At 37.2% G+C, this 72,089-nt stretch overlaps 2 protein-coding genes and 1 non-coding gene across 4 annotated transcripts; 1 reads left to right on the top strand and 2 right to left on the bottom strand.

Annotated features, from left to right (window-relative positions):
- Nucleotides 1–8,674: 8,674 nt before the first annotated feature.
- Nucleotides 8,675–22,069, top strand: LOC104110890 (MADS-box protein SOC1-like). The gene is made up of 8 exons (XM_009620450.4): nucleotides 8,675–8,804; nucleotides 8,973–9,171; nucleotides 19,846–19,930; nucleotides 20,024–20,085; nucleotides 20,499–20,598; nucleotides 20,762–20,803; nucleotides 21,117–21,158; nucleotides 21,693–22,069. The coding sequence occupies exons 2-8, from the start codon at nucleotides 8,990–8,992 to the stop codon at nucleotides 21,837–21,839; spliced, it is 660 nt and encodes a 219-aa protein (XP_009618745.1). The 5' UTR covers nucleotides 8,675–8,804; nucleotides 8,973–8,989; the 3' UTR covers nucleotides 21,840–22,069.
- A 561-nt stretch (nucleotides 22,070–22,630) lies between these two features.
- LOC104110891 (probable fructokinase-7) lies at nucleotides 22,631–25,752 on the bottom strand. Of its 2 annotated transcripts, XM_009620451.4 has the most exons (7): nucleotides 25,576–25,752; nucleotides 24,659–24,873; nucleotides 23,998–24,210; nucleotides 23,729–23,926; nucleotides 23,375–23,515; nucleotides 23,085–23,201; nucleotides 22,631–22,957 (listed from the first exon to the last, which is right to left on the bottom strand). In XM_009620451.4, the coding sequence occupies exons 1-7, from the start codon at nucleotides 25,709–25,711 to the stop codon at nucleotides 22,820–22,822; spliced, it is 1,158 nt and encodes a 385-aa protein (XP_009618746.1). In that variant the 5' UTR covers nucleotides 25,712–25,752; the 3' UTR covers nucleotides 22,631–22,819. The 2 variants fall into 2 exon arrangements, with proteins under 2 accessions (XP_009618746.1, XP_070038312.1); XM_070182211.1 differs by lacking the exon at nucleotides 23,998–24,210.
- Nucleotides 25,753–27,521: 1,769 nt separating this feature from the next.
- TRNAD-GUC (transfer RNA aspartic acid (anticodon GUC)) lies at nucleotides 27,522–27,593 on the bottom strand. Its single transcript has one exon. It is a non-coding gene; the product is annotated as a tRNA-Asp (tRNA).
- Nucleotides 27,594–72,089: the final 44,496 nt, after the last annotated feature.

A 72,089-nucleotide genomic window follows, 5' to 3' on the forward strand; every position in this document is an offset into this window, starting at 1 on the left:
TATACTCATATCTCACTGTGCCATGATAAATATACCGCACAGAATAAACCAACGTGCCACAACTCAGCTCAAACATATGTCTCACACACACAAGGATACTAACAACATGTGAGATAATATATAATGAATTCACAGAGATAGAGATATAATACGCAAATATAATAGCATGATTGAAAAATATGACTACGGCTAAGGTAAATAGCTCACCATATAAAAAATGGCCCTATCATATTTCAAACAGATGAGCAACAACCTAGACATGATTTCTAGCATGAATAATATCTTATGTAATCAAACAAGTAAAGAGAATACAGTATCAAAGAAGTACGTTAGAAAACAAGGCATATAATAGCCTAAAATCTACCTGGGTCATGAATAATCATGGTGCATGTATATGTGCTTGTCACCTCGCATATGTGTCACCCCAACATATAACAAATATTATAGCCTACATGAAAATACTCTCAAGCCAATCCTAGGCAAGATACTTATTTCAAATGCGTGATAATTAATATTCCAAAAATTCTTTGCATCTCAAATCAGCCTCTGAATGGTCAAATCTAGCCAAAATTAATTCAATAATGTCGAACAAGGCTATAAGAATCAATTCCAACAAATAAAGCTTCGATCTTTATTCAATTTCCAAAAGGTAAACGAAAATCAACTCGGGGTCCACATGATCAAAACCTGAGTCAATGAATAGATCCTAACTACCCATAACCCCATGACTCTAAATACGTGATTCCAAAATCAAGTCCAAATCATAGCTCAATTCCCCAGTTTTTATTTTCTTAAGTTGTAGGAAAATCCCCCAAATTTCCCTCAAAAATTTATATTTTGGGGTGTTAACAATTCATGTAGATTCTTGAAATAATACCAAAAATATGTAAAAATTACTTACCCCGAAGCCTTGTGTGAAAATCTCCAAGCCAAAGTCACCTCTCCCAAGTCTAAGGTTCAAAATATGATATAATAAGTTAACATACCAAAATGGCTCTATAAACCCAGCTTCAGGGGTCGTATTTACAACCAGGGGTTCGAAAATTCGACCCTTGCAAATGCGAATTAGGCCCCTGAGCAGCAGACATCGTAAATGTTACCAAGAACCTCGCAAAAGCAACCGGATGTTGCAAATGCAGAGCACCCTTCGCAAAAGCGGATGTCACAATTACTAAACCAGTTTCATAACTATGAAATTAGCCTTCATATCCATACATCGCAAATTCGATCCAAATTCCTTAAATGCAGACCTCCCAAATGCAAGCAGAACATCGCAAATGTGATGTCTGCTGCACCAGCAAAATTCCGAACCTCCAAAATCAATATGAAACAAATCTGAAACTTACTTGAGCCCCACTCAAAATATCCAAATAAGTATATAAACCTCACACGAACTCACTCCTAAGCTCAGAAAATCAAAATAATATCCACAACCAGGAATCAAGCATCAAAACTCATGTTGCATGCTTTCAAGTTCAAGAACTTCAATATTTACAACCAAGTGTCTGATTCATACCTAACCAATTAGGAATGCAAACAAACTTTGCACACAAGTTACAAATGAAAAAATTAACCTATTTCAAGTTCTAGAACAAAAATCTGAACCCAATACCATCAAAGTCAAGTCCCGGTCAAACTTGACAACTTTCCAAACCATCAAATTGCCAACTTTCGGCAAATAGAACTGAAACATCCTAGAAAACTCTAAATCTAAATCCGAACTTACGCCCAAGTCCAAGATAACTATATTAAACTACTGGAACCATAAAATCACCTATCTGATGTCGTTTTTACTAAAGTCAAACCTTGGTCAACTCTTGCAACTTAAGCTTCCAACAATAGAACAAAGTGTTCCAATTCGCTTAAAAACCTTTCAGGAACCAAACCAAATATCCCCGCAAGTCACAAAATAACAAAAAATTATACGAAAAGCATCGGAAAACGAGGCTAAAATATATAAAATTTACACGTCAGGTCATTACAATCTAAATCTCAAAAGTCAACTAAAATTCAACCCGGGGTCACATAGTCAATCACAAAAAGGGAGTCAATTTCTAGTAATTCTTGATCTCCTGAGTCCAAATATATAATTTATTTTTAAATTCGAATCTAAACTAGTGTTCAAAAATCCAAAATATACTTTCTTATCTTTCAAGTCAAAATCTCTCTTTTCTACCTTTAGATTCCTTGATTCTAAGGCAAACATGAAGATAGATTCATGTAATAATCATGTATCTAAGTTAAAATTATTTACCCTAATGATGTAGATAAAAACTCCCTAAAAATTACCTTAATCGAGTTCCCTAGCTCCCAAAATGGTGAAATAAACTCTAAGTATGAAATGAAGCTATTTATACAAGCTATTTCCATAAAAAATTCTCCGAACATGCCGAAACTTACCCGAGTCCGCTGAGACCCCTCCTAAGAATCCATACAAGTCCAAATAAACTATATGGACTTATCAAAAGGCTTAAAACACAAAGCAAAATACCATAACTAAAAATCAAGATTCAATTTTGTAACCACCCAATAGGTCATTTTTGAGTGTTGGCTTTCCATTTCATATTTTAAGATTTTGCATAGGCTAATTTGATGATTTATGACTTGTGTCCATGGTCCTTTTTGATTTTCGAGGAGTTTAAATGAGATTTTCAAAGAAAACTTGATTTTTAAAACTTAAGAGTTATTGGTAAACGATCTCAGATCGTTATTTTGATAATTTCAGTAGATTCGTATGATAATTTTGGACTTGTACTCATATTTAGTTGGGGTCCCGGGTGACTCGAGGACCTTTCAACACTTATTGTGAAAAGTTAAAAAAAATAAGTTTATGAACTTTCAAATCTTCGAGTTTTGAAACTTGATTCTTGATTGTAAATGTTATTTTGATGTTTTGAGCTTACGAGGATATTTAGGGTGAGACCCGAGGGGCCTAAATGAGTTTTAAGGTAGTTTTCGGCATTCTTACACAAGTTGCGGCAACTGATTTGCATCTTGTGTGGCGTGCATCATGAACGCAGAGCTTGTCTCGTGTTTGTGAAGGATTATTTGGACTGGGGCTAGTGGATCTTACTTCATCGCGACCGCGACAATAGGGTCGCAAACGCGTAGGCTTGGGGGTTGACAGCCTTCACGAACGCGAGAAGGCGAATGCGATTGCCAGTCGATCATTGGCCTTCACGAATGCGATAGGTGCTTTATGAATGCGAAAAACACCTGATGCCCAGATATATAAACGGCTGAAGATCGGAATTTAGCCACTTTTCACCATTTTTGAGACCTACATCACGGATTAAGGATATTTTAAGAGGATTTTCATTCCAATTTTAAAGTATAGTAATTTTTACTTAGTTTTGATTTATTTTCATGAATACCCATAGATTTTCATTCTTAAATTTAGTGTTTTCTAGTTTAGAAATAAGGGTTTTGGGAAAAAACCTATGAGGGCTAATTTTGTAATTTTATACCTCGATTTGAGGTTTAATCTTGATACAAATCAAATATTTGGACTTGGAGGAGGATGGGAGAACATGAATTGATCTTAATATTGGATTTTGACCATGTGGACCCGAATTAACTTTTTTGTTGATTTTTCTAAAGATGTCCAAGATCAAACCTTTTTTATACTAGAGCAGTTTCTAAAGCTTGTTTTGAATTATTTAATTATAATTCGCTAGATTCGAGTATTTTGTAGTCTTGTGCTAAAGAAAATGCGGTGTTGGAGGGTTGATTTATGCCAGAAAGAGGTAAGTTTCTTGGTTAACCTAGATTTGCGGGAATTAGGATATAAATATGTCTAATTGCTACGTGTATTATGGGTTGGGGTCGGCGTATATGCAAGGTGGTGAGTGTATATATGTTTGTTATGGGTTAAGCATGCAGGTAAAACTAGCTTATTTACATCTTGTTGCTTCAGGTATTATATCTTTGATACTTTAACTAGGCTGTGAAACTCTTTGACTGTTCTTATTCATGTTAATAGCCGTGTTGAGCTTGTTGTGATATTGGTTAGTAGGACATTGAAATGTTGATTTGGCTATTGGTGCTAAAGTGATGATTATTTTTCATATGGCGAGTTATATTCAATCACTTTTCTTCATATTGTTTGTGCTTCCCACCTTGTTTAGTACTGCTCTACATGTGTGTACTTGGTGAAGAACAATGAATTACACGAAGGATATTTCCGTTCTTATGAGAAAGAGTGTCATGCACAAAGGGTATTTTTGTATTTCTTTATATTATTATTATTGCACAAAGAATATTTTCATGCTTGTTAGGATGAGAGTAAAATCACGAAGGGTAATGCCATGTTATTTGATTGATATCTCTTATTCCTAGATTTTACTATATAGATTGAGAACTTGTCTGTGTTGTTTTATGATTGTTTTACCCAATTCTTGAACTTGAGTTATTGTTAAAGGCTTGATTAGTGTTATTTTGGAATTATAGTAATCACATTCCTTAGTTGCCTCTTTCTTTATCCCTCGTATTATTACTTCTTGCTATTACACTTGTTATATTTCTTGTTATTTATTTTTCTTTCGTACTTGCTATTTTCCTTCATTACCTTAATTCCTATATCTCTCGATATTTTTCCTCATTATATGCCTGCTAAGGTTTATATGTATGTGTCTTGTCTTAGTTTCATCACTACCTCGTTGGGATTAGGCTTGACATTTATGGAGTACATTAGGTCGGTTGTACTCATACTACACTTTTCCACTTCTTGTGCAGATTTTAGCATCGAACCTAGTGGTACTTAGAGGACGGACTAGCTTGCTTTATTCATGAGACTTGAGGTAGTACTGTACTCTCGTCCGCAGGCCTTGATATCACTCATCTTTGAGACTTTCTACTGTTTATTCATACTAAAAATGTATTTATCATTTCAGATGTCGTATTTAGTAATTATGTAGAAGCTCATGTACTAAATGACACCAGTTCTTGGAGGTTTAAACAATTGTTGGTTTTAGTCTTGTTATTCATTACTAAGCTTTGTCCTTTATTATGATACCATGATGTTTTATGTCTAGTTTTGATCCTTTATTCTCGTTAAGTATTGGCTTGCCTAGCAAGCGGTGTTAGGCGTCATCACAACCCTCTGGTTGGTAATTTGGGTCGTGACAAATTCAAACTTTTGAATTCCTTAAATCCTCAAGTTCCATTTCCTTAAGTACTAGTGCCGAATTGTACCCGAGCCTCTTGAGTCCCAATTTAAACATACGCACAAGTAAACATTTATCATACAAACCTATTGAAACTTTAAACCATGAATCTAAGCTCGTTTACCCATATCATACAAACCTATTCAATAGGAGAGTAGTATTCCAGAGAGTGCCATGAGCAATTCTAATATGAAAAAATTAGCAACCATAGGTAATTCAAATTAATGGCGATAATCAGAATAAACTCAATAGAATTGATAAAATGACCACAACCCTGACATATTCATCTCATCTGAAGCCGGACTCATAAACATTGATTTCTCTTGTTTGATATTTTTATTAGTTGTTTAATTCCTGCAATCGTAGACTTATAACACACTTTAACCTTGGTGAGCTCCAACGAATAAAAAATTCTTAGTAAGCAGTTAATGATATGTTCCCGTGAGTTCGATATCCGACTCTAAGTCATTTTACTACTTGTTGATCATGTATATTCGCGCGTAATAGAGCGATAATTTGCAACTCTATTACGCGCTTCTTTTTCTTACACAATTAAAGGATTTTAATCCAAACTGTGAGATTAATGTTGCTCCTATTTGAGTTTTTCTACCTGGATTGAAACCTTAGCTTATTGGTTCCATATGGCAACCATATTGGATTTTGTCGTATCACATATTGTCAATATATGTCTGAGCGCACCCGCACCCTTCAATTTTGTGCCAATTTGGTTTGGGTTGATTTTCTAAAGGAATTGCCTTAGCATGTTCGGGTTGGTGTAGCCTTGATAATTTGAACAAAAAACATGATAATAAGGTTAAACTCTCATTTAGAGTTTCCTTAGTATCAATTCCCTCTAAGCTAACTCTACTTCCAATCCAATAGTGTTAGGGCTCGTTTGATCCGAGGGGTAAGAGATAATTAATTTTAGGATTAAATTTAAGATGAATTTATCTCATGCTTGGTTGAGATAAAATCACGATATAACTAATCCAAGAATTATAATATATATTTTTATCCCTATGAGGGTGGAATAATTAATCCCGAAATAATTAATCTGGAATAACTTGTTTCCAACAAAATGTCCCCTTATAGTCAGCATAATGCTATTCACGATGAAGTGGGAAAAAAATATTATGATAGTAGAGGCAGACACACTATAGGTTGAGGGATCAACCACATCCAAAAAAATTTGGCAAAACTTCCATGTATACTTATAAGTGTTTTAAAAACATAATATATTAGCACACCCTCGTATCAATTTTTATAAGCAGTGATAAATTTATATTATATATCATAGTGCATCGCGACCGTCAAATTCTGGGTCCGCCTCTGCAATGGTTATGTACATAATAAGTTTTCATATAAAACTTGTTCATGTTTCATGTTGATTCGTGAGCACATCTACTTTTCATACTCACAATGTATACTTCGGAGCCATCTCTTTCTTATTATAGCCGTAGCTTTATTCTATTAGACTTGAAAAACCTTTATTAATTCCCTATATTAGAAGTCTAGAACTAGCATTGATTTCAAGGTCCATTCTGCTGCAATCTCATTTTTCCACTTGTTCACTTCGATCGGGTCCCTGAATAATATAGTTGAAGGAATTATCGATTCCCCAAGTAAGACAACGTAGGAGAAGACTACATAACGTATTTTACATTATATATAAAGAACTTAATGCTTATCTATTTTGAGATAGTCTTCTAGAATTTTAAGTCGATTAATAGTAACAAAAAGTAGTCGAAAATGCCTCTCTTGTTTTAATTTGTCCTTTTGGGGTAGCATTGACAACCAGGGCGGAGCTAGAGTGTCGGGAGCGGGTTCGGCGCCCAAACCCAATAGCTTTGATTCGAATTCTGTATTTGTCTTAAAATACCATTATTTATTTATGTAATAATTTAAATTTTATTATGCTCGTCTATTTGTTTTCCTTGGGGTTCCACTCCATTAATTTCTAGATGTATTAGTGTTTGGCCATAAAATTTTCAATTTTACTTAAAGATGAATTTGAAATTTTTCGAAAATTTTGAAAAATTCCAAAAGGTTGTTTTCAAAATTTCACTCAGATCACTCACAAAAAATAAAAAAGAACCTAAAAATATATTCATTTCCAAACACAACTCTAATTTTTAAATACGATTTTTATTTGAAATAAAATTTCACTTTCTTATGGAATTTTACAATTCTTATGTCCAAACACCCATTTAGACTAGACGGTAGTTTGGCAGAATTCACTGAATTTAGCTTTAAGTATTCAACTTATTTATATTGATCATATAAAAAAGTATTACATTATCAATATCTTTTAACTTGTTGTAACACTTAGATATTCCTTGTTAATTTCAAGCTACTAATTCTATTTTTAATGAACAAAAATCTGTAATTATCTTTTTAATTACCTAATTGTATAAATATTAGGTTACATCATTATATAGAGTAAAAAAGTTAAACTATGTACGTGTGTGTGTTAGAGAGAGAGAAATAGGCAGAATGAGATGTGGGAATGAAGATATTTCTTGGGTTTGATAATTATGGAGACGCCACTTGGCATTGATGAAGAAACAATGGCATAGCTTACGATAAACGAAAAGAGATCAGAAATTTCAGATCACAAAAATAGCTACTCATTAACCAAAAAGCAATTATATGTTTTCGAGTTCTCATTGGGACGTACTCATTGACGTGTATCAAACATTGTACGGTAAATATTATAGTAATAATAATAATTATTATTATTATTATTATTATTCTTGGTGGAGTTACCACACTATCTTTCCTTCTCCACTTAAGTATTCTACAGTACTATTTCGATATTTCCTAGAGTTTATCTATGCTTTGTTTTCCATTTTTATCTCATTTTTCTATTTTAGGTAGTTTTCTAGGTTTGTCAAAACTAGCAACGGATGATGTTTTGGTTCTCCACTGCAATATTATTATACTTTTTAAATTTCTTTCTATATTTTTCCCTTTTTCATGGTGGCCTGTGGGGTCTGGAGCTAGAAGAATAGAACCTAATATAGCTTAATAAGGATATTAGAGAGATAAGAAATTGTACATGAATGAGGAAAAAAAGTGAAGTACTGACCATTGCCCTTTCTTTTTTTTGATGACATATCCCAAAATAATTCTAAGTTATGTATATTGATAGTGCATACATGAATTATTATTTTTATGTTAGATCACTGTATCAAATTAATATAAAGAACTGCCTATTATTGTAGGTAAATTTAATTTGATGGTGTAAAACATGGATTAAAGTTATATAAATTAATAGTATAATATTTTTTTTATATCATCAATATAATTTAATCTATTATAGCACGTCACTTACTATTTATTCTAAGTTATCAATCAATACTCTTAAATTGAATTACTTCAAATGCATATAACTTAAAACTTCAATACAAATTTTATACACCGTGGATTTGAAAGTGCTGACAAATTGAACATGGATCAAAACTTGCACCTAGCTTAGTGACCCTTTTTTGGGTTTTTCTAGGTTATTGCCTTTTTCTCTCTCTCACAAACACACATTTATTCATCAGATTTGTGACTTTTATCTTTTTAGGCAATACTCCTATATTTGCCTAGCTCTCACCAGCAAGCAAAAGATTCTCTGTGGTTTTTGCCAATTTTGTAAGTCCTCATTATTCCTCCACCAACTATGCTAATTATACCCTTGGCCTTAAATTCTTTCTTTCTTGAAAATTTTTATAAGACTTTATCACTTCACATATAAGTTTGAAACTTTACTTGTTTCTTGATCATCTTTTATCTCCTCCATCTTTAATTTGTGATTTCAAGGTTATTGTATAGAGGAGATGGTGAGAGGAAAAACTCAGATGAGGCGAATCGAAAACGCGACAAGCAGGCAAGTCACTTTCTCTAAGAGGAGAAATGGGCTGTTAAAGAAAGCCTTTGAGCTTTCAGTTCTTTGTGATGCTGAAGTTGGATTGATTATTTTCTCTCCTAGAGGCAAGCTCTATGAATTTGCTAGCTCAAGGTTAGATATTTCTTGCATTTCTGTGGTGTTTTTCATATTAAAGAATAATGCATTTTTATGTTAATTCACTCCATGGAATTTATTGTTTTTCTTTAGACTATATATGTTTGGGGGAATGTGATTTTCTTTATGTTTGTAAACGGATCTCATCCTCTTACCTGGAAAATCAAGCCCAAATTAACTATGTAAATGATGTGAGTTTTTATATGTAAGTTTTTAAGTTCTTTTGGTGACTTTAAAAACACTTACAAAATATAATGAACACTAGTATATATGATGACTTGAGTGACATTCTTTCATGTATAACTAAATGAAGATAGTACTATCATTTATGGAGAGTAAGTTTTTTGCACAATAACATGTAAGTTCTTTGATTCTGTCCGTCTAACAATCCTTGTTAAAAGATTGCTCTAGAATGTCATTTTGTCATTCATTGAAGTATCATTTTTCCATATGAATTCTTGGTTATGCTACTTCTAAGTCAAATAAAGTGAATATCACAAGTCCCAAGTTTTCAAGATAGTTCTTACCATAATATAAACCCTAGGGCATAGGCGGAGTTACAATATTAGGTAGCGGTGGAATTTAGAAGCTTTTGTTTAAACTTTATATTTGTTGAAAGAATTTATTAAATATGTATAAATATTTAATTACAAACTCACTAACTAAAATGAGTTAGGAGTTCGAGAGCTAGTTCTGAGCTCATAAACTTTACATTCTGACTCCGCCTTTACGTACTACGGTACAATAATATACATTGTTAACTCATGTCTGGTTTGTTAATTGGATTAGTGACAGTGGAAAAATATGCTTGATGATGAGGCCCTGATCTTATGTACTGTTGTTTAAAGTTTAGACATTTCTCACCTAGGGTTAACAAGTGTGGTCATCAATGTCATTCTTTACATTAAACTTGATAAAATAACCATAAATAACTGACAAATTAAAGTTAATAAAATACAGCGAGAGAAAGTGAAAAGAATACTGTCTCATTAATTGTTTAAAGGGGTAGAGAGGTAGTACTGTCTGTGAACTTCAAAGCTAAGTGTAAGGAGCCAGTTGTCAAGTTAGTACTTGATTTCATGATCACTGTCCTTCCTTCTGAAAGCCATACTCTTTGGCTGTTTCCATTATATAAACACACCTTGAGAATCTTTTGGGCAGAATTATTTGTACTGCGTTCAATCCAGATCCCAAACCACTGCGTGGCTTCTGCATATATGTAGAGTTTAACAATGCAATTAATATTACCTAAAAAAATCTTGCAAACAACTATTCACATTAGGTAGAATTAGTTATATAAAATAAGACAGATAAACTGCTACAAAAGGTAAAGCTACCGTAATAGTGTGTATAAATTAATTTGAGTTTCATTGGAGTGTAAAAAAATCCGATCGCATAAACAAACAGTGGATTATGAAACATAAGATGGATTTATACATGTTAAAACATATTAAAATATAGTGATAATATAAGAATATCAGTACATACTTACATGTATGTAAGTTAAATCTAAATATTATATATTATTAATGTTTGCTGAATCCTCCATGTCCTTTCTTGTCTTCAATGTTCTTTGGGGCGAGTATACCCATGTACACCCCACTTACTGTATCCATTAAAAGTGCGAGAGAATCCAACTTTGACAATGTAAAGATATCCCTCAAAAGTCATGCTTCCATGACTACAGACACGGGAACAAACGAGAAGCCAAAGGTAGTTGATAGTTCCCCCTTTCAAATATCCTTTCTGTTCTTTGATATTTCACAAATAGAGCCAGAAATTTTAATAAACGGATTTTAAAAAATATAAGACTGTCACGCTTGGAATTCAAAATTACAACTTAGCATTTTTTGAGTCACCTTTATTGCTACAATAGAAATTTTACTTATGTTAAGCAGATCAACAATTTATAAGTACACACAGATTTTGCCTCAATTGAATCCCTTTGGACCATATATTCCGCCCTTGCTTCTCAGCCTGTCTTTGTTTTAATCCATCCATGGCTACATGGAAATATCTAACTAAACCTTCTATAAGATTTTATGACTGCGAGGGGCATATGAGAATGTTGTTATAAGTTTGTGTCTTTGCCAAATACGTAAGTATACGGTGGCCAAGTGTGGAAGAGAAATGCTTGCCTTCTTCTATTAATTAAAAAGAATATATACAAGTCAAATAGTAAATTCTAGTCCTAACAAATATGAAAAACTAGTCCTAACAAATACGGAAAAGAAAAATTCTTCTGGTCCCAAACATACAATATATTTACTATCCATATATACACTCTTTATTTACTAACAAATACACACACGCTTTAATACCGCCCTCAAGTGGTGCATGCGGATTACAAATGCCCAACTTGTACAAGAGAGAAACTTACTGAGATTTTTCTAATGTCTTCGTAAAGATATTTTCCAATTGCTCATGTGAAGGCACATAGCTAGTACGAATGCTCCTATGTCAATCTCGTCAAGAATAAAATGACAGTTCACTTAAATATATTTGATTCTTTCATGAAAGACTGAGTTCTTGGCTATGTGCAATGCTGCTTGACTGTCATAATAAAGATGAATAGGGGAGGTGCAAGCACTCCCAAACTAGATAAAATTTCCTATATTCATTTCACCTCACATATTGTCATTACCATAGAAGAATAGTCAGCCTCTGTAGATGATCGAGAGACGATATGTTGCTTTTTAGTCTTCCAAGATATGGATGAGTCACCTAATGAAATAAACCAACCTATGAGCGAGCGTCGAGTCAAGGGACAACCAACCCAATCAGAGTCAAAATAGAGACGTAGATCACATTTTCTTCTCAAAAAAATACCTTATCTCGGATTCCAGTTCAAGTAGCAAACAACCCGTAAAGGTGCATCCCGATGCTCCTCTTTTTGTTGCATGAACTAAGATAAAATATAAACACTGAAGGACAGTTCCGGCCGAGTGAAGCACGGATAAATAAGTCGATTTATCAAACGACAATAGCGCTCAGGGTCATCAAGCGCTCGTCCATCTGCCAATGTCAGCCAATGATTCTGTTCCAACAGTGTTCCCACAGGCTTAACTCCTAATAACCCAACCTCTGAGATAATATCCAAAAAGGCATATTTTCGTTGGATCAAGAACATGCCTTCCGAATTTCTAGAAACTTTCACTCGTAGAGAATATTTCAATCTACCCAAATCCTTCATGCGAAAGCATTTGCGAAGATATGTTTTGAACTCATGGATAGCCTCGGGCTCATTTCCAGAGATAATCAGATCATCAACATACACAAGGACATTTACTCGAACTTCACCATTTTTCAGATTAAAAAGAGAGTTATCAACGTATGAATGCTTGAATCCATAGTCCTCCAAAGCAGCCGACAAATTAGCAAACCAACACCTCGATGCTTGCTTTAACCCATAAGGGAACTTTCGAAGTCTGCACACTTTTCTTGGACTTGCAACTCTAAACCCAAGAGGTAATTTCATGTACACCTCCTAAATATCCCCATGTAGGAAAATATTATGTACATCCATTTGATGTAACTCCCAGTTCTTTGTCGCTGCTATAACAAAAAATGTGCAGACAATCACCATCTTTGCCATTGGGGCAAACATTTCATTAGAGTCAATCCCCTCTACTTGATGATTCCTGAGAATAACTAGCCAGGCCTTGTGTCACTCAATTATTCCATTAGAGTTGCACTTTATCTTGTAAACCCACCTACAACCAAGAGTCTTTTTGTTTGAAGGCATATCCTCTATTACCCACCTTCTATTATTCTCCAGCGCCTGCATTTCTAATCTCATTGCTTCTCTCCACTTGCCATCTTTCACAACCTCAGAGAAATAAGCCGATTCATGTGTTGCAGTGATTGCTGCAAAGAGATCCCTTTGTTGTATAGAGAACATATTGAAATTCATATATTGTGTTAAAGGATAAGGCATACGTGAGTGATGCTGTAAAGTGGATGGAGGACGAAACAGACTTAATTTCTTGACAACATTAATAACGTAATCACGCAATCGGACCGATGTGTATTTTTGGCGGCGTCCGCGTCCCCACTACTCCTCATATATTATTTCATCTTCCTCAGTTCAGGCCCTACCTCCTGGTGAACATTTCCCTCTTTCTCTGTTTCGTGGTGATCCTCCATGTCAAGCTTGTCTACACGAGCTTAGACCGATTCACTACCCCCTTCGCTTCAGACTCCTCATCCTCTCCTAGTTCCTCCACATGCATTTTTTTATTTTCATCCCTGATAGTGTTATATTTTGATAAAGCGAAAGGGAATTCAGTCTCTTAGAATCAACGTCTCGTGAAATAAGATATTCTTTCTTCTCTAAATCATATACTTTCCAACCGTTCTTTCCATAAGGATATCCCATGAAGACATACCTACGACTTCTACTCGAATATCACCCTTTCTCCCTAAGCTTTGAGCCAGGGGAGTCTCAACGGATCTTGTGGCCTAAGGCGAAATCATATTGAAAGGTCCTTAAATTTATTTTATAATTTTTTTACACTAACAACAAAATTTGCTTTATAAATATCAAATTAATCATTTAAGATAAAAATAATAGCGTATTTAAAAAAAAAAAAAAGAAAGAAGAGCACAAAGAATAAAGTGGTGGATTATCGGATGGTGAGGTCTAGAACTCAAAGTGAAAATTTTGATTTTGCTATCATCACAATCAAGAAAAAGAAATAAATGACATAGCGTAATAGCTTAAGTTTTAAGCATTAAAGGTGTCAAAAATATTTACTCCTTCTGATCAATTTAACCGATAATTATAGTCCATTCTATTAATTAGTAGTACTTATTAGTGAATATCTAAAATAAATCGTAAATAACGTAACATAATCTATTGAATTACACTAAAAGAAAATCGGTGCATGAATATTTTTGTGTTCATGCAGTTTCAGTGAAGATTGTAAATACATTTATTATGTTGTTGTTATATATAACTTAATTTATATATAAAAAGGATAAAATTAAAATTGAAGAGTGAAGAAAATATACTAATTAATGAGTGAGAAAATTATCATAATTTATGAACTTATTGGTATAAAATAACCTCAATCAAATAACAAATAAAATTTTTAATAATATTTATTTATATAAATTATATAGTATAAGTAATAATAATGGAGTTTAAAATAAATTTGGGGCCTTTAAATTCTGGGGGCCTAAGGCAATGGCCTCACTGGCCAAGCCTTAGAGCCGCCCTGCTTCGAGCATAACATAGTGAGCCATATTATCGAAGATGTCCATACTCAAGCACTCGACCGTATAATAATTCATAAGGTGTCTTTCCATACAAGATTGAAAATGGAGTTCGATTAATCAAGTGACAAGCCGTCAAAACACATTCCTCAAAAAATCAATCGGCAAGTTACCTTGAAAGCGCAAGGCCCGGGTTACATTCAAGATATGACGATACTTTCTTTCTACTCTCCCATTCTGTTAGGGTGTTCCTGTACACAAAGTATGAAAAATAATCACACATTCAAGAAAATAATTTCTCATACATGTAAAATCTGTTCCATTATTGCTCATGAAGGTTTTAACTTGCTTATTGAATTATCTGTCTATCATAGCAAATAAATTCTTCAGAGTTTGCACTATTTTTTTCATATCAATCAATAAAAAAATTCACACAGCATGCCAGTAATCATCTACAATAGTAAAAAAATATGATACACCACAGGAGGAAGTTATTCGATAAGGTTCCCACAAATCACAATGAATCAACTCAAAAATGCTAGAAGCTCTATTATTACTCAAATGAAATTTGTCTCGTGTTGTTTAGCCCAATGACATACATTGCAACTTTTATTCAAAGTATCACTATTTTTCCTAAAATCTATGACAGGAATTAATTTGGTCACTTGTAAAGAGGGATGACCCAAACGCTTGTGCCAATGATCCTGCAAGTCCACACCACCAACCTTTACAACACATACCCTCTATTTGTTCCATAAATAGTAGAGTCCATCTTTTCGCTCACCCCACTCCAACCAGCATCCTCGAGGTGCGTTCTTGTATAATACGTAAAAGTTTACTAAAAAGGACCAAACAATCTGAGTAATCAATTAATTAAGATACAGAAACCAAGTTGCATATTAAGTTGGGCTCATAAAGAATATTTTTTCGGACCAAATTTCCTTCAAGTTTGGTTGAACCTCACTGGTCGCTACAACATTACTCCCATCAGGAAAACTAATACTCCCTCCGTTTTAATTTATGTGAACCTGTTTGACTGGGCACAAAGTTTAGAAAAAAATGAAGACTTTTGGAATTTGTGGTCCTAAACAATTCAAAAAGGGGCCCAGAGTATTTGTGTGATTATAAAAACTTCTCATTAAGGGTAGAATTGTAAGTTTAAGCAAAATTATTTCCAAATTTAGAAAGGGGTCATTTTTTTTTTGGAACAGACCAAAAAGAAAATAGGTTCACATAAACTGGAACGGAGGTAGTAGGACATTGCTCAAATTTTCGCATATTATACAATAATTTTAAACATCCTATCATATGATTCGTCGCTTCTATATCGATGATCCAAGATACATAATTTTGCTTACCGGTCATCTTTTCATTCAAACTTATTTGTTGGTTATTCAACATAGCAATCAACGTCTGCCACTGCTCATTGCTCAACACCAGCGGCCCAACCTTTTCTGCCCCCATCAGAGCTGCAGAGACGCTATCTCCCGTGGCGTGTGCAGCATTCACATGATACGCAATGCCACGTCTGCGGCTTCCATTGATTCCACCCCTCTGATGTTGTAGTTTTCCTTTACCGCGTTCACCTGATTTACCATCACCACGAGGTCTGTCTCCCCACCATTCTGGATACCCAATAAGCTGGAAGCAACTTTTTGAATCATGTCTAGTTCGCTTGCAGTAGGAGCACATATTTTTATCCTTCACTTTATTCCGACCTCTATAGGGGGATGTCGCTTGTACAACAAAGGCCATAGCATTGCCACATTCATCTATTCCTCGAGCCATCGTCTTCACACGTTCATCTTGAACCAACTTCGAGTAAACTCGATTCAAAGTTGGCAATGGATTTTGAGCGAGCAAGTTTGACCTTACTGTTCCATATAGTGTTTCATCTAATCCCAATAGAAAAAGGTGCATCTTCTCCTCTTCCCTTTTCCTTTCCAATATTGCACAAAGATAGCACGTGCATTTACCACACGTGCAAGTCGGTATTTGATCAAAATTAGCAAGTTCTTCCCAGGGTTTTGTTAATTTTTCAGAGTAATTAACTATGGTCATGCCCTTTTGTTTGCACTCCGCAAGTTCGCCCTTCAACTGTTGTATTCTTGGACCATTAGAGACCGAGAAACGTTCTTTAATATTGGTCCATAAATCTTCAGCAACTTCTACGTGTGGTATAGACGAAGCAAAGTAGGCTCAATAGCATTCCGAATCCAAGAAACCCACAAAGAGTTATGGTCCACCAATCTTCAAAATCTGGAGACTTGTCATCCGGTCTCCTGATTGTTCCGTCAATAAATCGAACTTCTTCCTCGCCCTCAAGGCAGTTCTCATGGACCTTGCTCATTCATCATAATTTTCTCCCTTCTGAGCCACATGTGTTATCAAAATTCCGGGATTGTCATAGATGTTATATCATACGGAGAGATGGTCTTTCACTGTTTGTTTTGTCACCACCACCGCTCCCACCGGCAGCGGCGATGTCTTTACCCTATCCCCTGCCATTGGTACGTCACTCCGAGTTTCTTATGATTTGGCTCGACCTTGGCTCTGATACCATGCCATACACGCAAACACACAGTGGCCAAGTGTGAAAGAGAAATGCTTGCTTTCTTCTATTGATTAACAAGAATATATATAAGTCAAGTAGTACACCCCGGTCCTAACAAATATGGAGAACTAGTCCTAAGAAATATGGAAAAGAAAGAAAAACTCTCCTAGTTCTAAACATACATAACATATACTTACTATCCATATATACTCCCTTTATATGCTAAATAATATATGCACACTTTAATAGTCTTCATATCTTTGTTTGTTAAATCATTGAGGTTCGTTTATCTTGCCTCCTTGATTGAATCGTAATCTCAAACTTTTTATAACAGACGGTTCGCAACACAACTCATTTTGGTCCCAATGTGGCAATAAATAATGTAGGGATAGTTTGAACAAATAGGCTATTTCCACGACACTGTGTAAGTTTTAATCCTGTTTAAATAAGTGTAGCAAATTGTGGGTCAGAACTTGGCCGCAAGTCTTAGCAGATCACAAGAAGTTTTTATGGATGGTCGAAGACTTGGCTTTCCACGAATCGTGGAAGATCGTCAAAACTTTAGTATAGATTGTATAGTAACTTTAGAACAATATTCTAACTTGTGTTTATTATAAGTCCTCAAATAGGGATGATATATACAACCAAAGACCTTGAGAAATTGATAATTAGGAGAAGGAGAAGTATTGTTTTGAGTTGGTGTAGACTCCAATTGATGAGGTATACAGCTGAGAGAAAGGCTTCATCAAAAAATGTAAGGGCAAAGAAACATTGGCTTAAGAGTGTTAGGTCGGTTCCTACATTGTTATGATGCTTTCTTTCAATATTACTGTTTTGTTCATGTTGTGTTTGGAGACAATAAACTTGATGAGTGATATCCATTTCTGAAGTAATTTTGAGCACTTTCTGCATTCACCACCTTAAGCAGGTTGAATTAAATGATATGATCTTCCTTTTAAAAAATGTTTCAATACCTGATTCCTAAACTGAAGAAAGGCATCTATGAATTTGTGTTTGGGCTTAATAGGATAGAGCCAAGTGTATTTTCTAAGATCATTAACAAATGAAGCATACTAATGAAATTTATAGCATGCAAGATAAGGGGCAGGACCTAATGCATCTGAATAAACTAAATCTAGAGGATTTATAGTAATTGAACTAAATCTAGAGAAAGGTAAATTGTGAATTTTTCCATATTGGTAAGAAGAATAGATACTTGAAATTCTAAAGACATGTAGATGATGTTTATTCACTACGTGCCTAATTACAATGTTTATCGAAGGATGTCCTAAACAACTACGCTATAAATCTATGGAAGATTTTGACGTACGAAGACCTTGATGTTGAGGAGAATAGGCTTAGCCGGACTTGCTCATGTCCTTTGCAATAGAACCTTCTGTGTTGCTTGATCCTTCACAAAGCAAACATGAGGATGAAATTCAAAGTAAACATTGTTATCAACAGTAAACTAAGCCACTCTTAACAAATTTCTTTGTATACTTGGGAATATATAAACTATTTATTGTTGAGCGGGGTTGAAAAGAAGTAGGCAAAGTAAAATCACCACTGTGAGCTATTTGTAAAATTGTGCCATTCCCTACATGAAATTTTAGTACTAGAATATCCGCTAATGTTCATATTGTTGAGACCATTTATGAGTTGGTCCTAGCACCTGAATCTGACCAAAAAGGATCAACAAGAGTTATTGCTTGTTTCCGGCTTGAAAGGCATGATAAAACCCTATGGTAACAGTTTGCAGCAATGACCAAACTTATTACATACTTAGCATTGGATTATGGATGTTTGTTGATGTTGTTGACCATCTTTTCCAAGACCTCAGCTCGTTTATTCATCCATTAATAATATATTGATAGAAAACCCTCTTCTTGACTCGTTTTATTTTTATTAGCAATGGTTTATTCTGCGACATTAGCTTACTTAAGTTTGATAGGCTCTGCCTGAGAGATGTCACCGACACAACTAGGGTATATTATTAAGGCCCTAGACTACAAAGTATGTAGAGAATCAAGTCATCTTCTAAACTTACAAGAGATACTCAAGCAGAGATTGAACTCTACAGGGTTTATCTCTAAAAAACTATATCAAAGATACACTATTAGTTGATAAACTAAATAATGAATGAAGTCTAATAATTCAAAGAAGAAACTAGAGGGGTGGGGGAAATTAGTAGAGGGTATCTTGGTGTGTGTGTGTATATAGATATACATGGATTACAACGTGTACAAGCATTCATGTTTATTGATCACTCTTCTTGAAATAACTTTATATGCTACTATGAAGCTTTCAATGTTGGAGCACCGTGACGGGGACTAGTAATTTAATTGAACTTTCCCTTTTTCTCCTCCCCCATCCCATCCCCATCCCCACCAAAAAAAAAAGAAAAAAAAAAAAGAAGAGATGAAAAAATTAGAGGAAAAAGAAAAAGATAATAGTTTGGCATGCACGAGTTTGTGATTGTTTTATGGCCATGGTTATTTTCATTTTGCCTCCCTTCACGTAATACATATACATATATATATATATATATATCCAGTCCTTGCCAACAAGAAGAGTTGCCTCTAGTTATGTTACACGGGTTCGGTTAGGTTAGGGGTATGTATCTGGTACGAGCATGTGCAAGGATATAGGAACGGCCAACGGGTACGTCAAGGTTTTTTGCTAATTTTGAAAACGATTCATTCGAATAATCCACACGTCAAGGCATAGGAATAATCAGTTTGACATAGGCTTCTAGCATTATTGATGTATATCATCCCTTAAAACATATTTTTGAAAGTACTTTTTTGGTCTTCTATTATGTGCTCTAAAAGGAAGCCAAGGAGAAAAAATAAAAGGTAAAAAGAAGCTGATTGCGTTAGTGTTTTTCTGGAGAAATGCAGCATGCAGGAGATTATGGAGCGTTACCGGAAGCATAATGAAGATGTTCAGGGAGAAAAACAACCTGTGGAACAGAAAAATATGCAGGTTTGGTCTTTCTTTAGTGTCTTCTCATGAGCAATTATATTAATGTCTTGCAAAACTTTCTAATGGTTCAGCCTACATTACATAAAAATGCAGAATTTGAAGCATGAAACAACAACCTTGATGAAGAAGATCGAGCTTCTTGAAACATCTAAAAGGTTTCCTCCTACTCTAGTTGTTTTATTTGTGTGTTTGGTATGACGGTTTGAGAAAGTCATTTTCTGATGTTTGATTATTTTAAGGAAAATATTTTTCATCAAAAGAGATAAAATAACTTCCGTCACTTATGGGTGAAAGTTATTTTTTTGAACTACCTTAATTTTTAAGTTCATGTTACTTGTTCAACTAACACTTAGACGTTGTTAATTATTAATCTTTTAGTACTCAAAAGTTTCATCAAAACACTCCTCAATTTGCTAATATTATCACTATTAATCCTTAATAGCATGATTTTAAAATATTATCAAGAATGAGAATATTATCATGAAAAATGACTTTTGTTATATCAAACAAATAAATTCCACTATGTTTGAAGTCCTTCCAACATTAATTAATATTCTATTTCCATTAGGAAGCTCTTGGGAGAAGGTTTAGGATCCTGCAGTTTTGCAGAACTACAACAGATAGAGCATCAGTTGGAACGGAGTCTCAACGTTATCCGTGCAAGAAAGGTTTCTTCATAAAACATCATGCAGTGGTCTATTTTAAGACAAAATGCAAACATACTACAATCACGTAGTATATATGTTAGCAATATATCTGTATCTCTCTCTCTATATATATGTATATATAGCTCAGCAAAACTTGACATATCCTTTTCTTGTTTGTATTCAGATGGAAGTCTTTAGGGAACAGATTGGGAGATTGAAAGAAAACGTAAGGCCACAGTGACTCATGATTTATTTCAAGTTGCAATTCCCATGAACAAGTTCTTGAATACAAAATGGAACCTCATGCATATATAAATTGTAGCGGCGTGAGTTTATGTTATAGCTAGCAGGTTATTTATCTGTTTTTATCAAAATTGATATGATTGTTGTAGTTCAATTAAAACCAAATGGTTTTAAAATTCTATACACTATCTGTGCATAAAATGTAATAGCACATCTTATTTCAAACAATGCTGCGTGAAGAATTTATTAGTACTAATTGTTTGTCTCATGCTTTTCTATCTCTTAAATAAATCCAGGTGAAAGACCTTTCATCTGAAAATGCAATGTTGTTGGAGAAGGTACTTTTTTTCCCTTAGCCTGAATGTTTAGATTACTTAAAGATGGAAACTTTTAAAGGTAAGAAGGAGATCAAGAGAACTACTGTTGTCTTGATCAAAATACCCTATGTAGGAGTCTTTTCAATTATACTCCATACAACAATGATTAATTAGTAGTATGATGTTTTCCTTTAGTTTATGCTACAGATTTTGGGAATCAATATCATATAAGAGAATGTCCAGAACATGGTTGGTAAATTTCTTATGTATTTGAAAACAACTCGCATGAAAAATATATGGATCTGCCATAACTCATTTGATCTATTTGGTTCGAAATCATTGATTTGTACTTATTTAGTAAATTTTTAACACATATAAAGTCTGAGCCGAAGCTACTGAGTTCATCTGACTATATATATTACTCTATATAATCCGGTCCTGGTTATATTGCATTGAAATATCATATAGGTTTACATACAGCTTCAAGATTGTTTCCTTCTTCACATTTTAATTGAGAAAAGGAAACTATATAATTGCCTTGCCCTTTTGTTTTAGTTTGATGATCTTGAACAGCCAAAAGCATCAAGTGCGGAAGATCAGGGAGAAGACCTTTCAATAGAAGGTAGTGAAAAATCGGATGTAGAGACTGAATTATTTATTGGACTACCAGAATGCAGAACGAAGCGCGCCCTACAGAATTGATAAGTGAATTGTCCCTCTTATGCAGTTATACATACATAACGCCCGGGTTAAAATACACTGATAGTATAAAAAATTCTTTATATTGTCAGTGAATATCAATTAAATACATATGTAACAATAAGTTGAGAATTAAATAGTCCTCCATCTAACTCAGGAGTGCTTGTTCTCTTGGTGCGCCGCTGATGGTACTTTAATTACTCCTAATATATTCTGTTTTTTACTTGGATATATACTACAGTTCCCTAAATACTCTACACAGCTCTTCAACACCTTGCGAATTTGAAGACTTGTTTTCAGATATTTCTGACTAGAAAGAACCCTTAAGAGGATATAGTAAATTTCTTATCTAGTCAGACTTCTCTATAACAGTAGTTCACTGTAACGACCAAGTTTTCTTTGTAATCAATTTTTATGTTATGTTATAATATATATTCTCTATGACAACACTTCATTATAGTAGCCAAAAAATATCGAAACAAACGAGGCTGTTAGAGAGAAGTTTGACGGTATGTTGTTACTGTCTTAGTTGTTGAGGATTTACTATTGGATTAAGAAGAAATAGATGTTGCTTATCAGTCTTTTTGATTTGGTTGGAAATCTTTCATGCAGTTATATCGAGTTCACAAGATTTTCCTCAGGCGAAAAACGCGTAACATGATATTACAAGTGCTACCTTGTCCTAGGCCATTTAACATACAAAATAAGAGGTGAACCGTATTTTATTGTATTCACTCTCCTATCAAATGATCTGAAGTTGGGGTATAAATATCTACACGCAAAATACAGATCCATAAGTTAAAATTAGTAGGTGCACCTCGTAATATGTATATACATATGTTTAAAAAAAATTATATCTGCTTTTGTTGCAGGGATAGCAATGGACTAAATTCCAGTATATATGATAATTTTTACACAAGTACTAGTCATAGAAGGGGTGGAGATTAGGAGGATTTTCTGTGGGTGGGGAGAATTTGATTTGATCAGTTAGCTGTGGCACCATTCAAGATTTTAAGCACTGCTTCTTTTGTAGGCAATGCAGGAATTGCTCCTTTTTCTGTTACAGTTATAGCTCCACAACCATTGGCAAAAAGGAGTGCATTCCTTAGTTTCTTCTCATCCTGTGACAAAAAATTAAAAGACAATTACAAACTTAAGTTTCCTTTTTAAGGATTGAATATTGGAGTTTAATTTATATACACTGACAATATAAATATAAAAGATTTATAAGAGTCGGACCATAATTACCTGATAAATGTCTGGATCTGAGGCCATACTGTTGAGAAGTCCACCAACAAATGCATCACCTGCTCCTGTGGTATCAACTGCTGTCACTTTAATGACATTCACTCTCCCATGAAAATTCTGCATTAAGTTATCTAGCTCGTTAATTTTCAAGATTAAATGAAAAAGTGGAAAAACAAAATTAATTTCCACTGGACGTTAGTTGGATCAGAAAATTGAAGTATTTCCTAGAAATCAAACCAAAACATTTCCTGTATAATAAGAAAATAAACACACTTAAGGTTACATGATACCTTAGTATAGTATCTACAACCTTCTCCCCCTTCGGTAACCAGCAAAAGCTTAAGGTTTGGGTGGAAAAGCTTAGTCATCACCACATTGTCATCGTAGGCGTCTTCACCATCTGTCAAGAATGTGATTTCGTCTTCGCTTACCTACAATTTTCATGTCGAGTCACAACAAAAAAACATCAAACGGGAATGCATATATAACTTTAATATTCAACATTGTTACGTTTATGGATTTAAGTTATTTACATTACTGACGATCTCCTAGCGATCATTGAAGTTTATCAATTATAACAGGCTATTTACCGTTTTTATCAAGTAATTACCAATTATCAATTATATATATAAAAAGTTAATTACCTTAATAACGTCGGCTTGGTCCCAAATGCTCAAGATGCCTTTACGAGCAGCATCTGCGGATGGCCATAAGGGCAACCTTAGATTTGGGTCGTAAGAGAGAATGCAGCCTGCCTTTTTGGCAATCTCCATGGCTGCAAGATGAGCTGACCTACACGGCTCCGCAATCAAAGAGATTGACCCATAGTGAAATATTCTTGCCTGCAAATAATGCAACTTATAACTACTATAATTATTAGTAAGAAACAAAATAAAAACACATGTTTGTTTACCTTGTGAATGAGATCTTTGTCCAACTCTGCCTCTGTAAGAAGCATATCAGCACTTGGATTGCGGAAAAACATGAATTCTCTCTCACCATCTGCTCTCAAAGTGACAAATGCTAATGCTGTCCTTGCATGAGTATCGAAACGCATGCCAGAATTGTCGACATGGTTCTCTTTTAATATATCAGCTAACATATAACCAAATTCATCTGCACCCACCTGCAACAGTATATATATATATAAGAAAATTTAATACAAGTTCAATCGAATGAAAATTTCGTTTTATTGATATAACCAAAAGAAAAAAAATGACCCCATTTATAGGCATAACAAAAATGTAACTTTACAGAATTCCTATCAAGAAGATTGCAGAGTATCAGCCAGATATGATTGATCATATATATAAGTATGAGCTTTTTTTATACTATCAGGTCAATAAGATAATTAATTAATGTAGTGATACTAGTAACTTAGAAAATATCGGATAGTAATTAGTTCTAGGAATCTAGGTCAAGTTTCTAACTTGGATGAACATTTAGCCCGAACCTAGCGCGCGACCCCTGTATTTTGTTATGATGCATATTAGCTATTACTAATATTATATACGTACCAAAAATACATAAACATAAATAATATAATAGGTTACATGTTACAACGATAATATTACCTTGCCAATAAAGGCGGAAGAACCTCCTAATCTTGCTATACCAACTGCAACATTAGCTGGAGCTCCACCAGGAGCTTTCTTAAAACCAGGCGCTTCTGCAAGTGAAACTCCAGATACAGTAGGAACGAAGTCAATCAACAACTCCCCGAAACAAACAACCAGGTGATTGTTTTCCTGGTGGTCCCTTTTCTTCATTGATAGACATGTTGGTGAACCTACAATAATTTTGGGAGATGTTACAATGTTAAAAATACCTACAATATTCACTCACAAGATATATATATGCATTTGATGCGAGTATGAGTATGTGAGGATGTTATATAGAAGCGAATCTAAGGCAAACTCCATGTGTTGAACTTAATATATTGCTTTCGGCTCGAATTATATACACATGAAGAAAAACATTTGAGTTGTATACATACAATAATCTAGTGACTCTGATTGCCCGTGAGATAATGTATATTATTGATTCACAAGATAAACCATGTTGTTAATTCTTTCTTTATATCACCCTCTTTATTTATTTATTTATTTGGGGTGGGGGGCAGGGAAAGGGGTCAAGAATAATTAAGAGAGCATTTTTTTATTTGCAAAAAGATGATGATAGATCAAAATCCCGTGGACACCCTCGGTTTACGGCGTGCTTAAGCATGGGAAATTTAAGAGATCAACACAGGAATGATTACATTGATATCAAGCACTGGCCGATCTAACAATGGGTTCACAAATTCGATAAAACCTAGTGTTTCGGGGTCGAATTAATTTTATTTATATTTGTGCGAAACACAAATATAGATAAAATGAAATGTACATTTCAGAAATCAATGTTTCAACTCAGAACTCACCACATCTTTGTTATGAATATAAAAATGAACATGCATGAAATATCAAAGGGTAGGAATACTAATGAAGCTTACAGATAGAGCTCTTGCTTTTATTGAGCTTATTAGAGGAAGAACTCTTAGATAGCTTGAAGCTGCTTTTCATGGATCGGTCAAGGATAACAGGAAAACAACAGGCCAATTTGGACCCCTTTTTACTTGACCGATCCATTTTATTTACATGTAAGGTAGGCTAGGCAGCTATGAAATTCAACTTAAAGGAAACTTCATTCTATATATATAGAGAAATTTGAACCCTACTACGTAGGAAATCTGTTGGTTTTCACAATTCTCATGCTACACCACAAAACTTTCTAATCTCATATGTTTTTTTTTCTCTCTTTTTCTTTACGTGACCAATTACACAAGAAAATGACCGGTTCGTTTGGGTGGATTTTCTTAGGCGAACACTTGCCATTTCTGTCCTAGTTTTTCTACCCCCATCAACGTAGACTTTGATTGTTTTCGCCGCTATAACGACGATTATAGTTATTAATGTCTCATCTTTTACGTATATCCATCTTTGGATGTAAAAGTACTGTTGACCTAAGTAAATGATAGTTTTGAAGATTGACAACGGAACTCAGGGATAAACCAGGTTCATCACTGGTAAGCATAGACACGGACTGATTCAAAGCACGCGAGATGTACATGTAGGAGATAAACGAAATTTGGCATAATAGTAGATATCTCCTGATCGAAAAGATTGCATAAACGATAAGGAGAAAGACTCCTTACTTATTGAGAACATTATCCATAAAGAAGGAGTTAGGAGTTGAGATTAACTAGAACTCTTCCACCAAGAAAGAGTAGTATTAAAACTCTAGTTGTTTTCTACTCTACTAACTCTATAAATCGCATGATGTTCTCATTCTACAGGTAACGCAGAAAAGCAGAAGTTAAACGTGAATTGAGAGCAAAATAGCAAGGCATTTTGCAAGCAGTTCGTGTGTGATTCAAGTGTATGAACCTGAAGCTACATGAACCAGATAGAAGAACCAGCTCCAAGTGTCTGTCTTTTATTCTAGTTCAATTGTAGTAGGTGTTTTCATATTGTACATTTCAGCTTTATCTTGAGACAATTGTAATAGGTACTCAGAGTATTCAAGTTAGAGTTAACTTGAATTTGTCGCAGCAGTTAGAGGCTGGTTGCCACAACGGGATTAAAGTTAATCCTAAGTTTACAAAAATATTTTGTAAATGCAGTTTTTGGCTCAGTGATTTAGTGGAGAGTTTGGGAAAATCCTACTGGGAAGTAGGTCGTATTTTTTTTTTTTTACCTTTTGAGCCAGGTGTTTTCCACGTAAAATATTTGTATTTTTTAATTTCTGTATTTATTATTCCGCAACAGTACCAGGTCCTTCTATAATCTGTGCACGCGAAAAATTGAATACTACACAAATCACCTCTTAAAACATCTTAAGTACAAAGTGTCATCTTGGCTTAACCAAAGATGTTTGCGTATTGATTATAAACGACAAAAAGTTACGAGGAAAGCGTTAATACTTTTATGTTTTAAGTTGGCAAAAGGGAAAAGGAGTTATTGTTTTTGAAATCGAACAGGTGCATAATAACATGAGAAAATTAACAGCCAACTCTATTCTTCAGCCCATGCGGAAATGATCAAGAGATTATTTTGATCTAACATTGATATCTACATAGAGTTTAAACTATATATACTACAGTCTACAGTATAAAGACTTTAACACTATTAATATATAATCATTTCTAGTAGGTTATTTAGAAACGTACGGTCAAATGCACAAAATGTTGAAAATAATATATCATAATTTGTTACCTATTTCATGTCTTATAATTTTTCCCTTTAAAAAAAAATGTCTTGATAATTTTAGACTCGAAATGACTTTGTCATTTTAACGAGCTACATCTACCTTGGGTCATGTACTAATAATGACTTTGTTCTTTCGGAAACAGGGAGATACATGTAAATACATATAAGAAAAAGGGAGAATAAAACAGAGCGCCGTTGCCGGGGATCGAACCCGGGTCACCCGCGTGACAGGCGGGAATACTCACCACTATACTACAACGACTTGGTTGATGTTCTAAAGTAACATTAACATAATTGATTCGTTTTAGCTACCTTGGGTACCCAGATCTTTAGTTACAAATTATTTTTATTGTAACCTTTTACTAATTTCAACTTCAGTACTATGTTCGGAAAAGGTAAATTTACACGCATCAGGTGTTTAAATAGCAATTCAATAAACTTTCAGCTTAAGTGTTCCTTATATGTACTTTCTAGAGTTATGTTCCATATTTACCTGAAAGATCATGTGTTTTTGTTGCATACATTGAGACATAAGTGGATAAATGTTAATACAGTTTATGTTTATGATTAGGATTTAATTATTTAAATAACGTGTTGATGTTATTTCCAAGAAGACTAAGTTCAACAAGTTCGACTAATGGGGTGAATTCACTGGGTGTTGATCAAGACCTTAGCTTAATCAAACCGTAGCAGAAAGTAATTAAGCTCTTACATGGTTTTCCCAATGATAGACTATTGGACATGTTATGCTGCTAAAAAATGTTCTAGTTAATTCAAAAAGATGAAACGTACATTTATTTCTCTCTTTTTCTCATTTCCTACAAGAACTGAACTTAGTTTCTGAAATAAATGAAATAGCATAAGATAAATATGAACTAATGTCACACTCCATGTGTTTACTTTGACTATCTTAAACATCGTAGTCAAATTGAGAACCAAGAGCATAAAGATAAACGGTAATGTCATTGCACATATATAAAGATAAAATCATAGAAATTCCTTGCCGTCCATCCGGCTGATTCCTCCTTAATAGCTATCATACATTTAAAAAGGAAAAGATTGCAGTTATATCCACGGACAATGTGAAAAAAAATTACATTATCAATGTAATTTGACCTCTTATAAAAGGTTATTTACCATTTAATTATCCTAGAATACCAATTTAACATATTAAATAGATCAGTTACATATAATTATATTTTAAATGACCTAATAGTATAAATGTTTTCTATAATGTCAGCTCATAGAACTTAAACTCGGAAAAGAAAAGGAACAGTTTAATACAAGATCTATATATTGAAAGCATCTGATCTATATTTGACAACTAGAAAAAATGATGTTCTTTCTACTCTTATTAGGAACCCTTCCTATCATCCTCAGTTTCCTACTTTTACCAGCCAAGAATGAAAAAAATGTTGTGCCACCAGGTCCCGCAGGGTTGCGTTTAATTGGAAATTTGCATCAATTTGACAGTTCAACCCTTCATCTTTATTTTTGGACACTTCCAAAGAAATATGGAAAAATCTTCTCATTGAATCTTGGTTTTGCTAATGTGATAGTAGTTTCTTCAGCAAAATTTGAATTGAACTTGTGTGCAAAGTTTGGTTTCAATGTGAGGTGTTTAAGTATGATTCAGACACATGATTAGAAGTATAAAGGCATATGAACTTTAAAAAGTCTCCATATGTGATTTGGCCTTTGATTCTTAGATTTGATATTGCTATTCATGTTCTGAACCTTTGAACAAGTTTGAATGGGGTATATGAACTTGTTAGGACGATTGGACGGGGTCCCGGGAGGCTCTGGTGAGTTTTGAACAAGTTTGAAAATTTTGGCACTTTGATGATATTTTGTAGCTTCAATAGTGTGGATAACACCTTTTGAAGTGCTGAGGTAAACCCTCAAGTGCGGTGACAACCTCCCGAGTGCTGGGACAATAGCCAAAGTACGGATCACACTGAGGGTCACAATAGAAATCTGCAATTGTTATATCTCCTAATCTATGAGGGATTTGGAGATGATTCAAATATAAAAGTTGTAGCCCTTTGAATTTAGTTTCCATAAATTCAAAGTGTTTTCCATTTGGAAATTTGTACAAAGAGTTGTGGTTATTTTACTGAAGGTCAGTAGTGCAGTCACTATTAGATTGTGACCGCACAACATGTATTACGGCCGCAAAGCTTGGAGTGAGGTTCGAAGTGCGGCCCGTACTAGGAAAGCCAGCACTGTGTGAGATCAGATTTTTGTATACAAAATGGGATTTTTAAATTTTTATTTCATTCTTCACCACTTAAGCTATATTTATATAATAAAGGGAATCTATTCAAATTCATATTCGAGAATGGGATTATCAAGACTTGGGGTGCTCGGTTTTGAAGGGTTTGATCTAGATCTTCATTTACAAGATTGGGATATTATTTGGCTAGATTTGAACTGGTTGGAGGAGATTTTTAAAAGAAAAAGCGGTATTGAAAGGTTGAATTTACTTGCAAAAGGTAAGTATCTTGCTTAACCTCGACTTGAGGGAATATTTTCTCTAAAACGGATTATATGCTACATGTTATTAGTTTGGTGTATGCGAGGTGACGAGCATATATGCATGCACTAAGGTTATATCATGCTTGGAGTAGAGTTTAGGCTTATTTATGCCTTAATTTGATACATGCTCTACTTGTAAAATGTTTTAAATTGTCTGTATGACAATTTGAGCCTTCTTATTCATGCTAGAGATTATATTTAGGTTTTGATACTTTATTTAGATATAATGGTTGTTTGTATAATAGATTAGGTATTAGAGTTGTAGTCATACGTTACTTATACGCATACATTATGCATAGAGATTATCTCTTGTATATATGTATACATCCATGTATGGTTATTTTTCGGTCCATGTACATCATACATGTTTTTATCTTGTTCATATGCATATCCTTACATATGGCTCTCTTCAATGGACTGAGTTTATGGCATGTGAGTTTTTCATACAATTGAGATGACTATGGCACGAGGTTTAAGCCATACAGATTATTGTGATATTAATATTATTATGGTACGAGACTTATATCGTGCGAATATTATGATATTGATATTATGATGACACGAGGTTATGCCGTGCGAATATTGTGACATATAATTAAGCCATAGAGCTATTTCGTGCTTGGATTTGGATCCGTCCCTCCAGAGTCAGTTAATCACCCATGCTACATTAGGCCCTGAGAGCATAGGCACATGGATTTATGTCGGTTGTACATGGATTTGCACTGGGTGCATGAATTTGCACGATTGTATTGAGAGATTTAGACTTTTGTTGGGTACATGGAATTGTACCGGGTTATGATGAAAGATTGAGTCTTGAGCATGCATTGACATTGTAGACTCATGTGGAAGCATTCTTATATATCATTGTCATATGCACATTCATGCATTTTACATAATAATATGACACTTGTTAGTGGAATGATGGATACTTGGGGAGTGTCAGATTTGTGTATATATTGAGCCTTTATCATGCATAGACAATTTAGACTCATGTTAGAGTATTCATATAAAATGCTATTTGAGAATTAATGTAAAGCTTGAACTTTAACGTGCTTAGTCACCCTGCAATCAGGTAGAAGTATTCGAGTAAATATTGTTGGTACATATTTTCTTTGTATACAAATTTAGTGCATTTGTATAAGCTTATGACCTGGTTATTTAGAGAAGTATGCTTATTACCTTCTTCTTTGATTGAGAACCTTATTATTGATATCTGTTGTTCCCTGGCTATTTCTCTGTTAATGTATATGCTTATGAGCTGCACAGGTTATATAAAGTAAGTATCTTTTGACTAAATCTCGCTACTACTTCGTTGAGTTTAGCCTTGATACTTACTGAGTACATGTGGTCGGTTATACTCATATACACTTCTGCACCTTGTGCAGATTTTGGAGCTGAGCTATTATAGAAGTCGGAGTCTAGCATTGAATATGTACTAACTTTCCAGTTGCAATCTACCATTTTGTCGATGGTAGATTAGGACTTTATTTCTGTTCATGTATATTTTGAACAGATGATGCATTTTTCTTTATTTCAATATTATATTCTTAATATTAGTAGCTCATGACTCCAACTACCAATTCTTAGGGATATTTGCATTAATATTTTCATCTTATTTTATTATTTATCTGATTATATTTAGTTCAAGTTATGTTACATGTTGGTTCGCTTACCTAACAGATTGGGTTAGGTGACATCATGTATGTGTTGTAACAAATTGGTATCAGAGCTCTGGGTTCAAAGCTCTACAAATCATGACCAAATGCCTAGAAGAGTCTTGCAGATCAGTATGATGGTGTCCATACTTCTCTTCGAGAGGCTACAAGGCATTTAGGAAACTTCTCTTTCTTTCTTTCCTTATCGTGCAATTTTATTTTAGCTTGAAGTCTAAATATTTAATTTCTTCCAATCCGTTCGTATGCGATGTTGTAGACTTGATATCAGTTGGGCACCGACGGCTTGTGATGATATCAAAAATGTGGTATGAGACATTTTATTGTGATGTGAGGGTAGGCTAGTCTAAAGGACTTGTGACCAGGTATGGGCCACAGTTTTGGATCAGGGGACTCACGTAAGTAAATATGTGATTTTGGGTTCTTTTGTCCGATAGTGTCCCTAAAAGTACGAGTGATAGCACAATGAGTGATAAGATAACTTTGTTTTTACAGTTAGTTGCTCTGAAATTTAGTAGATGCCTTTACAACCTTTAAATAAATGGAAATGATAGTTCTAAAGGAAAGTGGGAGACTTAACGAGAAAGCTTTGTAACACGTTTTGTTTATGTCTAAGGATTACCCTTAGAGGGTCTGGATGTGACGAGAAGGATTTACTTGAGATGGAAAGGGAAAATGGATGCTTGATTGTGATCTTGGTATGCAGCATGATGAGCGCAAAACACAACACGAAATTGATGCTCGCTAGCCAAAGATAGTATAGTTAAATTATCGTCTCCACAGGAATTGGATTTAAGCAATGCTCTAGTAATTTCTGCTTTAATTGCTATTCACGATGATCAAAATTTGATTTGGATTGATTACGAACTACGATTAACTATTAACGTAAAGTAATTGACAATTGACTGCAAAAAACTAGAGATTAGGAGAGTTGGTTTCTTATCGATGTGAGGAATAAGGGTCATGACAAGATAAGTGCAAGATAGCTATTTGGAATCTAACTCTAGTTTAATTCACTATAATGTTCTAATGATTCTCACAAATTCACTCGATGATTAGTTCAAACGTGTAGTCAAGACTCCTCTCTCGATTAAATCTTAACTCTATGAGGTGAGCTAATATAAGTAAGGTGAAAATATGAAAGCATGCGTTAATAGATTAGTCTTCAGGAAAATATTTCTCGAATATTCTCCTAACTTGATTTAATCAACAGTTCCACAAGCTCTTTCGATTACTTGAGAGAATCACTGAATTAAATCAAACAAAATAATGCAAAGTTAATCACCAAAATATTCTTCTTTCGATTACATAAACCGGTGAATAAAGTTGTGATAAATCAAAGCCCCATAAACGAATTCAAGGAAACAACTAGAGTTAAAATCCACAAATATTTATCAAAATACCATATCCGCCAAACCCTAAGGAAGCTACTCCATAATCTTGGAAGAAGCCATTACAAATATAATTAAAGAATAAGAAAATATCAATATAACGTTACAATCCAAAATCCCGTATTGAATTGATGAAAAGGTGATGAAATTCTGTATCTTGTAGCCTCCAATGCTCTTCCAAAGTTTCCAAGGTCAAAAGTCCCTTCAAAAATGTCTTTTTGGTGTATTTATACCATGTAGAAGTGGGCCCGGACGAAACTATCCTTCTCAAGCCGAAACAGGAAAATACTCTGAGAAATTTGTGCAGGCGCGCCATGCCATGCGCCGCCCCATGTGGGGTGCTAGTGGGAAAGTTCAGAGAGCAGATTCTGATAGGGCAGCAGCAATTTACACTACCACGGCACCCTATGCGGCGGGGCAGTGTTAGTTTTCTAGAGTAATTCGTTTTCTTCAATTTTTGACATCCAGACTTGGCTCCCGACCCCCGAACGTGATCCCGGTTTAATTCCTTGGGATTTTACTTAGACTTCAAAGCTCTAACTTGTTCGATTTAGCTCCCGATTATCTTTTTAACTCGGAATCACTTCCTTCAAGGCATAAAACACATAATAAGTGAAATACAGTAATATTTAAGCTCAAACACAAGTAAAATACAGTAATTGGAGTGCAAACTATGACTAAAACATGGGTTTCTAGCCTATCATCAAACACCCCACACTTGAACCATTGCTCGTCCTTGAGCAATCAAACTGCACTTCACATAGAGATGACCTTCTTATTAGACAACTTACCTAACTCATCATACCAAGAATATTTAAAGCAGACTAAGCACCATACCATAGCATCCTAGCCTCAAGACTCAACTCACACGCGCCACGTATTTCAAAACCTACTCACTTACTCTAACTTAGTGGCCAAATACATTACCTTTCCTTCGCAAATCATGTGCCCTCATACCAAAGATCGAGAGTAGTTCCACACATATTAAAATTTAAGGACACATAGGAACTCAAGATAGAAAGAATTCACTCACTCTCCAAATTAAAATTCATGTACCACAGAAGATGTACCATATGCTTGCCCGTAGTATAATACTCTACTAATTGAGCTCATTTAGTCAAGGATTAAGTAGGACTTTAATTGGTTGTAATGTAGGCTGCAGGACGCGTAAGATATAATTTGGATAATATTGACTACACCTCCCCGAGCACTTTAATATATATAATTTCACAATTTAAACCCCACACTTGTGTTGAACCAAACCCCAACCTTCACATCATATTAACACCAAACTCTCAATTTCTTTAAGCACAGACAAAGCAAGATTTGCCACTAGCAAGAAATTATTTTCTTTATAATATATACAAACACCAACATTTTTTTTTTTTTTTTTTTACAATTCCCTACAAGTGGCTCTCACAATTATTTTTTCAAACAGTGCACCTTTCTCCTTTTCTATAGTTCCACTCGACACCCCAACCATACCTCCACGTAGCTTTTAACAAGCTTATAAATATATAAAGTGCTCAAGAGAGGTAAACGATTCTATCAGATAGTCACTTCAAACAAATGGGTCGGGCTTGTAGTGTAGTTGCCAAAGTAGTAGGTTTACAGGCTCAAAAGGGCTAACTAGGGTATAAAATAATTAGGCGGGTCACAGACATATAATTGGCTCAACAAAGAAATGCATATATCACTTCCTAGATGGAACAAGACTGCTATTTCGCTTGGCAAACACACGGGGCAAGTTCTAGATATCAACTGACATGCACAAAATATCAACCAAATCCTCACAAATGTTGGTACATAATTCACTCAGGATCGAATCTATCCTGACTCTCTGTTCAAAGCAGTTAAGCAATATCAAAATCAAACATTTTAAGGCACTTATACATGAGTCAAGATCTGAGCCTTGGCGTCATAACCAAGGCACTTAATACTCTTAAGGCACAACAAAGTCAATAAAAGTCATCTCCATTTAATATCATAGCACAAGACTTCCTTATTCCTAATTAAAGAAAAACTAACTATACCTGGTTCAAGCAAAACTCTTGGAAAATAACCGTAGCATGAAGAAAAATCAAGGGAGAATTGTTCACTTCCTAAGAAAAACAAAATATTTTTTTCTTCAACTTTGATCCCTCAAAAAGACAGTTGAAGAAATCCATCGTCGGAAAAAGTTAAATTTTGTTTTCCAATCAAAAGAAACGAAAACAAACACACATGTACATATTTACATCTCCCACCCCACACTTTAAATTGTGGCATATCCTATGACACACAAATAAAAAGCAAGAGGTAAAGGAAACTTCCCTGATTCCTCTAGTCGGGGTCTGAATCGAAGTCGGGATCTCCTTTGCATGTCTGACCTAGTGCACACATCCATGCTGATAGCTTCTTTTCTGCCGTCTTTGGGTACACCCCACACTTATCATGCTTACTTTCTCCAGCTAGTTCTTTTAGGGCCCTCATTGCTTCTTCCATCTTAAAGACCACCCTTTCTTCCCCCACTATGAGCATGAGCTGCCTTGCTTGAATGTCCAGAATCGCTCTTCCAGTATCCAAGAAAGGTCTCCCTAGAATCAGAGGGACTTTCCTATTCTCTTCCATGTTCACCACGATAAAGTCCACAGGAAACACAAATTTGTCCATTCAAACTAGCACATCTTCCACTATTTCTTCACGTATGATTGTGGTCTGATCCGCCAGCTGGAAGGACACAAGTGTAGATCTGATTTCTCCAATATCTCCCTCCAATTTCCTGAAAATAGACAAAGGCATAAGGTTAATGAAAGCGCCTAAATCACACAAATATTTTTCAAATTTTGTACTTCCTAAAGAGCAAGGTATAGTAAAACTCCCCGGATCTCCACACTTTTGAGGGAGTTTATTTTGCAGAATAGCACTATAATGCTATATGAGCTTAACTACCGATGTCTCTTCCACTTTTCGCTTTTTGGAGAATATCTCCAAAAATTTAGCATAAGATGGCATCTGTGAAAGCACCTCTGTGAAAGGTATATTCACATGCACCTGCTTGAGCACTTCTAGAAAGCGCCTAAATTGGTCGTCCAGCTTCTCTCTTCTCTACTTCTGCGGGAACGGTAGAGCAGGCATATATTTACTTTCTTCAGTCTCCTCATTTATTGCATTTTCATATTTCTTCTTCTTCTGAGCTCTAGTCTTCCCCTTCTTCTTCTGATCATCATCTACCATCCCTGCACCTTCTTGAATGTTGTCATTTTTCTGCTCCTTCACAATCTCCACCTATCTTCTAATCAGCTCATCCTGTTGTTTTGCTATGGGATCCTCCAATACGTGCCCACTCCTTAAAGACGCTGAATTTATTGTCTCTTTTGGATTTCTTTCAGTATCAACAAGTAGAGTTCCTGGAACCCTCCCACACAATAGATTAGCTAGTTGCCCCACCTGTCTTTCCAAGTTTCGAATAGCCGTGCCCTATTCTCTGATACTGCGCCATGGGTTTCAAGCCTCTCACCTGTCTTAATAATAAAGGCCCTCATCAGATCTTCCATGCTAGACTGATTAGACTGTGGAGGATGATATTGTTGCCTCTACTAATTTTGAAGAGCTGGAGCTCCCTGTCCCTAAGGTCTGGAGTGATTTTGCTGCCATGCATTTGTACTACCACCTGGTGAACTCCAAGAGAAACCTGGGAGTCTCTGTCCTATAGAGTTAAAATTGTTGCCACTTTGGTAGTTGCCTCTATCAAAGATTCCCACAAATATTTACTTCAGCTGAAGCTTGACACTCATGTGTAAGGTGTCCCATTTCACAAAAGTCACATGCTGCTTGCGGCTCAATCTGTACCTTGGCCAATGTTAACTTTTGTATCTCTCTAGCCATGATGTCTAGCTGGGCTTGCACTGATGTGTTAGAGTCTACCTAGTGAACCCCAACTGATTTTCTTCTATCATTACTCTCAGCATGCCATTGGTTAGCATCTTCAGAGAGCTCATCAAGAATTGCAACAATCTCCTCCGGAGTCTTCTTCATTAAAGGACCTCGAACTGCAGTATTTGGAGTTCGTCGTGAGGAAGGTGTCAGTCCATCCCAAAAGTCCTGGAGTTGCAACCATAATTCAATCCCATTATGCTAACACTTTCTCACTATCTCCTTGAATCTTTCCCTAGCCTTGAAAACTGTTTCAGTGTCCTTCTGGCAGAAGTTGTGAATTTCCCTTTTGAATTTCAATGTTTTTGCAGGTGAGAAGTATTTTTCAACAACAATTTTAGTCATATCTTCCTATGTACCGATCGACCCCATTGGTAAGATACGAAGCCAGTGTTTCACGTCATTCTTCAGCGAAAAGGGAATGCCTTTAAGTAGACTGCATCTTTTGACACTCGTTATACTTGAAGGTGTTCATGATTTTCTCAATATCCATCAAGTGAGTATTAAGATCTTCATTCACCTTCCCTCTGAAGACACAATTGTTCTGGTTAGTTTGAAGCAAACCTTGCTTCAACTTAAAATTATTCGCTGCTACTAGTGGAGGTCTGACACTGGACAGTCCCTAATTGTAGACTGGTCTGGCATAATCACCCAATGCTCTACCAGGCCTGGGTGCCATATATTTGAACTGGTCTTCAACCAAGGGTCAGTTTAAATTCAATCTTCTACCCCCACCATCTCTGATAGTGTCCTCAGTAGCTCCGAGGGCTGCCTCAGCTGCTATCCATGCAGCTTCTTGTTGTGCTGCATCTCTTGCAACTAAGTCTACTCCATCAATCTCTTTGTTTTCCATGTTATATTGAGTCGAAGTATGAACCAATAAATTTTCTGTTAATTCTCTTTCTTTCCTCAGTTATCGCAGGTGTTTCTCCAAATCTGGTTTGTTGGGTATCACTTCCTTTGAATAAGATCGAATCATACACTAGAGAAGTCAACATGTTGCCAACACACGGGAGAGAAAACCCGTGAAGAATAAAATAAAATAGGTTCCTTAATTAGCACCAAAAACTATTTTGAACACTGTTGATTGCCAATCCCCGGCAGCGACGCCAAAAACTGACGAGCACAAAATACACAAAATTGATGCTCGCTAGCCAAAGATAGTATAGTTAAATTTTTGTCTCCACGTGGATTGGATTTAAGCAATTCTCTAGTAATATTTGGTTTAACTGTTATTCACGATGATCAAAACTTGATTTGGATTGATTATGGACTACGATTAACTACAAAAGTAAAGCAATTGATAATTGACTGCAAAGAACTAGAGATTAGCAGAGTTGGTTTCTTATCAATGTGAAGATTAAGGGTCATGACAGGATAGGTACAAGATAGCTATATGGGATCAAACTCTAGTTTAATTCACTTTAATGTTCTAATGATTCTCACGAATTCACTCGATGATTAGTTCAAACGTGTAGTCAAGACTCCCCTCTCGATTAAATCTTAACTCTACGGGTGAACTAATATAAGCACGGTGAAAATAAGCAAGCATCCGTTAATGGATTAGTCTTCAAGAAAACGTCTCTTGAGTATTCTCCTAACTTGATTTAATCAACAATTCAACAATCTCTTTCGATTACTTGAGAGAATCACTGAATTAAATCATACAAAGTAATGCAAAGATAATCACCAAAATATTTCTCTTTTGATTAAACAAACCGGTGAATAAAGTTGTAATAATTCAAAGCTTCATAAATGAATTCAAGCAAAGAACTAGAGATAAAATCCACAAATATTTATCAAAACATAATATCCATCTAACCATAAGGGAAATTACTCCATAATCATGGAAGAAGTCATCACAAATATAATTAAAGAGTAGAAAAATATCAATCTAACGTTACAATCCAAACTCACGTATTGAATTGATGGAAACATGATGCAATTCTTTGTCTTGTAGACTCCAATGCTTTCCCAAAACATCCAAGGTCAAAAGTCCCTTCAAAAATGTCTTTTTTGTGTATTTATACCATGTAGAAGTGGGGCCGGACGAAACTACCCTTTTCAAGCTGAAATAAAAAAATACTCTGAGAAATTTGTACAGGCGCGCCGCCCCATGCGGGGTGCTAGTGGAAAAGTTCAAAGAGCAGATTCTAATAGGGAAGCAGCTATTTACACTGCCGCGCCACTTCATGTGCTGCCCCATGCGGCACGTCAATGTTAGTTTTCCAGAGTAATTTGTTTTCTTCATTTTTTGACATTCAGACTTGTCTCCCTACCCTCGAACGCGATCCCAATTTAATTTCCTGAGCTTTTACTCAGACTTCAAAGCTCCAACTTATTTGATTTCGCTCCCGATTATCGTTTTAACTCAGAATCACTTCCTACAAGGCATAAAATACATAATAAGTGCAATGCACTAATATTTAAGCTCAAACACAATTAAAATACAGTAATTGGAGTGCAAACTATGACTAAAATATGGGTTTCTAGCCTACTATCATAGTACAATCTTGAGATGTGAATATGTTGATGGAACTTTCAGTTGTTCATTAGCGGAGTGAAATAGATTCTTATATCTTGTTGATGATTGTAGACTCGGGAATATCAATTGATTAAATAGTGGTTATAACCATAGTAAGGTCATAGAAAGATATTGTGTCGGGGCTAAGCAAGTGGGTTATCTCATGTGAGAAAATTTGAGTTTGGATCACGGCATGACTCTTACAAGGAAAGTATGCATATGATAGATAATTTGGAATGTGTTATGATTAGTATTACAAGGGCTTAGAAATTTAGCTGAGTAATAGTGTGAGGTCATGGTAGTTAAATAGAAAAAGTTATTATAGATTCTCAGATTATGTGATTATGGATTTAAGCTAAGTGGGAAAGTCTACCATTGACGACCGAATCATATGGGATGTGTTATTGTAGTTCCTAGAATTAATAAGGTACAGTTATGTGTTAGTTATTGACTTAGAAGGGAGATATCGAGGATGAATTGGGCAAGGAACTTAATGGAGGTGTGATGTACTACATTTTGTTGATGTATGGAGATTGCTAGATGACTTAGGTTAGATATTCTTTGTGGTTATTGTGTGCAAGGAGAAAGGATTCACTCGGTTGCCTAAGGACATGGTTGTTTCTTTTAGAGAAATCATGTGTCCACAAGGCACAAGTCGTTTGACATATTTGGTTAAGAATTTTATAATTGGCATTGGATTATGGAAGGACATGGAGTACTTTTGTATCATTTTGATTCTAAAATGCAGCATTAGAGAGATGAAAGAAAAATTTTCATATTTATTGGAGGATTCTTTAGAGCAAACATTTTAGTTTGAGGTTCTTCTGGGTGCATAAAGGAGAAAAATATGGCTTGTAGATATTTGGATGATGTAGTTCCATATTGGGATCACTTGGTATGAGTTTAGATTAAAGACCACAGTGTATCTGAGAAGAAAAATGAGGCCTTGAATACGGGTTAAGAGTAATCTGAAGAAGTTGGGCTAGTATAGTACTGACTTGGACCAACATGGTAATAAGAATGATCGGTATTTTGGGTATTATAGGGAATTACAAGCACTGTGGTAGGACATTCAGGTCTTCACATTTTACGTGACTTAGTTTACTTAGAAAGACTAAGTTTCAATGGCCTGATTATTGTGTAAGTGGGTTTCCAAGAGCTTGAGATGGTTTTGACCATGACTTTAAAGTTAATGTTGCCAACATACTTGGAGGGTATGTTTCATGAAGATGATTGACTTATGGGTTGCCTAAGTTGTATGCTTCTAGGGAAAGAAGTGTGTATGAGGAGGACTATCTTAGTTGTGACGTAGAGTTGATAATGTGATTCTTGTACTTAGATATAACGTCATGATAGATATGGAGAGTTGTGTGAGGTTTGCACTGCTTTGAAAATGTCGCGGCTTATCTTCAAGAAGAAGGATTGGGCAGAGATAGCATAGATGATTCGAGTAGCTTAAGACGTATAATAACATTGATTTCAGTATCGCCAAAGGATTGTATTGTAGAGGATGCTTACATGGTCTATGGACAATTCGACTAAGCGCTATGGAAATTATATAATAGTACTCATTGAGGTTCAGATTTTAGTTGCCTGAGATGAAAGGATTGATGGAGATGCACATTTCGAGATGCTTGCAGGTGTGACTTTAGAGATGGGTTTAAGTAGGTATGCTCACTAGGTTGAGGAATTTTGCACTTTTGAGGTATAAAAATTGGATTTCTAGAGGCAGGACAATATCTTTTGTTGCGGACTGTGAAAGTATATTAATGGTTGGATAACTGGTTATATGTGTCTCGGATGAGCGATTTAGAAGATTTGTGCTTGATAGAGCTCGTGGTTTATGCATTTGATGTGTTATAATTTACCTAAATGTAGTGATATATCCGTCTCGGAGATCTTGGAATGAGGAGTATGGTTAGGAGGTTATTGGCATTATATTTGTGTTGGGATGATGAATAAATTAAGTAAGGACTTTAGAGACTCAACGATTTGTATATTCGATGAATTGATTATAGCAGTTTACAAGTTATAGCACTGATGGAGGAATATAAAGGAAAAAAGAGTTTATAATAGGTTGCATGTATATATTTCCAGTTGAGACTAGTGGTTTAGAAATTTTCTTGTGTGTCCATGAGTGGAAGTTAGAATGGGTCCTTATTAGCTTGTGGAATGCTTGTTACTACTTCAGAAGAATATGGAGTCAATTTGGGTATATACTAGTAGGACTGTTGATGATGTGTAATCTACGACGGGTCAGATTTTATGTTAATTAGGAGAGGTTATAGTTATAAAGGATACTTTCCACCATCGAATTTGATAGAGTGATAGCTCACCGTGTGGTTTTAGTTGTTATAACAAGTGGTTTGGGTGCACGTGTTGAGCTTTGTTGAGTAGACTTAATTGTTGCATAACAAACAGATGGAGTAACTTGTATAGATACTCACAGACTTGTTGAGAAAGAATATCATAGTCATGGGGTGTCATTAGGTGGTGAGTTGCTTTTTCGCAAATTTGTCATATTTGGGTTATTGCTTGTATAATACAAAAACTATAGCAGTTGAGGTTCCATGTGGAATTTTATATGACTTGTTGGTTGGGAAACTTATGCTATGGACTTAGAAAAAGTGTGATCGGATTTGGATAAGGTATATTTGGAAGAAGAATGCTTTTAAGAAATCTAGAACATGTAGTGGTTCTTACCGGACGAGAGAAATCTAAGACTTGTTAATATGATGGGTGGTTATGAGTTTCTTCATATTTCTTTCATCATTGTAGTGTTATGAAGGTTTGAAAAAAGGATCTATTCGAGATGGGGTATTTTATTAGTAATAGATTTGGTAATAAGTAGCTATTGTGGTTAAAAGAAATTGCTATTGGTATATGAGTTAAGGGATACATTATGTGGTTACATCTTAGAAGTAAATTCATGACTCGATAATGGTTATGGGGATTAAGATAATAAATATATACAAGAATCAGATCTTGGAATAAGTTCCAGGTATTGAAGTTGGGCTTAAAGGCTTATATGCTAAGGTTGAAAGAGGAATCTTCAATCAAGATGTGTTAATGGATTAATATAATGGCCGTGACATGAGATTGCCTATGAGAATGTGTGTGATGGGTTTATATAGCTATTTGAAAACTTCGGAATGACTCTTAGCACGTTCGAGAACGAACATATTTAAGTCGGGGAGAATGTAACAACCTAACCAATCATTTTGAGTTCTTGCATCTTGTTCCTTGATTTGAGACTTTTAGTAGATCTATTTGATATTTTATAATTAATGGGTAAGAGTAATTTTGGCCCCAAGAGGTTTGGCATTGATTTGGAAATCTTAGTTCCTAAAGGAAAGTTTTAAGTTGGAAGAGTTGACAAATATTTGACATTTGTGTAAATGACTCAGGATTGGTGATTTTAAGGTTCCAATAGGTTCGTATAATGATTTTGGACTTGGGCGTATGCTCAGATTTGGTTTTGGAGGTTCCTAGGAGGATTCAAGACCATTTGTCGAAAGTTGGAATTTTGAAGGATCTAGGAGTTCATAAGTTTAGTCAATAGATGGCTTTTGTCACGACCCAACTTCCCACTATAGGCCGTGATGGCGCCCAACGTCGCCGTTAGGCCAGCCAACGGTGAACTATCACACTAGTTGTTTATTTTATTACTGTCGAAATCATAAATTTTATTAAGGAAGAAAATTTACACTTCTAAATCCACGGGAACGTACATAAGTAGCCGTTTATAAAAGAAATGAAAGACGATAATGATATATAAATAAGCATATCCCCAAACCCGGTGTCATAAGTGCATGAGTATTTATTAAGGAATACAATAATAATACAACATCTTTCTAGAATGTAAATAAGACAGGATAAAGTAAATAGTACGATGAAGACTTTGTGGGCTGCGATGCGTAGCCTGGAATGCAGCTCACCACAAAGTCCCCTCTGCAGTTGCACCTACACGCCAAGATGACCACAAAATGAACATGTCGGATCCTATACATTTAGTGAAGAAGTGCAGCATGAGTACGTAAATCAATGCATATCCAGTAAGTATCTAGCCTAACCCCGGAGAAGTAGTGACAAGGGGTCGACATCGACACTAACCAGAGGTCCAATAAAGCAATATAATACATCATAAGCATATATGAAGCACACAACAATAATGGGATAAATCTGTAAGTTACATAATCTTCCAAATATTTCTTTTTGAGGTATGGATTTCTCAGTCTTGTATTCTACATCATCAACTCAGATATATCAAGTGCCGGAATCAAACAGATAAGAAGTATCATATAAAGTGCCAGACATCAGTGGAAAGATAATCTCGTGAATATTCGGACTGCCAGCGATATAACACACGATTATGCCAAGGTCATTCGACCCGATCCAGAATAATGTGTACACTGCCGAGGGTCGAGCAACACAAACTATAGACGCATCAATTATACTGTCGATGCGTTTGGGCCGCTCCACAAGAAAGGAAGGAAGTCATCGAATTATGAGATACACGCTTACACTACAGTACATGAGCACAAAGTGAATATAACCCTTACCGTTTCTCAAATAACTTTCCAAACAACTCAAGGTGATAAGGCTCATATATATATATATATATATATATATATATGTATCTCTAAATCAATTTCAATTATAAATTCAATTAATTAAGCCAGCAGAATGAGTTCAAATATTACATGATAAAGTCCTACGTCTACCCGTACATAAACATGCTTTAGCTACGTACAGACTCTCGTCACCTCGTGCGTACGTAACATCCACAACTAGTAGCACATAAGCATTATATCACCTAGGGGTAGTTTTCTCCTCACAAGGTTAGACGGGAGACTTACCTCCCTCCGAAGTTCCACAACCGGCTCCAACGCCACTCTAACACCTCAAACTGATGCTCGTCGATCCAAAGCTAATCAAACAATCAAGAAAACCAATGAAAATATACTCCGACATCATAATTAATTAATTTATAACACATCTCATCTCTACTCGAAAAGTCAACAAAGTCAACCCTCGGGCCCACTTGCCCAGATTCTAAAATTTTCGAAGATAAACATTACTCATAACATTACGAACTTAATTGTATAAGTTATTCCCAATTCCATGTCAAATTTCGTGGTCAAAATTCAAAAATACCAAATTCTAGGTTTCATACCAAAATTCCAAAATTTCCATAAATTTTCATCCTCAATCCACATATAAACCATATGTTTAGCTTTCAACAAGTGGGAAATTACTTACCTTGTATTGCATGATGAAAACCCCCTCAAAATAGCTCCCCAAATTCGGCCACCCAAGAGAAAAAATGAGAGTAATGAGAGCTGAGTCTCGATTTAAAAGCACCACGGCCCCCCGACTTTCGCACCAACGGATCACTAGCCGCACATACGGACAAATCCCTTGTAGGTATGGTTCTCCCTAAGCCCAGTAAAATCCTCTTCTATGGACCCAAGTCTGCTCCTGCGGTCCAGCCTTCACTCTTGTGCACTCGCACATGCGAAGCCCTTCCGCTTCTGTGACTCCAGTCTTGCCCAGTTCCTTCCGCTTCTATGATCGCTTCTCCGCATCTACGACTTCGCAGGCGTAGAATTTTCCTCGCACCTACGCTCCTAAGTCCCTTCCACCAAAATCACACCTACGATGGCCCCTACGTACCTGCGTGACCGCATCTGCGGCCACTCCTTCCGCAAGTGCGATGACACCAGACTTCAGCAACAATGACATGTCCTCAATTCAAAGTTTAAATCCATTTCAAACCCGAGGCCCCCGGGACCCTATCCAAACGTACCAACACAACCCAAACACAATACAGACTTACTCGTAGCCTCAAATCATGCAAAACAACATCAAAACTACGAATCGATGATCAAAACCTTTCTTTAAACTTTCAAACATTCCAACTTCGCCGAACGCGTCCCAATTATGCTTAAACACCCGAGAATGACGCCAAATTTTGCGTACGAGCCAAAAATAATGATACGAACCTATTCCAAGGCGCAGAAAGCCAAACGGATATTGATAATACCAAAATTCATTTCAAATCAAACTTAAGAAATTCTTAAACTTCCAAAATGCCAACCTTCCATAATAGACGCCGAAATGCTCCCGGACCACCTGTTACTCAACCCGAACATACGCCCAAGTCCGAAATCATCATACGAACCTATTGGAACCTCCAAATCCCGATTCCGAGGTCGTTTATTCAAAAGTCAAACCTTAATCAACTCTTCCAACTTAAAGCTCTTGAAATGAGAATTTTCCATCCGAATCAACTCCGATCTTCCCGAATTCAATCCCGACTACTCGTACAAGTCAAAATACATAAAGTGAAGCTACTCAAGGCCTCAAACCGCCGAACAACGCGCTAGAGCTCAAAACGACCGGACGAGTCATTACATTCTCCCCCACTTAAACATACGTTGGTCCTCGAACGTGCTAAGAATTGCTCTGGAGTTGCCCAAAATCATTGTTCAACACCTTGTGCACCTATCTGTGCCACCACAGCCCAGTTAGGCACATTGGCTCGAGCCAGATTGAAGATCCTACTTTTTATTTAGTCAATAAGCCTAAAAACCAAATTCCAACCTCTGAATTCTTCTACAAGACCTGATTTTAACATACGAACACCGTATCAATTACCACACATTGTACCAAAACATGATCCTACACCTTTGTTGAATTCACACCATGCACTGCATGATTCACATGCTCATAATAACATCCTCCGATCATAATAGCTGCAAATTCACGAATATGATGCCCGGAATACGCCTCATAACACATGTAAGCCCTGTCCTAACTCTTGCGATACCTCCACGAAGAAATAGACGTGTAGAAACTCATAACCACCTGCAAAAACAATAATCATGGGGGTCTCTTCACCTAACAAGCACCATTACCTAATTCTGAACTGAATAAGGATATTTTCTCTTAATATAACCTACTTAACCCCGATTGCACTGATCTCAGGTCCAATAATCTCGTCTCACCCAGTACAGGCTGCTCGAGTAATAAGCCACCTCAAACACCGTCTAAAATCTTATATGACACCATCAATGTGCCAACAAGCTACAACCCGAATATGACTCATAATGGAAAAAAGAACTCTGGCAAGGAACTACCCAGCCCATATAACGAATGAAATGGCCAAGCTGATGTTATGGTCCCATCTCAGAGATAAGAAATAAGGCACACAAATAAGTATAAGGAACCGTACTTAAAATCTCACTGTTGTGGCGTGCAACCTGATCCAACTTTGACACTGTTGCGGCGTGAAACCCGATCCGAATATAACATCGTTGCGACGCGCAACCTGATCCACACAACATACCTGTGGCAGCATGCCACCCGATCCAACAATATACTTGTGGCGGCGTGCCACCCGATCCACACAACAATCAATAAGGAAACACCTATCAAGCCGTAATGCTTATACTTACGAATGCTAGAATATTGACCACAAGCACGACAAGTGCATAATACAAGCTCTGGGGAGACAAATAGCGCCCTATGCTACAAAAACCCAAGCACGACTAAGGTGCAATAAATGACCTACATCTCGAGAGCCATCCTGCTCATATAACACCACAAACTACACGATATCACAACACATGTGCGAATAATCAAGCCGTTTCACAACCCACCTAGCACAATAGAATATTACATGGAATAGATGATGACGGGAGTAACATCCAATGACCCAAGACTCCTCCGTAAGAAATTCTATGATGAATGAACGCATCCGATCTAACGTAGAGCACACATTCACATTAGACCCACCAACAGACCTCAAATTGATTCTGATCATACCATACTGGGCCAACAACCTTTCAAGGATCCATAATGGACCATTCATGACACATATGAGGAGCCGTCCAACCCAGAGCAAACTCCCACAGTCCACAACAAAATGACTAGAGCGCCTTTCAGGCATAAACTCTCATATTGGCGATAGTACCAGAATCTCCATACTTGGTTTCAATCCCTATCAATTAAGTGACTAACATGTAACACTTATACAAATCTCCCCGTGGGATACGCTCCCACGACCTTCTGCACTAGGTAGCCAAGTTTGCACATCCATACCACCATCCGTGCTCATTCTATAAAGAAAATCAAGAATTCGTAAATTAATACACAAAGCCTCTTACACAGGACACCGTTCTCAAGTGACACTAAAGAAAATGCCAGCCTACTTTGAACCTTTAAAGTCTTCCCCCCACTCCTCCGATCTCGTGACATTCTTATCAACACCAAACCTCGACCTTGGTCCTCAACTTCCAAATTTCTATACCGCCCGCTGCATTTACCATGCCGCTACATGAGAGTACAAGAATTCATCATAACCCCTGAACTACTAGTAGAATAAACACTTCATTGGCTAGAAGCCTTTCACTTAACTCATTTCAGAAGAACCATTGTAACACATATCTGAATTCCTATAACCGCAGAAAATGCAAACTTCAGGTTGTGGTCTAAACGGCCATAACTCTTCCGGGATCCATTCACACATAACAAGGCCATTTGAATCAAATATCTCCCAAATCAATCAAATCATGGTGGCTTTCAAGCCCATACGTACAATCACAAACCACTTGTATAAATAACACATCGAAGGAACCGATAATTGCCACAATCATGCTGATTCGAACCATTACTAACAGACCCAACTTCTTCCAATTTACTCTTGACTTTCCTTAGAAATAATAATAGCTCTATTTAAAAACATAACAAACTCAATCAACACTCATCCCGAGTGACCCGGATCACGAGACCACATCGTCTCGATACCCATAAACCATCTCATACCCTCCTCATGTGCACAATAATATCTCCAACTAGTACACCCATTCTGAAGGACCTTCCACGAATCCGAAACTATTTTTTCCATTTCTCCAATACTGCCCCGCAGACCCGATGATAACATAGAAAATTCCCGAAGTATTCTTCACAATCTGCTGTAAAATCCCGGTCTTCAACCATACAACGAACCCAAAATCCTTAGACACCGTGCTAACATCCTTGAACCCATTAGAACCATTATTGAGAGTCACCCACTCTAACCTGGTCCCGAATATAATCAAACCCCATCACTCTGTTAGCACATGAACACTCCCAAAGATAAAGAGGATTAATTTGTTTCCTTGTACATCACATCCACAAGAAGCATAAACTCTAAGTCTTCCCAGAACCTGCACATGAGTCGATAAGGCGAAATATAGCACATATTCATCAAGTTCTTTGCTCAAATTACCCCTATTGTTTTCTTTCCTTAGTCATAAATAATCAACCAATGCACCGATAACCAGAAACCGCACGAGCAGACAACCACACGATCCAATCCTAGACGGTGGGATCCCCCACTTAGCTTTAAGCTACCATCACATAAATGTAGAACCCACAAAGATTCCTCCTTCTTAATTACCATGATCTCGCACCGTCAACCCGCCAAATTTCTCGTAGCCTCTTGTTAAACTTTTCATGAACATTCTGAATTATCAGCTATAATTGCATATTTGATCTTTTGCCAAGTAGTAAGTAGAACTCTTCGTAGAAACTTTATCAGAATCACGCAACCGCTAACCTGCTCACAGGAGATAACCCTATGGAATTCCATTTCGACATCTTCCAACGATACTTCACTTGAATCAGTAAACCCTCCTGAGCCCATGCTCGTCCACTAGCTGTGCAAGTCTGTTCATTCCCCATTGACATCAACTAAAAGTCCGGCAATACATTCCAAACTCAAAGTCCTGTCGTATCCTATAACGATAATCAAGCTCTTACACCCCTAAACACTCTAAGCAAACTTCTTTCTGTCATATTCAACCTTCCTCAGCACAGTAGCCGCCATTCCAAATAAAATCCATAGACCTAGTCAATATCCACCATGATTCCCAAATCACTCTAAAATTTCTCAAGGCATGTGGCTATCCTGCCAATGAATCCATATGTTACTCTATCGCTCCCACTTTGGTTAAACCATCTCCTTTAAGAAACTTCTCGATCTCTGCTTTTTATACTTGACCTGTTAGCGATTCAACCACCGAGAGATACCTCCCACCATGTCCTTCCTCATCCTTCGCTCCCCAAATGTTGTCTCAAATCAAAATCCATCTCTGTAGCACCTGGACTAATAAATTGCTACCAACTCTAAGCCTATTCGAAGATCATCTTTCTCGAGCCATCAGCATTAGAAACACCGATTCGATTCTAAAACCGCTACACACCGCCCTATCAGACAACCGCTTCTCCGACACCATTTCATAACACCCTACACCGAAGGCAAACCAAAGAAGACCATAACACCGGTGAACCTTAATATGTTTAAACAAGGATGAATACACCATATCACAAATGAGAATTCCACCATTCTCAAAAATATCAAGTCTCGTTACTACATCAACCAAAGCCTAAACATCCATAGTCCGATTGCCTTTCTTCCGCTAGAATTAAATGCCGAAACTCTAAACCATGCACTGCGAAATTCTCCTTTCGAGTCATTCACTGCCTCGACACAAAACCAAGCACCCTACCATTACACCAACACTATAGGATAACAACACATGAACATCATGATAGTCTATGCATAGCCTCGAAACCCTAGGAAATACAGATGCTGGGCTGAAATGACAGAATACCCTTCCGCAAGGCGACAATAAAAGCCCGCCCAAATATGCAGGGAGAAATATCCTACACCACGCCTGCAATACCACTACAACTCCTCGATGCCCAATTGATAACAAGCGCTCCACATCGCATAAGATTGAGTAGGAAGGAAATGAAGGCATAAGCTCTAATGGAATCAAACTGCACGAAGAGGAATCAAGAAGGAAAGTGCTCCTAACAGCCATGTAACCTCTCAAAGATAAGTACAGACGTCTTCGTACTGATCGGCAAGACTCTACTATACTTGCTCAAGACTCGTGAGACCCAAGTGAACCTAACGCTTTGATATCAAGCTGTCACAACCCACCTTCCCACTATAGGCCGTGATGGCGCCCAACGTCACCGTTAGGTAAGCCAATGGTGAACTATCACACTAATTGTTCATTTTATTACTTTCAAAATCATAAATGTTATTAAGGAAAGAAATTTACACTTCTAAATCTGCGGGAACGTACATAAGTAGCAGTTTATAAAAGAAATAAAAGGCGATAATGATATATAAATCCGTAAGCAACAACTATCATATCCCATAACCCGGTGTCACAAATGCATTAGCATTTACTAAGGAATACAATAATAATACAACATCTGTCCGGAATGTAAATAGGACAGGATAAAGTAAATAGTACGATGAAGACTCTGTGGGCTGCGATGTGTAGCCTGGAATGCATCTCACCATAAAGTCCCCTCTGTAGCTGTGCCTACACGCCAAGATGACCACCAGATGAACATCGACCCTTACTAGAGGTCCAATAAAGCAATATAATAAATCATATGCAGATATGAAGCACACATCAATAATGGGGTCAATCTTTTAGGTATGGATTTCTCAGTCTTGTAGTCTACATCATCAGCTCAGATATATCAAGTGCAAGAATCAAACGAATAAGGAATACCATATAAAGTGCAAGGCATTAGTGGAAAGATAATCTCGTGAATATTCTAACTGCCAGCGATATAACGCACGATTATGCCGAGGTCGTTCGGTCTGATCCAGAATAATGTGTACACTATCGAGGGTCGAGCGACACGAACTATAGATGCATCTATTATACTGCCGAGGCATTCGGCCCGCTCAACAATAAAGGAAGGAAGTCATTGAATTATGAGACACGTGCTTACAATACAGTACATTAGAACAAAGTGAATATAACCCTTACCGTTTTCAAATAACTTGCCAAACAACTAAAGGTGATAAGGCTCGGCCTACTATATATATATATATATATATATATATATATATAGTCCAGCAGAATAAGTTTAAATAATTCAAATATTACATGATAAAGTCCTAAATCTACCTGGACATAAACATGCTTTAGCTACGTACGGACTCTCGTCACCTCGTGCGTACGTAGCACCCATAACTAGTAACACATAACAATTATATCACCTAGGGGTAGTTTCTCCCTCACAAGGTTAGACAAGAGACTTACCTCTCTCCGAAGCTCCACAACCGGCTCCAACCCCACTCTAACACCTCAAACTGATGCCCGTCAATCCAAAGCTAGTCAAACAATCATGAAAACCAATAAAAATATACTCCGACATCATAATTAATTAATTTATAACACCTCCCATCTCTACTCGAAAAGTCAACAAAGTCAACCCTTGAGCCCACGTTCCCGGATTCCAAAAATGTTTAAAGATAAACATTACCCATAATATTATGAACTCTATTGTATAATTTATTCTCAATTCCATGTCCAAGTTCGTGGTAAAAATCCTAAAATACCACATTCTAGGTTTCCTAACAAATTTCCAAAATTTCCATAAGTTTTCATCCTTAATCAACATATAAATCATATATTTAGCTTTCAACAAGTGGGAAATTACTTACCTTGTATTGCATGATGAAAACCCCCTCAAAATAGCTCCCCAAATTCGGCCACCCAAGAGAAAAATGAGAGAAATGAGAGCTGCGTCTTGATTTAAAAGCACCATTGCCCAGTGACTTTCGCACCAACGAACCACTAGCCACACATAAGGCTCCGCACATGCGGACAAATCCATCGCAGGTGCGGTTCTCCCTAAGCCTAGGCAAATCCTCTTCTGCGGATCCAAATCCGCTCGTGCGCGACCGCTTCTGCGGTCCAACCTTCGCTCTTGCGCACTCGCACATGCGAAGCCCTTTCGCTTCTGCAACTCCAGCCTTGCCCAGCTCCTTCTGCTTCTGCGATCGCTTCTCTGCATCTGCGAGTTCGCCGGTGCAGAATTTTTCTTGCACCTGTGCTCCCAAGTCCCTTCCACCAAAATCGCACCTGCGATGGCCCCTACGCACCTGCATGACCGTAGCTGTGGCCACTCCTTCTGCATGTGCGATGACACCAGACTTCAGCAGCAACATCATGTCCTCAATTCCAAGTTTCAATCCGTTTCAAACCCGAGGCCCCCGGGTCCCCATCCAAACGTACCAACACAACCCAAAACACAATACAGACTTAGTCGAAGCCTCAAATCATTCCAAACAACATCAAATCTATGAATCGACGATCCAAACCTTTCTTTAAACTTTCAAACATTCCAACTTCGCCGAACGCGTCCCAATTATGCTTAAACATCCTGGAATTACGCTAAACTTTGCGTGCGATCCACAAATCACGATACAAACCTATTCCAAGACTTAGAACTCCAAACTGACATTGATTACACCAAAATTCATTTCGAATCAAACTTAAGAAATTCTTAAACTTCCAAAATGCCAACCTTCAATAATAGACGCTGAAATACTCCCGGACCACCCGATACTTAAACCGAACATACTCCCAAGTCCAAAATCATCATACGAACCTATTGGCACCCCCAAATCCCAATTCTGAGATCGTTTACTCAAAAGTCAAACCTTAGTCAACTCTTCCAACTTAAAGCTTCCGAAATGAGAATTTTCTATCTGAATCAACTCTGAACTTCCCAAATTCAATCTCGACTATGCCTATAAGTCATAATACATGAAGTGAAGCTACTCAAGGCCTCAAATCATCGAATGACGTGCTAGAGATCAAAATTACCGGTCAGATCGTTACAACTTTGGTGTTATCGAATTACGATTGGTGTTCCCGGGACTGTGGATAGGTTTGTGTAGTTGAATTGAACTTGTGTGCAATGTTTCATTTCAATCCGAGGTGTTTAAGTATGATTGGAACACTTGATTAGAAGTATACATGCTTATGAACTTAAAGAGAATCTCTATATGTGATTTGGCCTTTGAGTATTAGATTTGATATTGCTATTCATTTTACGAGCCTTTGAACAAGTTTGACTTGGGTATATGAACTTATTAGGATGATTGGACGGGGTCCCCAGAGGCTCAGATGATTGTTGAACAAGTTTGAGCAGCACTCTGATGATGTTCTATAGCTTTAGTAGTGCAGAGAGCAATTTTTGGAGTGTTGAGGGCATTTTTAGAGTACTGAGGCAAAGCTTCAAGTGCGGCAGCAATCTCCCGAGGGATGGGGGTAATGCACAAAGTGTGGACGACATTGAGGACCGCAAAAGAAATCTTTAGGATTGTTGGTCTGATTTCGGAAGCTTATATCTCCTAATCTATGAGGAACTTAGGGATGATCCAAAATAAAAGTTGTATCTCTTTGAGTTTAGTTTCTAGAAGTTCATATCGTTCGCCATTTGAACATTTGTAAAAAGAGTTTTGGTTACTTTACTTTAGGTCAGTAGTGCAGTCAGGATTGCGATTGCATAACATGGATTGCGGCTGCAAAGCTTGGAATGCTGTTGGAAGTCTAGACCGCACTAGGAAATTGTCTTCAGCACTATGTGAGATCAGGTTTTTGTATAAAAAATGGGATTTTTGGATTTTTATTTTATTCTTCACTACTTTAAAGACTTGGGAGCTCGATTTTGAAGGGTTTTGACCTAGATCTTCATCTACAAGCTTGGGGTAAGTGATTCCAACCTATCTATGAATTTTACATGAATCTATCACTAGATTTAACATCAATACATTGATTGAACAAGTGAAATTTGGGGTTTAGGTCTATAACTTAAGAGAGTATAATTTGAGATTTTGAACACTGATTTGGACTCGGATTTGGGAACTAATCACATATTTGGACTCATTGGATTATGGGTTAGCAGGATCTACCTCTAGACTCAGATTTTGACCATGTGGGCCCGGGTTAATTTTTATTGAATTTTTGAGAATTGATTAAAGATTGAAGGTTTATTATTTTGGGATTGGTTTTTAGGACTTTATTTGACCCCGTGAAGTATTATTTGACTAGATTTGAGTTTATTGAAGGAAATTTCTAAAGGAAAGGCGGTATTGGAAAGTCGAATTAGCTTGAAAAAGATTACTATCTTATTTAACCTCGACTTAAGGGAATGATTTCTCTAAAAGGAAATTATATACTACCTGCTATGTGTTTGGAGGGTGACTTATATGTGAGGCGACGAGTGTATATGCATTCACTAAGGTTATATCATGCTTGAGGTTGGATTTTAGGCTTATTTATGTCTTGATTTGATACATGCTCTACTTACAAAATATTTTAAATTATTTGTATGACTACTTGAGCCTTCTTATTAACTTCTTTATCGATGGTGATCGGTCATGGTATCCATAGCCTTGCTTCTTTTTCGGTCAAATTCTGATTTCATTTTGCTTCTCCCGATCGTCGAGCCTGATCGACTCGACTTTTTCCCAGTCCCCGGCCTCTCACTTCATTTTGTTCTTCTTCTATACCGTCCTTGAATGAAGAAGCCGATCGTCTTTGATGCTTTATTTGGATATGATGGCTTTTTGTATAATGGATTACATATTGGAGTTGTAGTTATATGTTACCTATACGCATACTTATGTATAAAAATCATCTCTTATATATATGCATACATCTATGTATGGTTATTTTTCGATCCATGTACATTATACATGTTTATCTCTTATTTATATGCATACATCTCTGCATATAGTTCTCTTCAATGGAATGAGGTTGTGGCACGTGAGTTCTCAGTGCAGTTGAGATAATTAACGCATGAGGTTTAAGCTGTAGATATTGTAATATTGATATTATTATGCACGAGATTTATGCCACGCGAATATTGTGATATTGATATTGTGATAGCATGAGGTTCTTCCATGCGAACTTTGTGATATATAACTAAGTCAGAGAGATATTTCACGCTTGGATTTGGATCTGTCCCTCTATAGTCAAATGATCACCCATGCTACATTAGACCCAGAGAGTGTAGGCACATGGATTTGTGTCGGTGGTACATGGATTTGTACTGGGTGCATGGATGTGCACGGTTATATGAAGAGATTTACACTTGTGTTGGGTACATGGACTTGTACCGGGTTGTGATGGAAGATTGAGTCTTGAGCATGCATTGACATTCTAGACTCATGTGAAAATATTACTGTATATCATTGTAATATGCATATTCATGCATTTTACATATGTATGTGATATGTTAATGGATTAATGAACCCTTGGGGAGTGTCAGATTTATTACAATGTAGACTCATGTAAGAGTATTCATATAAAATGCTATTTCAAAATTTATGTAGAGCTGGAACTTTAACATGCTTAGATATCCTACATTCAGGTAGAAGTATTCGAGTAAATATTGTTGATACATATTTCCTTTGTATACGGATTTGGTGAATTTGTATATGTTTTTGACCTGGTTATTTGGAGAAGTATGCTTATTACCTTCTTTTTTTGATTGAGTTCCTTATTATTGATATTTATTGTTCTCGGCCCGTTTATCTATTATTATATATGCTTATGAGCTACACATATCATATAAAGTGAGTATATTTTGAATAACATTTTCCACTACTTCGTTAAGGTTAGTCTTGATACTTACTGAGTACAAAGGGTCAGGTGTAATCATACTATACTTCTGCACCTTGTGTACATATTTTGGGGCTAAGCAGTTATGAAAGCCGAAGGCTAGCATTAAATATGTATTCGCATTCCAGTTGCAAGCTACCATTTTCTTCATGGTAGATTAGGACTTATATTTCTGTTCGTGTATATTCCGAACATATGATATATTCTTCTTCATTTCAGTATTATTCGTAGTCTTAGTGGCTCATGACTTGTACTACTAGTTCTTGAGGATTGTTGTAAAAAATTTTGTATTCTTATTTTATTATTTATTTGATGATCTTCAGTTCGAGCTGTATTATATGTTGGCTGGCTTACCTAGCGAATTAGATTAAGTGTCATCACGACTTGGTGAAATTTGGATCGTGAAAATTACTAACTAGTGCAATTATTTGTAGAGTTGGATTCGACATTATGTATGATGAGGAAGAATATGAAAGAAGGAGGTTCGATGAAGTTTTAGTTGAGAATCAAGAAATGATGGCAGGCTTCCTTGCGTCTGATTATATTCCTCTCTTGGACTGGTTAAATAAACTTTCTAGAAGTCAATGAACAAAATCATAAAAGAATCTTGATAAGGCTTGAACACTCGATTCATCAAATTCATGAATGCTGCTGGAGTATTAGTCAAATCAAATGACATCACCAAGAACTCATAATGACCATATCGAGTCCTAAAAGCAATCTTAGGGAATCTTCAACTAATGATAACTTGATCTCAAGTCAATCTTAGAGAACACCTTAGCACCCTGAAGCTGATCAAATAAATCATCAATGTGAGGCAATGAATAATTCTTCTTGATAGTAACCTTGTTTAATTGCCTATAGTCAATGCACATTCCCATAGTACCATCTTTATTCTTCACAAATAACAATGGCGCATCCTATCAATACTGTGGAACATATATGGGATGATTATGCAGAACCAAGTCAATAACAAAATTAACGTCCCTATTTGGTGGTATACCTAGAAAATCTATAGGAAAAACCTCTAGGAACTCTCTTATAACCGGAACCAAATCCATGGAAGGAACTTTCGCAGTATGTCACTATCCAAAATCTCAACCACGGGCCCTTGATAGCGCTTAATATCCACTTTCTAGGCAAGCCAACATTAGCTAAAAATAATTTAACAATTTGAAAAGCAAATTGTTAAGAAAATAAGACTAAAACACTTTGTAAAATAATAATCTGAAACCATCGCTGACTAGTCTAATCATAGAAACTGGTGTTGCAAGTTTATGAGCGGCTAGAATACTACAGAGTCTGAAATGAAATAAACTGTCTGAAATAACATAAATCGTAATACAGATAGGGTAGGGACTTCATGGTCTGTGAAAGTTGTGCAGCTCTACCTCAAGTCTCCTGGTTGAACGGGTCTGAGAAATCTCCATTACACGCTGCTGGGACTAACACTGGAATCGACACAAGAAGTGCAGAAGTTTAGTATGAGCACAACTGACCCTATGTACTTGTAAGTGCCGATTCTACCCTCGACGAAGTAGTGATGAGGCTATGACAAGACACTCACTATAAGCCTGTGCGAGTATAAGTTGAAAATAATAACGGAATTGAGAAACAACAAATTAATATGAAAACCGAAATAAGAAATACATAACAGAGGCCCCCAGAATATCATCATTACTCAGTTTCACAACACGATATGGTAATGGAAGTCAACAACCAAGAATAACTATAATACAATTTTTCCATTATGGTGTGCAACCCACCATTGCAGCGTACAACCCGATCCATATATGTATATATATACACCGTTGCAGCGTGCAACCCGATTCACATATATAATACTAATACCGTTGCAGCATGATTCCTTATATATATATATATACACACACACACACACACACACACACATATATATATATATATATATATATATATATATATAAAATACCACAACCAACTATGGCGATGTTACACCCCACACATAAATAAATCTTGGTATGTCTGGTCTCTGGCGCGGCCAATCGACCAATGACACATATGGAGATAGAGGAGTCGAGAGGGGATGACACGTTTTAGTAGGCTAATGCTAGCTGGCTTGCCGGGTGCTGCAACTGGGGCGGGGCGGTCCATTTTGCATGTGGGGCTGCAGAATTTCCTGTGCTTGGTACATGTATATAAAGGAAATGAGGCTCATTCTCTTTCATTTTTTTTCTAGGAGTATCACTCAGTACAACTTACCCAAAACACTCTCAAATCTTCTTTGAAGTTTCCAATTAGCCGAGACTGAATTAAAAGGTGATTCTAGTAGGATTTAACTTGAAAAAGGTTTGGAGAATCACTATAACATCTATCATTTTGTTGTATTGATTCTGAAGATTCGTTGAAGGCGGAATTAACCATCATAGAAGTGTAGCTAGTTCTTCAACAAGGTATGTAAGCCATCTTCCCTTATTGGCATGAGTTGGTGTAAGTCCCCCCCTCCCTTTAAATGATTTCTGCATTGTAAGAATTGGTAGTCCTAATTCCCCCTCAATGACGTTGTTCTGTCCTTGTACATTCTTGCTGGTAGAATTTATTTAGAGGTCTATAATGTTCCAAGTTGGTATTTGGTGGTCAGATTGTATGATTCACTCTGATTTTAAACTTGTTTTCCCTTGAAACTGGCATTGCATTGCACTTACATATATATATCTATTTTACTTTACCGAGGCACGGTAGAGGCGGCCAGGCACGACACCTATTATGCAACCGTTGATTAGTTGGGTATGATGTGAAATGCTACCGAGACCTTGTATGGCCGGGTATGACCAAGGTCTCCATGAGGCCGGGTACGAAATGATATGATATAAGACACTACCGAGCCCTCACATGGCTAGGTACGGTCGAGACCTCCTAAGGTAGGGTATGATATAATTAGAGAAATAAACTTTACCGAGTCCTCTGTGAGGCCGGGTATGATGTGAAGTTGGTGACCCAAAGAGGGACTAAATAATATTATTATGTTGTATTTAATGCATAGTTTTCCATGAGTGGCTTAACCCTTCATAAATTTTGCATCTTTATAAGTTTATCTCTTCTACTGTTTATGCCCCAGTGGCTCGTCTTCGGTATTTAGGTTGAAAGCAGGTACTCATATCTCCTATGTTACGCCACTGATTTTATATGCTTTCTTAGTCTTACATGCTCAGTACATTATCCGTACTGATGCCCTTTTCTTGGGGCACTATATTCATGCCCATAGGTACAGATAGACCCTGTGACGTCCCTCCCTAGTAGGGTGTTGTTCCAGCTGATTGGTTGTTGCTCTATACTCCTTCGGAGTAACTGTTCAAAGTTAGTAGGTACTAAAAATATGTTCTAAAATATTTTGGGTATGGTGAGTTCTTGTCTCGACCGAGTTGTGTATATGTTTAACTAATTTGGTCCTCTTAAAGGCTTGCAGACTAGAGTTGGTTGTATGTACAAAGGGGGAAAATGTGACTACGTTACAGTTGTGTACGTGTATGAAATGTCAATGTTTCTTTTTTCAATTAGTTGCACACCTTTTAAGTTCTGGAATTATTACTTGGAAGCCTTGTTGAACAAGACTTTATGACTAAGAAAAGGGTAAGTATGGGTTTCGATTTTCACGGGCCTTCGGGAAACGTGTGTTGGTCACACCTCCTAAGGTTGGGGTTTGACAAACTTGGTATCAAAGCAGGTCGTGGCCTAGGAAGTCTGCAAGCTGTATCTGGTAGAGTCTTGTTTATAGGTATGTTGTGCACCATACTTATAAATAGGAGGCTACATAATATCTAGGATGGATACCGTTCTTTCTAATCTAGATCGTGTGATAGAGCCGAGTCGTAAGTATTTGCTTCTAATTTTCATCTTATTTATATCTATAGCGATGCCTACCACGAGACGCCAGGCAATTATTCAAGGATTGAATGAAGAAGTAAGAGAGAGTACCAGTCAGGTGCCACCCGCCCCTATGGGTCAACATGGACCATACGATGAGGCTAGAACTCAGGTTTCGAGCACAACACCACCACCCCAGAATGACATAGAGAAACTAATGCACCTCTCATTTCTCCTCTAGTCGCTTCTGACCAAGATTTAGATATGAGAAGTGCAGTGCAGCTGTTGACTCAAATAACTTGCCTCTCGGGCCCAACATTATGCCCATGCCACCTCAGATAGAGCAGTCAGTACAAGAGTTCGGGATTTCATAAGTTTGGACCCCCCCGGTATTTACAGGATCAGATCCAAATGAAGATCCTCAGAACTTTTTAGATCAAATAATGCAGACTTTAAGAGTTATGCATGCCACTAATACTGAGTCCGTAGAGATTGCCTATTACAGATTGAGGGACATAGTCGCGATATGGTATGAGGCTTGGGAACAGTCTAGGGGGTCTCTTGCCCTAGAATCAGGTTGGAAGGAATTCTCTGAGGCATTCTTGCAGTAGTATTTACCCGTCGAACTCCGTCGAGAAAGACAAGATAAATATTTACAGTTGGAGCAAAGTAATATGAGTGTCCGGGAGTATAGTATGCAGTTTAACACTACCTTGGTCAGGTATGCTCCTTCGGTGGTAGCCGAGATGAGTGGTCGGGTACATAAATTTATGGGCGGTTTGGGACCGCATATGATATATGAATGTACAACAGCTTCATTGAATCTGATTATGGATATTGCTCATATTCAGGCATATGCACATAACTTAGAGGAAAGAAAGAGCCTACAACGAGCTGCACGAAAACACAACAAGGGTCAATCTAAGATAGCCCGGTCCATAGGTGACACGTGAGAGTTTCGAGGCGGGTTTAGGTCTCTATTTTCTCGGCATTTGCCTAATTCAGCGGCCAACTTACCATCACAGTCCCAGGTCAATGCCGAGAACGGACCCTTTATTCCAATCAGGGCCGGAATTTTCGAGGGCAGAGTTCACAGAATAGTGGTGATCCTAGTAGGGCTGTGTAATGGTATAGTATTATCGGTACCCACACCATACTATACCGGTACCCGTACCAGACTGTACCGGTACCGGACCGTACCGCTCCGGTGGTTGGGTAGGGGTGGGGGATTTGGGGTGGAGGGTAAGGATAATAGTAGGGTACCCAGTTTTGTACCCTTAGTACCATACCGAAAGTACCCTTAAGGTACCATACCGGTACCGCACCTGCACCCGTACCAATATCGAACCGGTACCCAACGGGTTTTTTAAAATCTAGCCATTTTTGTACCGTTAGACAACGACTATTTTTTATTTTTAAAAATATAGTCAAACGGCTATTTTTACTAGCCCCAACATCCCCCCTAGCCCCTAATTTATGTTTTTAACCCCTAAGTTTATTCAAATACACTTTAGCCCTATTTTAAAACTATAAATACCCCATTTCATTCTTCCAATTTTCATTCAAAAACTCTTATATCTCTCTAATTCTCTATCTTTCTCTATCTCTAATTGCAATTAACGTCGGGTCGTCTACGTGTGGTACATTCGTCCCAACTCATATTAATTTTCGTATTTATTTTTGTTATATTTGTGTTGCTATTTGTTGTAAATTTAATCATTTATTATTAAAAATGGATCTTAAATTGGTAAAAACAAGTGTGTAATAGATCTACTAAGGATAATGCTAGGGAGGGGTCCTCATTTTGAAATAAATCCTAACCAGTCCGGGTTTAGGAGTTACATACAAAAAATGTATAACCCTGTTTTTCCAGGTTTTCCAAGAACAACTGTTAGAAATAATGTTTGCGAAGAAGTCTTGCTGAAATATTTGAAGAGAACAAACTACGGCCTTCCAGAAATAATTCAAGAAGACAACGATGCCTGTAGTGAAATACTATCTACCGGAGACAGTAGGGACGCAGGAGAACAAGTGTTATCAATTTCAAGCGAAGAACCAATAGAAATTATTGAAAATCTCCGTGAATTGAAAACAAAAGTATTGATTTTTGCATCCATTAAAGCTTGTTTGTATTTAAATAAAATTTAGTTTTAATTTTTAATTTTTAATTTGAAATACCCCTAAGTACCCATAAAGTACCGGTATCGCACCCTTAAGTGCCGGTACCCTTAGGACTCGTAGGGGTACTGATAGGGTACCTAAAAAAAATACGCTTAACCCTTACCCTTAAATCCGTTAATAAAAGTACCCTTAAGGAACCCTCCCCTTACCCCTTACCCTTACCCCCCTCCCCCGTACCCTTCCCTTAGACAGCGTAGCAATGCCACCAAGGTTCAGATTTATGTTACTCTAGTGGGCAGCCCGGTCATATCATGCACTTTTTCCCAGTGAAAAATGTGGATGGCATGATGCCGCTAGCAGGATCAACAACAACTTCTTCATCGACAAAACATCCTCGTGAGCAAGGTATGTGTTACAACCCAAATTCACATACCATAGATCACGCTGTAAGTTAGTCGACGTAAATCCTAGAAGAGATTATCTTTGAGATGATAAGAAGTTAATCCTATTGGTCTTAAACGATACAAGGGTGTATAAGAGTGGTTAACAAGTATTAGAAGTTAAACGAATCAAGGATGTTGTAACCCGTATTTTCGGGTAACACTAGAGGTGATTAACTATCCCAAGAGGTCTTGTTTTAATATATTTGAATCATATAATATCCGTATCATAAGTCTTGAAGTCAAGCGAGTTATGAAACACAAGTCGATAAAAGTTATCGCAACTTAGGTTTATAATTTTACTTAAACTTTAGGTTAAATGTTACTGCATTTTTCTCCCAATGTGATTGGAATTATGGGATGGTCTACCTATCAAATTGAAGATCTATGAGTCTAGCTTCCAACGCATTAAACCGTTTGTCGATACGATCTCGGAATAGAGAGATATTCGCGTTTTCGCGAGAGTGCGCCAAGCTGCTCTCTATGGGGCCCACAAAGGCGGTTTAAGACATATGGACATATATAAGATACCTCAACCCCGTTTTAAGTCATTATTTTTCAGTATATTCAGACCTTATAACCCTAAAAACATTCTCTCAAGGTTCTCTCATGATCCAAGACCCAAACAAAGGGCAAACAACACAAATCAAATGTCGGAAATTCCGTGGCGCTAGTAAGTTTCTTGTTCTTCTTGTTGTTGCTGATTTTTGTGTTGTTCCAGCTCGTGTGGGAGGTTGTTTTAAGTGTTTTATGTTTTGTAAATATACCTTCAAGTTTTTAATATCAACCCTAGGTGATTTCAAGTCTTCTAAAGTAATTCTAGTGCCGAAAAACCCGAATTAATTGCTAGTTTCGCTTCCTTGTTCTTGTGGCAGAATTGAAGGGATATTTTGTGGAAAATTAAGGTCAAATTGGAATTGTTCTTTCTGTTTAAAGGTAAGGAACCTCTTACTCTATATATATTTAAGATTATCCAAGTTATGGCTAAGTCGTTGATGCTAGAACTTGTGAAATATATATCGAAAGACTTGGTAGTAATGTTGTTAGTTGGTGGACTGTTTTGGAGGCTCAATATGATTATTAATGATGTTGTTTGGGCTGTTTGGTGATTGTATTGACTTGTGGGTAGTCATATAAATAGGGGAGGTGCTGTCCGTTTCATCGTAAAATAGATTGCGGTCGATACATAATAGTTACGATGCTTAAACGATAATGATAGTGTCATTTCTCTTATTGTAGACTAAGGAGTCGTGACATTTGCATAGCTTGAGGTTGGGCAGTATATACAAGGTATGTGAGGCTATCCCCTTCATTCTTTTGCATGACTCCTATTGTGCATAATATAATGAACGAGCTCCCAAAGATACTCTACTCTTAGAAGCTAGCAGTACTTACATTGATGCCCTTCTTATGAAACGATTGATATTGATGTTACTTCGCTTATTCTTATATTATCAATGTTGTTGGTAGTTCCTGATTCTTATAAGATTCTTGATGAAGAGTTAATCCTAATAACGTGTATGAAGGATACCGACCTTACGTCACTCCGAAAGGTTCAAAATGTGATTCTAATGAGTCCAGCATGCATCATATATATGTATCTATTTTACTCTACCGAGCCACGCTATAGTGTATGTATCTATTTTACTCTACCGAGCTGCGCTATAGTCGGCTGGGTGTGGCACCTATTGTGCAACCACTGATCAATTGGGTTTTACCGAGCTCCACGTGGCCGGGTACGATTCTACCAAGCCCTATGATGGCCGGGTACGTTTTACCGAGCCTATTATGGCCGGGTACGATATGATGATGATGATGCCCACAAAGGCATATGTTTTAAACGTTTATGTATATATATATATGTATGTATCATGTATTTCATGTCAGTAGCCCTCAGAGGTACCCAGATGTCACAGGTTGTATATTCCCTATCACTGTTTACATTATTGTTCTTACTTATGCTATTCTGCCTTACATACTCAGTACTTTATTCGTACTGACGTCCTTTTTATTTGTGGACGCTGCATGTCGTGCTGCAGGTCCTGATAGACGGGTAGACGCAGCTCCCCCATCACAGTAGGCTATCCGGTTCAGCGTTATTGGCAAGATCCTTTCTCCGGACTTGCCGTGGTCTTGGTATGCATTTTTGTTATAGACCTTATGGGTATGTCGGGGCCCTGTTCCGGCAATGTTGTAGCACTTATGTTCTTTTAGAGGCTCATAGACAGGTGTCGACTCATGGTAGCTCGTACCTTATATATAGTTTCTTGACAGTCTTGTCGTCCCATGTTATGTATGTTCATGACATTATCTTTCATTGTTGGATGTTCATGATCCATGTCTACCATTTATATTGATCTTGTCGGCCCTTAAAGATAATAAGGAAGGTTAGATAAAATGTACGTTGGTGCTCGGCAAGTATGGCCCGGGTGCTAGTCATGACCCTCCAGTTGGGTCGTGACAAACTTGGTATCAGAGCAAGTCTGTCCTAGGGGTTGTCTATGAGCCGTGTCTAGTAGAGTTTTGATTATGGATGTGTAGCGCGCCACATTTATAATCAGGAGGCTACGTGACATCTAGGGTTGTTACCTTCTTCCTGAATCTAGATCGTGCGTAGAGTTGAGTCGTAAGTGTTCATATCTAATATTCACCTTGTTTTCTTTCAGCGATGCCTTCGACTAGGAAGCAAGCGATTAGTAAACGACTTGATACAGCTGTGGGAGAGGGTAACATTCAGGTGCCTCCAGCCAGAGCAGGCCAAAGTGAGGCTCAGAGTGAGATGCCGTCTCATACCTCTCCGTCTCCTCCAGAGGATATTAGGAGGCACCCAGTACATCCAGTTCCTCCGTCTGGCACTACAGACCACGATATGCGCAGTGCAGTGCAGTTGTTGACTAGCTTGGTAGCTACTCAGGCTCAGAGGTAGAATACCGGTGCTGCTGATAAACCGGTTACTGCGAGAGTTCGTGATTTTATTAATCTAGACCCTCCAGTGTTTACCGGATCAGACCCCAAGGAGGACCCGCAAACATTTATTGATCAGGTTCATTGTACATTGCGGGTTATGCATGCTAGTGATACGGAGGTAGTAGAGTTGGCTTCTTATCGGTTACGGGATTTAGCGATTTTATGGTATGATAGTTGGGAGAGATCTAGGGGTCCGAACACTCCTCCAGCCGTGTGGAAGGAATTTTTTGAGGCCTTTCTTCGTCACTACTTGCCAGCTGAGATACGACGAGCTAGAGCTGATAAGTTCTTGAACCTTCGACAGGGTAATATGAGTGTACGAGAGTATAGTATACAGTTTGATTCTTTAGCAAGGTATACTCCCCATATGGTGGCCAAGATGAGTGATAGGGTGCACCTGTTCGTGAACGGGTTGGGACCACATCTGATAAATGAGTGCATAACAGCCTCCTTGGTAGAGGGCATGGATATTTCCTGTATTCAGGCTTATGCCCAGACCCTTCAGGATCATAAGTTATATGCTAAGCTCTCTAAATGTGAATTCTTGCTGAACTCAGTAGCATTCCTTGGCCATGTGATATCTGATGAGGGTATTAGTGTCGACACTCAGAAGATCGATGCAGTGAAGAATTGGCCGAGACCTACAACACCGTCAGAAGTCCGCAGCTTCCTGGGGCTAGCAGGATATTATAGGCGGTTTGTAGAAGGGTTTTCCTCTATATCAGCACCATTGACTAAGTTAACACAGAAAGCTACCAAGTTCCAGTGGTCTGATGCTTGTGAACATAGTTTTCAGGAGCTAAAGAATCGATTGACATCCGCGCCAGTGCTCACTCTCCCAGAAGGAACAGAAGGTTATGTGGTATATTGTGATGCCTCAGGTATAGGTTTGGGGTGCGTATTGATGCAACGTGGGAAGGTGATTGCTTATGCATCAAGACAATTGAAGAAGCATGAAAAGAATTACCCGACTCATGATTTGGAATTGGCTGCAGTAATATATGCTTTGAAGATATGGCGGCACTACTTATACGGCGTCCATGTTGACATCTACACAGATCACAAGAGTTTACAATACATCTTCAAGCAGAAGGAGTTGAATTTGAGGCAGCGTAGGTGGCTTGAATTACTGAAAGACTACGATGTCGAGATATTGTACCATCCCGGTAAAGCTAATGTTGTGGCAGATGCTCTCAGCTGTAAGTCAATGGGAAGCTTAATACATATTGAGGCAGGTAGATAAGGGTTGACTAAAGAGCTTCACCAGCTGGCCAATATGAGAATCAGATTGTTGGACTCTGATGACGGAGGTGTTACTGTACAGAATATAGTAGAATCATCTTTGGTAGCCGAGGTAAAACCATGGCAATATGAAGATCCTACCTTAGTAAGATTGAGAGAGGGAATTCAGCAGTGTAAGATTACAGCTTTCAAGATCGGAGGAGATGGGACACTGAGATATCAGTGCCGATTATGTGTGCCTAGTGTGGCAGGGTTGCGAGAGAAGATTATGATTAAGATTCATCAGTCCCAATATTCTATCCATCCCGGCTCGACAAAGATGTATCATGACGTTAAGGAGTAGTATTTGTGGGATAACATGAAGGAGTCTATTGCAGAATTTGTAGCTCAGTGTCCTAATTGTCAACAAGTAAAGATCGAGCATCAGAAACCCAGTGGATTGATTCAGAATATAGAGATTCCGACCTGGAAATGGGAGGTGATTAATATGGACTTCATTATTGGATTACCTCGCTCTTATCATAAGTTTGACTCCATCTGGGTGATAGTTCATCGACTTACAAAATCTACCCATTTTCTGCCAGTTAAGACAACTTACATGGCTGAAGATTATGCGAAGTTGTATATCAAGGAGATTGTTAGGCTTCATGGTGTGCCGGTATCTATTATATCATACCGAGGAGCTCAATTTACGGCTAACTTTTGGAGGTCTTTTCAGAAGGGTTTAGGCACACAAGTAAATCTCAGCACTACATTCCATCCGCAGACTGACGGACAGGCTGAACGTACCATCCAGATACTTGAAGATATGCTACGAGCATGTGTTCTAGATTTCAAGGGGAATTGGGATGACCATCTGGCACTTATAGAATTTGCCTACAATAATAGCTACCATTCCAGTATTAAAGTGGCCCCGTATGAGGCACTGTACGGGAGGAGATGTAGATCACCAGTTGGATGGTTCGAAGTCGGTGAGACAGAATTATATGGGCCAGATTTGATTCACCAAGCCATTGAGAAGGTGAAACTGATACAAGAGCGACTGAGGACGGCACAAAGCAGGCAAAAGTCTTATTCCGATGTCCAACGTCGTGATTTGGAATTTGAGGTTGGTGATTGGGTTTTCCTGAAGATCTCGCCGATGAAGGGTGTTATGCGTTTTGGGAAGAAGGGTAAGTTGAGTCCGCGGTATATTGGGCCGTACAAAATTCTTCGACGAATTGGACAGGTTGCTTACGAGTTAGAATTTCCATCTGAATTGGAATTTGTCCACCCGGTATTCCATGTATCTATGTTGAGGAAATGTATTGGAGACCCTTCTCGGGTCGTCCCTATCAAAGATGTACAAGTTACAAAGGATCTATCATATGATGAAGTGCCAGTGGCTATATTAGATCGACAAGTCTGCAAGCTGAGAACAAAGGATGTAGCTTTCGTGAAAGTATTATGGAGGAACAAGAATATAGGAGAAATGACATGGGAAGCAGAAGAGGAGATGAAGTCTAAATACCCTTACCTATTCCAGAGTGAAGATAACGAGGATGCCGGGGGAAAGAAGGACGCATTATAAGGTGAAACGGCTCTATGAGGTAAGCAATAGCTTGTGAATACTCTTTTTTTAATACAAAATGGTGATATGCAGATAATGTACATATCCATAATGCTTTGTATAGTCTTGTAAGGCCATAGGTTGGGTTTAACTGCTTGCAAGTTTGGCTAGTGTCCATTTTATAGGGGAAACTCAGCCGGAAATCTCCGTCGGAATCCACGATGAGTTAGACACCCCATAAACCCTTACATTCGAGGACGAATGTTCCTAAGGGGGAGAGGGTGTTACAACCCAAATTCGCATACCATAGATCACGCCGTAAGTTAGTCGACGTAAATCCAAGAAGAGATTATCTTTGAGATGATAAGAAGTTAATCCTATTGGTCTTAAACGATACAAGGGTGTATAAGAGTGGTTAACAAGTATTAGAAGTTAAACGAATCAAGGATGTTGTAACCCGTATTTTCGGGTAACACTAGAGGTGATTAACTGTCCCAAGAGGTCTTGTTTTAATGTATTTGAATCATATAATATCCGTATCATAAGTCTTGAAGTCAAGCGAGTTATGAAACAAAAGTCGATAAAAGTTGTCGCAACTTAGGTTTATAATTTTACTTAAACTTTAGGTTAAATGTTACTGCATTTTTCTCCCAATGTGCTTGTAATTATGGGATGATCTACCTATAAAATTGAATATCTATGAGTCTAGTTTCCAACGCATTAAACCGTTTGTCGATACGATCTCGGAATAGAGAGATATTCGCATTTTCGCGAGAGTACGCCAAGCTGCTCTCTATGGGGCCCACAAAGGCGGTTTAAGACATATGGACATATATAAGATACCTCAACCCCGTTTTAAGTCATTATTTTTCAGTATATTCAGACCTTATAACCCTAAAAACAGTCTCTCAAGGTTCTCTCATGATCCAAGACCCAAACAAAGGGCAAACAACACAAATCAAATGTCGGGAATCCCGTGGCGCTAGTAAGTTTCTTGTTCTTCTTGTTGTTGCTGATTTTTGTGTTGTTCCAGCTCGTGTGGGAGGTTGTTTTAAGTGTTTTATGTCCTGTAAATACACCTTCAAGTTTTTAATATCAACCCTAGGTGATTTCAAGTCTTCTAAAGTAATTCTAGTGCCGAAAAACCCGAATTAATTGCTAGTTTCGCTTCCTTGTTCTTGTGGCAGAATTGAAGGGATATTTCGTGGAAAATTAAGGTCAAATTGGAGTTGTTCTTTCTGTTTAAAGGTAAGGAACCTCTTACTCTATATATATTTAAGATTATCCAAGTTGTGGCTAAGTCGTTGATGCTAGAACTTGTGAAATATATATCGAAAGGCTTGGTAGTAATGTTGTTAGTTGGTGGACTGTTTTGGAGGCTCAATATGATTATTAATGATGTTGTTTGGGCTGTTTGGTGATTGTATTGACTTGTGGGAAGTCATATAAATAGGGGAGGTGCTGTCCGTTTCATCATAAAATAGGTTGCGGTCGATACATAATAGTTACGACGCTTAAACGATAATGATAGTGTCATTTCTCTTATTGTAGACTAAGGAGTCGTGACATTTGCATAGCTTGAGGTTGGGCAGTATATACAAGGTATGTGAGGCTATCCCCTTCATTCTTTTGCACGACTCCGATTGTACATAATGTAATGAACGAGCTCCCAAAGATACTCTACTCTTAGAAGCTAGCAGTACTTACATTGCTGCCTTTCTTATGAAACGATTGATATTGATGTTACTTCTCTTATTCTTATATTATCAATGTTGTTGGTAGTTCCTGATTCTTATAAGATTCTTGATGAAGAGTTAATCCTAATAACATGTACGAAGGATACCGACCTTACGTCACTCCGAAAGGTTCAAAATGTGATTCTAATGAGTCCAGCATGCATCATATATATGTATCTATTTTACTCTACTGAGCCGCGCTATAGTTGGCCGGGTATGTACGTATCTATTTTACTCTACCGAGCCGCGCTATAGTCGGCCGGGTATGGCACCTATTGTGAAACAACTGATCAGTTGGGTTTTACCGAGCTCCACGTGTCCGGGTACGATTCTACCGAGCCCTATGATGGCCGGGTACGTTTTACCGAGCCTATTACGGCCGGGTACGATATGATGATGATGATTCCCACAAAGGCGTATGTTTTAAAATTTTATGTATGTATCATGTATTTCATGTCAGTAGCCCTCAGAGGTACCCAGATGTCACAGGTTGTATATTCCTTATCACTGTTTACATTATTGTTCTTACTTATGCTTTCCTGCCTTACTTACTGAGTACTTTATTCGTACTGACGTCCTTTTTATTTGTGGACGCTGCATGTCGTGCTGCAGGTCCTGATAGACGGGTAGACGCAGCTCCCCCATCACAATTGGCTATCCGGTTCAGCGGTTATTGGCGAGATCCCTTCTCCGGTCTTTCCGTGGTCTTGGTATGCATTTTTGCTATAGACATTATGGGTATGTCGGGGCCCTGTTCCAGCAATGTTGTAGCACTTATGTTCTTTTAGAGGCTCATAGACAGGTGTCGACTCATGGTAGCTCGTACCTTATATATAGTTTCTTGACAGTCTTGTCGTCCCATGTTATGTATTTTCATGACATTATCTTTCATTGTTGGATGTTCATGATCCATGTCTACCATTTATATTGATCTTGTCGGCCCTTAAAGATAATAAGGAAGATTAGATAAAATGTATGTTGGTGCTCGGCAAGTATGGCCCGGGTGCTAGTCATGACCCTCCAGTTGGGTCGTGACAGTATGCAACCGCCCAGGGAAGGGGTAGAGGTAGAGGTGGAGTGTCTAGCCTGGATGGGCAACAACAGAATCATATCTATGCATTATCAGGTTGTTAGAATATGGAGTCATTACCAGACGTCGCCACAGGTATACTATCCGTATTCTCCAATAATATGTATGCTCTGATAGATCCAGGTTCCACTTTGTCGTACATTTTCCCATTCGTTGCTTGTAAATATAGTAAAGTGCTTGAATTGTTACAATAACCATTTGATGTGTCCACGCCCTTAGGTGAGTATGTGGTATGTAGGTGAGTATATCGAGGTTGCGGTGTGATGGTTTACGATCGCCATACCATAGCTGAATTGAATGAATTAGAAATAGTGGAGTTTGATGTTATTATAGGCATGGATTGGCTGGCGTATTTTTATGCTACAATGGATTGTTGGGAGAAAGTTGTTCGTTTTAACTTTCCGGGGGAGCCCGTTATCGAATGGAAGTGTGATGTTGCAGCGCCAAAAGAGAAGTTTATCTCTTACCTTATTGCTCGAAAGATGATCACAAAAGGATGTTTCTACCATTTGGTGCGGGTACAATGAATTTCCCCACCCTTCAATCGGTTCCGGTTGTTAATGAATTTCCCGATGTGTTCCCTGATGAGATCTCGGGTATCCCACTCGAGAGAGCGATCGAGTTTGACTTCAACGTGCCGCTTGATACACAACCGATATCAATTCCCTCGTATAGGATGGCTCCTACCGAGTTGATGGAATTAAAATATCAACTGAAGGAACTCCATGATAAGGGCTTTATCCGACCCAGTACTCCCCCGTGGGGAGCCCCAGTGCTATTTGTTCGAAAGAAGGATGGTTCATTGAGGATGTGTATTAATTACCGACAACTAAATAATGTGACCATTAAGAATATGTACCGCTCGCAAGGATCGATGATTTTTTTGATCAATTGCAGGGCACTAAGTATTTTTTTTCGAAGATTGACCTCAGATCTGGTATTATCCGTTAAGGATTAAGGGAGAGGATGTTCCAAAGACTACCTTTCAGATCAGATATAGCCATTATGAGTTTCTCGTTATGTCCTTTGGCCTAACCAATGCACCAGCGGCCTTCATGGATATGATGAATCGGGTGTTCAATCCATTTTTGGATATCTTTGTGATTGTGTTTGTCGATGACATCTTGGTGTATTCCCCGTCAGAAGCAGAGCACGCAGGGCATCTGTGAACGATTTTACGTACACTTTGAGATCACAAGTTGTACTCCAAATTTTCCAAGTGCGAGT

This window comes from Nicotiana tomentosiformis, chromosome 8 (assembly GCF_000390325.3).
Source record: "Nicotiana tomentosiformis chromosome 8, ASM39032v3, whole genome shotgun sequence".
Lineage (NCBI taxonomy): Eukaryota > Viridiplantae > Streptophyta > Magnoliopsida > Solanales > Solanaceae > Nicotiana > Nicotiana tomentosiformis.

Bases quoted from the DNA above. Each gene is read 5' to 3' on its own strand.
- LOC104110890 (XM_009620450.4), top strand. From the start codon at position 8,990: ATGGTGAGAGGAAAAACTCAGATGAGGCGAATCGAAAACGCGACAAGC. The intron at 20,086-20,498 runs GTTTCCTCCTAC...TATTTCCATTAG, and splicing joins CTTCTTGAAACATCTAAAAG to GAAGCTCTTGGGAGAAGGTT. The intron at 21,159-21,692 runs GTACTTTTTTTC...CTTTTGTTTTAG, and splicing joins ATGCAATGTTGTTGGAGAAG to TTTGATGATCTTGAACAGCC.
- LOC104110891 (XM_009620451.4), bottom strand. From the start codon at position 25,711: ATGGATCGGTCAAGTAAAAAGGGGTCCAAATTGGCCTGTTGTTTTCCT. The intron at 24,874-25,575 runs GTAAGCTTCATT...AAATTATTGTAG, and splicing joins TAAAAGCAAGAGCTCTATCT to GTTCACCAACATGTCTATCA. The intron at 22,958-23,084 runs GTAATTATGGTC...TTTTTGTCACAG, and splicing joins CAGATCCAGACATTTATCAG to GATGAGAAGAAACTAAGGAA.